The 72,089-nt window shown below is 41.6% G+C and overlaps 1 long non-coding RNA gene across 4 annotated transcripts; it reads right to left on the bottom strand.

Annotated features, from left to right (window-relative positions):
• Positions 1 to 31,048: 31,048 nt before the first annotated feature.
• LOC137479596 (uncharacterized) lies at positions 31,049 to 55,388 on the bottom strand. Of its 4 annotated transcripts, XR_011002379.1 has the most exons (4): positions 55,177 to 55,388; positions 33,092 to 33,233; positions 32,232 to 32,339; positions 31,049 to 32,073 (listed from the first exon to the last, which is right to left on the bottom strand). It is a non-coding gene; the product is annotated as an uncharacterized lncRNA (long non-coding RNA). The 4 variants fall into 4 exon arrangements; XR_011002376.1 differs by lacking the exon at positions 31,049 to 32,073 and having other exon boundaries at positions 32,083 to 32,339; XR_011002378.1 differs by lacking the exons at positions 31,049 to 32,073; positions 55,177 to 55,388 and adding an exon at positions 35,418 to 36,110 and having other exon boundaries at positions 32,083 to 32,339.
• Between the last annotated feature and the right edge of the window lie 16,701 nt (positions 55,389 to 72,089).

The raw sequence follows: 72,089 nt of genomic DNA, 5'->3' as shown, positions 1-72,089 counted from the left end.
TCAGCAATCCCATGTCTCTCACAGAAAGAGAAGTCTCATCTCCCCCCTAAAAAAGCCCCAAATCATCATCATTAAAGACCAGTGTATATGGAGTAGGAAGGCTCTTCTTAGACATCAAGCAAATTAATTCTCTTCCTCTTGTTTCTTTCCATTTAAGGCTGAAATTGGTGTCTGATGCACAACTATCACAACCTGCTAACATAAAGCAAGCACAAAAAGAAAAAAGGTCAAAATAAGGAATTGTGGATTTGTCTATAGAAAAGTAATAAAAAGGGATTAGAGTAACTGAAGCAAAATTCACACACTAACTTGCAGGTGAATGCTTTAATTCTAAATTGAATAAACCCAAAGTAAAATTCTGCCTGCAACAGCAGGAGCTGACTTGTCCAGCCTTGGAGGTTCTTCCAGCAAATGGTTTGAAATAGAATATACAGCAGTGGTCCAAACACCCCCACCTCACCAAGGATTTCCTGCAGATGCCTTTGCTCAGTTCCCACAAGAGGCTTCCTCATGTAGTGGTCTGTAATTTCTGAGGATGCCATTCCCAAGATGTGAGATGTGACGTACATTTGGCCACAGCTGTGCCAGATGGAAACATCCTCTTTGGAATCTTTAAAATGCTCCTCTGGTCAAAGAAACATGCAAAAAAAACACAGTCAAGAATTTCTTTCAAGCAGGTTCCTGCCACTAGAATGAGCATTCAAGACACAGGAAGCCCTTTGGCTTCCACAGAGCGTGTGGGTGGGGGAATAAAGAGGAAGACGAGGAAAGCTCATTTGGAAAGTCTTGTTGTTAGAAAGTTCATTAAAGGCAATTTAGTGATTGAAAAAAATCACTAAATATAACCTACACTTGAGGTGATGATTCTGTAATAACAGCAACATAAAAGTTTTATAGCCAGCTTCAGCTGCCAAAAGAGTTCCTACGTTATTAAATCAATGTTCAGCAGATAAGGTAACACTTCTATCTATAGGGAAAGGTTTGTCCAGTTTAATTTTTAAACTAGTTCAATGTCTCTCACTGTATTTCTTCTCCACCCTCTTGCTTCCAACACAGAACTACTATGTACAGACAAATGATCTTGCCCTCAAAACAGAATTATTGTTTCCAACAGGTAAACCCTCTGCAGAGGCTTTTAAAGCATTACAGCTCCCGTTTCCTGAGAAGAATGTATCAAAGTCAAGCCATTAATTTGGAAGATTAAACAAAGCTAAAGAACTGTGGTTCTGTGATTTAAAAAATGCGCAAAACTAACAATCTTCACTCTGCTGATTTTTACACATTCTACAAATCAAAGAACCATAAAATGTGAGCTGCCTTTGCCTGAAGTTCACTGCCAAATACAAAACTGCACCAATGTGAGCTGTGCTTTTCCTCATTAGAAAAAGGAACCCCCAATGCAGTCAGGAACATGCTGGCCAGCACCTTGTTTGTCCAGAAAATTATTATCAAGTCAAAAGAACTCATTTCAGAGGATGAAGAAAACATGTTATCTGTTTTCATGTTCCGTTTTCTCCACACATTCAAAAGAGATTTTTCTTTGCTGTTTGACCTTCACAGGCACAAGGCCAGGGATTGTTTTATAGGTATGCACAGCACTCAGTACAACTGGCCTGGTTCAGTCGAAATTGTAGCAAAAAATGCAACACAAGTTATCATAGGTGAAATACCTCCATTTTTTTCCAGGGGAAAAAAAAAATGCAAACTAGAGGACAATTCGCTATTGCAATTCATCTTCTCAGGAAAAAGGAAAAAAGAAAAATCTGGCTTTGATGATTTTCCCTCCTGGGGCAACTGGGGACACCAGAGGAGTCATATTGGCATTTCCCCACAAAAGATAGTGGTTGTCTAATTTACTGCTGCATAGTGCAGCGAAGCACAGAGCCAAAGCTGTCTGTGCTACTGGCAAGAGGCTGGTGATCACTCATCTAATCCTCAAAGGGTGACAAATCTGTAGATTTCCACTTGAAAAGGCAACAAACTGTTCTGAGGAGTAACTGCTAAGTGATAGGTATGGGAATACTTTGATTTCTGCAGGTGAGAAAAAGAGAAACCAAGCATTGTCGGAGTGAAATAACCTTGTGGCTCACCAGTAAACCAAGCGCCTGTGTCTGGCTGTGGAGGGCTGAAAGAAGTGTAACACCATCTGCTGAGGGGCAAAGCCAGCCAGAAGGGGTGTGCTGAAAGCATCCAGAACTCCCAGGGTCACAGAGGAGCCAAACGCTTCCTGCTTTGTGTGTTAAGCTGAGTGGTCCATTTTGAACGCTTTGATGCTTCTGAAGTCTGCTGCCTTATCAACAAAGCTTTCTCCGTTGAATTGTCAGACGTGGCCTTCTCAAGGGAACCTGCACCTCCGACTGCAAATCGACTCTTCAGCTGTGCTGAGGAGCCACGGGGATCTGTGCTGCTTTCCCACTCTGAGTGATCCAAAAGCCAAGGGCTCTTGCTGTTTGCAGCATGGGTCTGGAGAGAGCCCATGGCGGGTCAGCGATGCTCTTCCTTGTCACTGTTGAGTCAGGAATGGGTGAAAAGTGACACATAGACTCTAGGTCTCCAGAAGGCTAATAATCCAATTTATTAGCAACCCATTCCTTTTTATACACTGTTCCAATACAGGTGGACCTGACCGGTCCTTTAATCAACACACCGTCACCAGTGGCTAATTAAGAAACCACCCTCTGGTAAACCATTTTATGAGAAACAACTGTTCAAAACACCAGCTGCAAGATTGTTTTAATTCTTTCAGCCTTCCCAAACTCCCCAGAACAATTCCTGGGAAGGTTTATCTGGCTTTCTCTCTCTGACCAGGCCATTGCAACCACACTTCCTCAAAGAAGGGAACACCTCTTCCTGTCACCATGGGAAGAGAAAATGAGGTGCACACTCAGCAGGTAATTGCACTCCTCCAGCACCGAGCCAAGGCCGCAGGGATCAGCAATCTGTGCGTGCAGAGGCAGCAGACGGCACTCAGCCAGCTCCTGCTGCGAGCAGGCGGATGGTTCAATGGATGCATTACCAGTGTGAAGTTTTCCTTTGGGTGACATTCACAACGTGCATGGCATGCTTGGTCGCCCCCAGTGAGTTGGATTTAATTTCATTAAATTACTTCTCATTTTAATTGAATGCAGCAGTCTATGATCAATAAAGGGAAGCATTATCCTAACCGTTGATCACTAACTCATAAAGATACCAGGCTTCTCCCAATAACACTGATGGGCTGGTTTGCCTGATTGTTTTTAATGTATGCTAAAAAATGGAAATTGAACAAAGCTCTTTCTCCATACCTTGCAATAGGCTGTTAGATGGCTTCCATTTGTATCACTGCACCACTCTACATCTAGATCTATTTGAAGATGGTGCCGCTGTGTAAAGAGTTTCCACAGAGAGACACAGGATGAAAGGTGTGATACAACATTTCATAGCTCCATATAAGATCTTCATCCAGCAGTCTCTGTGTTTGATTCAGAAACCAAAGTCTGATAGGATCTAGAGACCTCAATATCAAATTGTCATTCTAAGAGGGGGTAAATGCAGTTACAGATAATTGCTAGGAAATCAAAAAGCACAGTAGGTAGAGAAGGAAAGCAGTGAATTGGTATGGTTAACTTCTGCCAACTCACATACAAAAAGAAAATAAAGGGTGATTTTATGCCAACTTTATATCCAGTCCAGGGCAACATAATTTAGCATAAACTTTGTCAGAAGAAACACCATAAACTGCTTTGAATAACCCCACAGAAATATGATAATATACCCTTACCTCACCTAGACACAACCACCACCACACAAATACAGTAACAGCAGAATTATAGGTCCAGAAAATCAAAACAAGATGATAACTGCTAACTGTGCTGTGCAGGGATTACCAGGCACAAGGCACAGGAGACTCAGGTTGATATGAAGCTGCAGAGCAATATCCAAGATAGCTTTTAAACAGCTCCTTCTAATCCTACCTCCTCATTGCAACAGCAGGGAGGCTGATGTCACACGGAGCTCAGTCCTACCCAGAGCTCCAACAGAGAGCAAATCCCAGCAAGACAGGCATACACTGAATCTTGCATTGCTGGAGACTGGATTTCATGTGCACCACCTCATAGATCAGTTAAGTGTGTTTTCTCTCAGCTATCCTCTGAGGTTCTTCAACTTGTGTGTGGTTCAGAGAAAGCTTTCTGATTAGCTTTTTTGATCAGAAGAGTATTTACAAATACAGGAGACAAGCCACGTCTAAACAAAGTCAGAAGTTTTCAGTAGCACCCGATTTACATTGGCAACAATACTTCCTATCCCTTTTTCCTCATTTGTTACAAATTTAAGTTCATGGCTGTATACTGTAAATGGAAAGATTTGGAATGAAGAAGATGAAATAAAATACCATCTTTTAAATATGCAATATTGAGTTTATAGCTCTTTTCCCTGTGGCATCTTGTCAGCATAAAATAAAAAGGCTCAGGAAATCTAAATGAGAAAAGCCTCACTCCCATACTTTATCAGTGAAGAATTTCCATGGCAATACTGCTTTGAAGCTAAATGGTTTTATTTATAGACGAAGCAGTTTTCATAGTTCATTTGCCTTTTCTCTAGATTACCATAACCATACATGATCAGTTGTTAAGATCTACAGATATTATCTGTGCAGTGCCAGCAATTCACTTAATTATTTGAAATATGAAATGATAAATAAATTAAGTGTTCATGCAACTTGCCAGGCTCACACAGCAGACTGCAGGGGAATGCAGGGATACAGAGTGTGGTGTGATGGTACAGAATGAAAACTCCTGTGGCCACTTTGTAGAAATATCTAATAACAATGCGGAGAGTGGCATGAATGGGGGGTGAATGGAAGGCTTGGTTGTGGGAGCACCAGAAGGAACAGCAGGAGCAGGAATAAAAAGGGTGTCAGATCCTGACAGCAGGTCAGGATCCAACACAACCCAGATAAGGACAATACAGGATATTGAAATACACACTAAACCCATGAAGAGACAGTGGTGGGAAGACACAGAGTAGGGGGAGAGACAAGTCAACGCCTAGACAGGAAAATAAATAAATCCCACCAATGGGGAGAAGAGGGGTACAATATACAAAAGGAACACAACTACTGTGACCTCCTGAAGGGTACAGTCCAGCCACATTCAAAACCAGCACATACTTAATTAACCTTAGGAAGGTTGCAGGGTGCATAATAACCAGGGATCCAGCACAGTTTGTCCTCTTCTTTGTTTTGAGGAATCCACATGGGAAACCTGTCTTAGTGCCTGGATGCTGGTCTGTCCACATGCATCCTGGTGCTCATGAGAGCATGAGTGAAGTAGAATTTGTTTTAAAATAAAATAATCTTCTCCCCCATTGATAATTATCATATTATTTCAACATTAATTGCTCCTCCTTCCCTTGAAAAATTATAAAAGCTCCAGCTTCTGCCCTCAACTTTGGCATGGGGCAAGGCAGAAAAGAAGGAAGAACAGTCCACAAGTACTCCAACACATTGAAAACAAAAGGAATAAAGATGGGGAAATCTAGCAAGAAATATGCTTTTGGTATTTATTTCCTGGTAGAACCACTGTCAGTTCCTCTAGTAAAGGCAGAATACATGTGGTGTTTTATTTGCAGAAACCTGTGATTTAGCTCAAATATTTGAGTGTTGCCTGCAGCTTTTCAGGAAATTTCTTTGCTTATACTCCTAATAGACATTCCCACACAGTTAATCTCTCAACAAGATAACTCTGTCACCAAAGTCTATGAAATGGTTTTGTTTTTATTCAGGAACTTTATGCCCATGAAATGGAGAAGGCTCAAGGCTCCCAACCTCCACTGAGCTGGACCCGAGGCTGGGCCACCCAGGACAGGGAGAAGTTCAGCATACTCTGGCCTTGATTCCGTAAAAGTCATGACTTCAAACCATGCCAGCCAGAATGGAAAGGCAATTTTCACCAGGAATACGTACCCCAAACAGGATCAGCAGTAAGGACACAGCCATACCGCCTGAGGTACCAATGCTACAGCTAGCACACAGCTGGGGGAAAGGTTGCTGCTGTTGGTTTCAATCAATTTCTATCCCACTGGCATTACACATCAGGAGAGGGACCTTTAACTGACTCCTGATGGACACAACAAACAAAGCACCTTTCCTACAAAGAGCCTGCTCAGGGTATTGATATCTACTTTGTTCACCACGGTGAAAAAAATGTCCAAGAACTAAAAGGTGCTTTCAGTTTTACCAAAGAGCCCAGCACATATATCTAAAGATTAAGTGAAAACCATCAACTGTATCATTTTTGCAATAATTTAATGCACACTACAGGGACATCCAAAAATCTCATGAAAACAGCACATACTCTTTAGCTGCAGTAACCATATTACTGGAAATAGATTTTGCACAATCCTCCTTCAAACAGCCATTTAAACCCCAGGCTTAAAGGAGATTATGCTGTTTGCTGATTTAAGCTGAAAGGGAAGCTTGTTCCAGTCATCTGGAGGCTCCAGAGGCAAAAGCTCATCTGCCAAATTCCCTCTTTATCCGACTACAATGTACAGCATCTAAGTTGTGATGATAATCTTGAAGCAAAATGACTTTGCTTTCAAAGATTGTGTTAAAGTCAGTTTCTGAAGCTTTTCTGGCTTTCCTAGGGATTGTTTCAACTTTGGTCTAACAGTGATATGATGTTGCCTGATCTGCTTGATCTATGAAAGCTGATTTACTTCAATATCAGTAAAGGTAACCCTTCTGGAACCCTTCATCTTGAACCCAAAACACAGAGGCCAGTTGGCTTCTTACAGGTACAAGCTGCAGAAAGGGGAAAAATTGAAAGCCCATCTAACGAGGGGTTGCTGTGGGACACAAATGCAGCATTTCTCTCCAGTTCTGCTGTCCACCCCTCACACTTCCCTGTCGCATGCAGGTCCCACTCCCAGAGAAGGGGCTGTCCCCATCATGGATCCCACCTGCACAGCTGTATCCAGCCCTGGGGTCCCCAGCACAGCAAGGACAGCCTCCTTTGGATCGAGTCCAGAGGAGGCACCAGGATGATCAGAGGGATGGAGCAGCTCTGAGGAAAGGCTGGGAGAGTTGGGATTGTCTACCTGGAGAAGAGAAGGCTTCGGGATGACCTAACTGTGGCCTTGCAGTACCTGAAGGAGCTCACAAAAAACATGGAGAGGGAGTGTTTACAAGGGACAGGACAAGGGAGAATGTCTTCACGTTGATGGAGAGAAGGCTTAGATTGGATATTGGGAAGAAATCCTTCCCTGTGAGGGTGGTAAGGCCCTGGCACAGGGTGCCCAGAGAAGCTGTGGAAGTGTCCAAGGCCAGGCTGGACACTTGGAGGGCTTGGACCTCCCAAGGTTAGTGGAAGGTGTCCCTGCCCACATCAGGGGAGCAGAACGAGAGGATCTTTAAGGTCCTTTCCAACTCATGATTCCATTATTTGATGCTTATTCAGCCCATGTGGTTCAGTTGCTGCCTTCATTCCAGAAAAGCTGAGGAAACAGCCATGCTCCCATGTAGCAGCAGTGGCCAAGGCAGATGGAGCCATCCTGGTCATCTCTCCACAAACACCAGCCCAGTGACACAAGGCCACAGGGCTTCCTTTCTCCAGCACACCTTATTAATTAGAGAGACCAATCCTTCCTTCTCCAAGCAAAGTAAGTATTCACACTCTTGAGGATAGTAGAGTCCAGGCCTCACAATGGTTCTCCTCCTGCTCCTATCACAGGAAGGAAATGGGACAAATCCCATATGAGTCTTCAGTGTTAATGGACACTGAGAGATGTTCAGACAGACTAAAGTAGGAACTACTGCCACTGTCCCTCACACCACTTCTTTACAAATTCCCCTGTTCTTTTTGCTATTTCATACTGAAAAATGAAATCCTACCAATGGAGAGAAGGGGGGGCACAATACAAAATGAAAATGAAAAAGTCCACTTCTCTGAGTATTTCAGATACCCTATTCTCCTCAGCCACCACCTTACCAACTGTGGTCTCCAGTGACACACATCATTTTTTTTTCAAGTTATCACAGTCAGGATACTTCCCATTCCAGACTCTAACCTTTATTTTCCATTATTATTAACACTTGATGAAAAGGCAACAAGAATGTATATTGCACTACATAAGAATTTAAAAGGCAATGCAGTGGAAAACTGTTAATGGTTAAATGCATCATTATGTCCAGTAACATTACACAATTAACAAATTTAATCATTTAACACTCTAACAATGCAAACTTCCATTAAATGTGTAATTTCATATATGAAATAATTATTCATTTATCAATGGGAGATGACTCTACTTCAGTTCAAAAGTAAAAAAATACAATTAGATGCAGCAGAGCAGAACAAATTTCTGGTAGTAAGACATGCTGGAGCTGTGTGTGCAGAGATTCTGTGAGGCCTCACAGTGAAACTCATAATTCTCACAGGACAATGCCTCTAAATATCTCAGGTCATTAGCAAAATTACATAGCTAATGAAGGGCAAATTAATGGAGCTCTGGAACATTTTATAAGCCTGTAAGAACAGCTACTTGTTATACATCACCAAGAAATAATTGCAGCAGAGTCAATCCCATGAACTCATTAAGTTTTAACAATACAAGTTGGGCAGGCTGTTCCCAAAGGAGAATCTTCTCCAACCATACGGCTGATACGCCCCAGGGAGGTGATCCCAAGGGGGGTTAGGAAGAGGATGCATTACAGGCCAGCTTTGGGCTAGCAGTTCCCACCTTCCAGGGCAGGGAACTGGAGAAACCCAAGCTGCCTGCCTTGGGGCAAACCACATCTGGAGCCTGTCAGGCAACTCCACTCAAATACTGAGCGAGATTGCAAGAAATCAATCGTTTCTTCTGAAAACATGCAGGAGGAATAATAGGGGGATGACACCAATGCAAGGAGAGATAACTGGAGATATTTGTGAGGCTTTGACACATTCCCCACCAGGTTAGTGCTGGCAAGGCTGTTACAGCAAAGCTGCACGACCACAGACCATCCTGCAGGAAACTCAAATGTGGTGCCCACTGCATTCAAACATGAGTCTGAGAGCAGACACTCCCGAGCCAGAGGCATTCAGAGTAAGAGACTTCAGTAGAAGGAGTAGCACATCGTAAAGCAAATTAGAATGAGTTTTTGCAATACCAAGAACTGAGAGTTGCTGCTCTCAAATTGGTCCCAAAATGAGTGCATTCAGTATCACATCACAGAGCTACATGCAAGCTGAAAGGACAAAGACGCTGAAGGCAGAACTGCCACGAAAAGGTGTTCACAGTTTACATGGGTTTGCTGGAGCTCCCAAGCACCACCCTCAGTCTCCTTCACTACAGCTAATTCTAGGAGGGTTCAGATTTCCACACAGTTCTCGCTGGGATGGGGCAATCAACACTGAAGTGGGAATTTTTATGATTTTAAACTCATTTAAACACCTAAAAGAGCAGATCATCACCTGACAGACTCCACTCTAAGCACATTGGAGAGACCTGTAAAAGCAGAGTTCAATGCCCTGATGCACTGCTTTGAATGCAAAACAAAAGCCAGAATCTTGAAAGAAGATCCACAAAATCTGATCCACTAAGATCCACCCAAAATCTGTTTGGATAATAGATGTACTGAACAATAAGTATAACTGCCAAATTCAAACTTTATACAATATTAGACTTTCTCATTACTCCAACATCCAAGCTCCATCATTCCTATCCCTACAAATATCTGGTCAAGGCACCCTCACTAACAAAGAAAAATGTATTCTAAAGTAATTTTAGGTGATTTCTGCAAGGTTTTTTCACATGTGGCTCCTACAAAAATATTTTCACAAGCACCTATTAAACCTATTGGTTCTCTCTTAAAAATATATGAGTAGTAGTAGTTTTCATCATTTCCTAAAACCGAAAGAGGAGCCACTGCAAGTAACAACACAGTCTGGCAAACACAAGTGTCTTAAGGACACTGAATGTTTTGCTCCTGAAGAAATACGGACTGTCAGGACAAACCATTAAAGTGATCATTAAACCTGATCCAATTTTCCCCTAACTTTGAGATGCAGTAATGTTTCTGAATGGAAAAAAAAAAAAAGGAAAAAATAATTAACTTTTACCATTGAATCTAGTGGGAGGTTGAAACAAACTGTTGGCTTGCACTCTTGGCTCCCAAACCCAATCCTTACAGACACTGGAAAAAGTATACTTCATGTTCACTGCCTTGTGATAGTCCAGTGAAACTGCAGTAGGCTGTCAATAAAGTTGGAGAAAAAAAAGATCAGGTGAAATAAAAAAAATCTTAAATTTTCAGGAAAAAAAAAGAACTTCTCACAGAACAAATATGTAATGTAGCATGAATGTCAGATACAGCACTGCTCAGCTAGATTAGACCTAAAGGTTTCAGAGGCCTTTTTGAATCCTCTAAAGAAAATGCAAGAAATTTCAATTGGAAGATGAGGAATCTTTTGCTTTCACTGAATCACATATCTCTATTAAAATCCCAGGACTATAGCTTAATAGCCTTCTGGAAAAAATTAGCACCACAATAGTGACTGCATTCCACAATCCACATCAATGGCTGCTCTCCAGAGCTCCCAGCTTCTACAGCTCCCTGGGCAACAAGTTTCATAGGCTAATTCAATACTGTGTTGTCTTTGCTAATTTCATTAAAGCTCCTTATTGGGTTCATACCAAATTGTCTCCTCCTGCTCTCAGCACTCCCAAATCTCATGCAGTTTTTAAACTTCAGACATTGCATAACTTCATCTTAACCATCTAATGAACTGTAAAAGGATTCCTTTAAAAAACAGCCCTTTGTGACTAAGAAAAGACTCCATAGGACCATAAAACAGGAACCATGGAAAATAATGATTCATTTTTCAGCTTCCAGGAACATTGCTGATTTCCATGCAGCCCACAGAGGACTCATAGATGCTGCTTTGCTAAATTCCTGACTGACTGCAGTCAAATATATCACCCTAGGCAAAGGTGGACTCTGGCAACATCACTGGATGCCTTTGCCTGACACACCATCATTTCCAACTGCAACTTGCTGGGGTTTCTGCCAGCCCATTCCCTGCACATTGTGCTGGACATTATTAGCAGCAATGGAAAATAATTTCCTTCATACACCATGACAAAGGGTTGTGGAGAATGAGGCAACAATTTTCTTGCTGGGCCAGTGTCAGTACATCTCAATTCAGTTTGGACTCACAGCATCCATGGAGAGTACAAGATCTACTGCTCATATACTGTGCTAAGCAGGTCAATGCCTGGTGAGCAGGTTTTATGTTCTCTCTATAAAACATAGATCAGATTTGGAATTCCTAGTGCATTTCTCTTGGTCCCATTGTGTGCTGGCTGCTTTTGTTCCTCCCATACATTATAGAACACAACAGACATATGTTAGCCAGAAGTCCATGAGCTATTCCCAGGGTTTGGCATATTATCTATTGTAGAGAGCACCCTGTCACTTTAGAGGATAACTTGGTGAATGAAGGCAAGACATGGAGCTCAGTTTAGGCTCAGTCATTGCTTGGTGGAAAGCTTTCCAAATTCCTGGAGCAATCAGAGCCTAAGTGACCACTCAAGTTATTAACCTGAACCAGGTTCTTTAAAAAGCCCGTGCATTTCTGTCTATTCCCTTTTATGCTGTATTCCAGCAATCTTTCCAGTACAAAGACTGTTTCCTGCCACATGTTCTCTGACAGAGGTAGTTCATATGGCACAGCTTAGAACATCAGCCCTGAAGAAAGAAGTTCAGTGCCTTCATCTCAGGATGAAGGACAGCAGGCTGCCTCAAGGGGATATTTGGTTTTCACCAGGAAATGGTTACTTTGTCTACACATAATCACATTTCTTCAAATGAAGAGTCAGATTTTCAATGAGAATGAATTACAAATTGAAATTTGCTTTTTTATTAATAAGGACAGTGCAAGACTAAGTTAAATTAGCTGGTTTGTTGAATACTTATGCTATCCAATTACTTTTTTTTTAGAAATATATTAAGAGAAGATCATAATCAAAGCTGAATTAATTTCAAAGATGAATGCCACTTTTTATACATCGAGTATGAATCTATTAGTAGCTCCTGTGAAATCAGTTGGGCTTCTTGTAAGGTACAGCAATACTTTGCAGAAGAGGGTAAAGGATAGCTGGATCCTTGAAACTCACTACATATTTGTGAAGAGTATTTTATGCTGCCATACAGTTAAGCTAAATTATTTACACAATTAATAAGAGACTCAGTGGGAGATTTTTTTAATCCTCTACCCCCAGGATATTGAGGAACCTTCCAATATGTCCAAATGTAAATATAAGAACCAGGCTCATCGGTAAAAGCCCAACCCAACCACTGATTGTGCACGATGTTTGTTACACACACTGATGTCTCAGCAGTGTTTCCTTTAGCCAGAGTGCAGCAGCTACTGCTGCACAATTAGCAAATTCAAATTAATTTCAATGCACAATAAAAATCTCCCAAAGCAGATGACATGTGGAGGTCAAAAACAGCTCCCAAAAGCCCCTAGAGTACCTCAGCTATAAGGGCTCCAAGGTTTCTGTTTCAGTACAGCTTTTCTGACAAGTGTCCCTCCACCCCTGATGTGCCTTACAAGGTTAACAGCTTCTGTATTTTGTCTGGTATTTTCAATCCCTGCAGCTGCCATCCCCAAAACAAAGACATAAAAGGTGGAGCAGAATCCTAACCCAATAGAAATCCAAAGAAGTGAATTCAGAAAAGTTCAGAACATGACTGGGAAGCACAAACTTCCTTCCTGGTGGAGGCTGTATTCCCTTTGCTGAAGGAACCCCAGGAGCACAGAAATGCCAAAGGCAGATGAGAAGCAGCTGCTACATTTCTAAATTTCTGTCCCTCCACATACAGCTCCCAGCACACAAACAGCTGTAACTGCCCTTCACACTAGGCTCACAAGTTCTGGTCCAACAAGATGAAACTCTTCCCTCATATTTTTCACTATATCATGATCTTCAAAAGCATTTTAAAAATCCACCCAGAGCTTGCAGCCGCCTTCTGTAAAGAATGGTTGGAAAAACCCCAAACTGCCACAAATACCAAAAAGAACAAAAGAATATAATGAGCTGAAGTGACTCAAATCCCCAAGAGGTTTATTTCAAGGCTGCCAGTAAAACTGGAAAACCCTGATTTAGGAAGAATATACCCATACACCCATACCTCTGTATCAGAAGTTATTCTGATCTGAACATAGAAGGTTTATTCACTGGCCTAAGCTTCTGCCTCTCTGCTACCCATCCCTTCCCATGAAGAACACCTGTCACACAGGAGAACCAAGCTTTCAGAGGAAAAACCCAAACAAATAAACCCACATCCAATGTTAAGGCCTCATGCAGCAAGCCTCAATCCATGCCCATCAGGTAAACTCTGGTTCCAGGTGCTGCTTCCCTGGTTGAAGAGCAGGGCAGGCTGAGTACATACTGGGTTATGCACAGCACACTCACTCTATGGACCACAATCTGCACAAGACCCAGAGCAGGAACTGGGCTTTTGATAACAATTGTATTATGGAAACACAGAGAACAGAGTTGTTTCTGAGACAGTCAGCTATGTGAGTCAGTTTTTTCCAGTCCTGCCACAGAATACACATCTGCCTGTCTTGTACTGTGTGATACCTTCTATTTTCAAAATACCTTTGTCTGGTCTATAAAAATCATCAAGGTGGGAAATGATCTAAAATGTGTCTGTGCATGTCACTCTTCCTCCCTGTGCCCCCGGTAACCATGTAACCTTGGAGCTTGGAATGCTTGTTATCACACAGTTATTCCCACTGGCAGTGCTCTGACTTGCGATAAGTAGTCATAATGTGTTCTTCTGATGTACGGGGTGTTCTGAATGGTCAGCAGAATGCTGTGCTGATGTACAGCTTTTCCAGAATGGCACTAGGCATCAAAGTGCTGGTTCAGGAAATCTGAGCACGAGTTCAGTTTTAGAAAGCAGCTCTAAAAACGGTGCCTCCTTACACAACACGTCTGTCAATGAGTTCCAGAGTTATTTTTTTGACGAGGATAAATTGAGGGGCCTATCTTCCGCTCCTGTCAGTGCTGTGAAGAGCTTCGGGAGAGAGTCAAATGTCACCTTCTGCCAAACAGTTTGCAAATGCGTAGTTCTGTCACAGAAGATATTAAGGGAATCACCCAGGATATCACAACAACTTAGTAAGCCATCTGGGAGAAAATTTAACTCCCTGAGATGTAGCAATAGCTTTCTGCAGAGTCGCTGTGCTGTCACCATGGAATAGGTGTGCTGCTTCCACAGGGGAGGCAGCTTCTCCGGTGAAAACATCCCACCAGGTTGTAGCAGCCCCAGCCACACCTCGTCCTGCCCCCTGCTTGGGCTGCCGGTGCACCTCGAAAGCTGCTCTGCTGTGTGCAGCAGTGATCAGACCTGGACTCAGCAGCTTGTGCTTTGCTGCAAAATCACTGAGCTACACAGGAACAACAGCAGCAAGGAGCCCCTTTAGGAGCCTCTCTTGTGCAAATCAGTCCTGTCAGAAACGTGAGAAAAGTGAGAAAACCATCCATCCAAGGCACACCACTAGGTGCAGCAGACAGGACTCAGCCAAAAACCTTGTGTGAAGTAGGTAAGTGTACCTTCCTTGTTCCAGGACTGGCACTGGGAATGGGTAAACTGTTTATCTGTGCTGAAACTGTTCAACGCTGCAGCTGCTCAGGAAGCATTGACTATGCTTGTGGGGACAGGCTGAGCAGGCACTAATGAATTGAAGAAAAATGCTCAGGGAAATTTCCCATTTGCAAGTGTCTCACTCCAGTTTGGAGCAGCACTGTCCTTCAGCAGCCCAATCTCCCTGGCAAGCAGCCTGCTTGCCACCAGATCACTCCAAATCCCCACATGTGAGATGCTGAACCCTTCTTTCTCACTTGCAGCAGTCCTGGCACCATCACAGTACAACTCAGCTTTTGTGCTGTGGTCATCTAAACTGTTTTGCTATCTCTCATCGGAGAGAACAACCCCAAGAAACAAGTTTTTGTGTCTGAAGGCACCAACTCAAGATGCTGCTGCAAATCAATGCACCATCTTTGCTTACTTCTGTATGGGAACCAAAAGCCAGTTTTGTCCCTAGAAATTTCTTATGTGTCTTTTATTAAAACACAATTAAAATATTAATTTATCCTGATTAATAATTTATAATCAAGATAAATGCCTTCACAGTCCCAGGAGCTGCACTGCCATGTCAGGGCCAGCCAAATCAGGCTCACAGCTGTGCTGTACAGCCTGTTGGACATGAACCAGCCCAGAAGGATCAGGTCTACAGGCACAGGTAACTAATGCAGAGCTGTGGGAAATAGATTTGTAAAAAATTCTCAGAGCCTGACAGAAGGCTCACACAGTGTGCATCTGTATACAAACCTTGAGATAAGAAATGTTGACTTGGAAATGCCATGGAATAGGACAGACATTATTGAGAGAGAAATGGAACTAGAAACAAGTTTGAAAAGATGGCCTTACAAAAAGACCATAGAAATATTTAACTTCTAATTATAATAATGTAAATTGTAACACCTATATTATCTCACCCTTCAAATAAAACTAAAAATAGAATAAAAGTTTTTAAAACACCTCTCAGCTACCCCATCTCTGGGTCAGAAAAGGGCATAATCCAACACAGAGCCTTACCTGGTGAGTCTGAGATGCACCTGACTGGGCTTCCAGAGTGCTCCCGTGGCTGCAGGATGCATAGGCAGGTGTGGGTCCAAGGAAAGCAAACACCTGCAGAGCACTGTGCAAGCACTGTGGCCTTAGCAGGAGCAGGTTGTCTTTGCTTCAGTGCACTGCATCCCCAGCAGAGCACAGGGCAGGTCTCTCATAGCCTGGAGTGACTCCAGCCCTTCGTTTCTTGCAAACAGCTGTGACTGTGTTAATTGAAACCGTTTTTGCTGTAAGACTGTGTGGTTCTCTTAGAAAAGGAGCAGGAGATGTAAGAGGGATTTGCCTGGTTGGGAGAGCAGAGCATACCTAGCTCTTAACTCACCTTGGTACACCCAGCCTCTTTGAAGAGTCAAGCATTAGAGTAACCCCAACATGATCCATGTGAAGGATTTGTTCATAACTGAACATGGAATTCAGACAGTGAATGCAAAAGGCAGTTTACTGCCTAAATAGGGAGAGGGCTAAAAATTACAGCTTAAATCTTTGACTTAAATTCCATGGAAGTTCCATGAAACTTGAATGACTTTCTGAGAGCAAAATTGCAAAAAGCTCAGAAAACAAAGTCCAAGACAAGTTATGTGCTTTAGGTTTGTTCTATTCTTCTTTCCTTTCCTTCTGTGCCTTATTCTGAACCTCCCATCAGGAGTTTGGCATCAGGGAAGACAAAGGTGACATTTTACAAGGCCTCTGACTCTCAGGAGACTTGGCCAGTGGGGCTTTGGGGTTTGATGTGTTTATTTTCTTTTTTCTTTTCCCAACCCTTATCTCCCGGCTGCCTGATGGCAGGAATTTACTGCAGAGCTCTGACCCCTGCCCTGCTGGCCCAGGCACAACCTGGAGTACCACTTTACACCCTGAGTAGCTCTGTAGTAGTTTTCACACTCTCATAGAAGAAGATTTCTGTGCAGAAGCTGTGCCCAAAAGTATTTTTCAACATTTTTAAAAGCTTTGATTATAAATTCAGGTGCTTTAATCAGAATTTGTGTTTACTGTGGCCTCACTGCAGTGTTTCCTCTCTGGAATTGCTGAGGTTTTCAGCTCATGGCTTGAGTTCTGACATTTGGGGAAGGAGAAACCATTTGGCTGATATTTTTAAATTACTTTGGTATCTGAAGGGTGTTTGTATGTATCCACACAAATATATATACCTAATATATATAGGAAAAGTAGCATTTGGATGGAGTACTAAGCATCTGTTGTGTTTCACATTCAATTAGCAACTCAACATCTTAATAAAAAACACCCAGAACTGTTCACAGTTAATGAGTATTTAATTTTATTTAAGGTGCACACTTGGGGTGTTCATGGGCACGTGAATCCAGAGCACACTTGGAGTTTGCTAATTGTACACTACTCATACTGCATTAAAAATCAGTGATTTTAGTATTTCTCTGTACTGTGCACCATGACTTGGGCATTTCTGAGGTGTTCATTTTGGCAGTTAGTGCTGGGTTTTTGATCATTTTTTCTCTATTTGAATTGGCATATAGAACCAAGAGGAGTAAACAATCCCAACTATTTTAAACTACAGTTATGATTTGTTTTTTAAGATTGCATCAAAATCAGCTTGAACCTCCTTTGTGCCAACACTGGAATAGCAAGTAAGAAAATAAATGCAATTTTAAAAAAGTGACTGTGAAGAATCTGCAAGTTTATTGTGTTGATTAATTGGTACCCCATTGTGCTGATGAGACTTTATATTAATTTGGGAACAGATTTTTCCTTGGTAAGTGTTATTGTAACTGTAATAGTGCTTTTGTTTTAGAAAATTGTCAGTTTTGTTGTCTTTCATGATTTTTGCAAAATGCCAGCATAATTTGGTGTTAATCCACCTGGATTTTTTCCTATTTTCTTACTCTGTAAGAAAAGATGGAGTAACTGGAATGGTGATAAACATAGGGGAGGTGATGTGAGCAGGGAGCTGGAGCAGGACAGGCAGAGCCCATGGGGTTGATGGTTCCTCAGCGAGGTCACTGGGGATGAAAAGCTTGGAGGAGTGGCTGATCTCCTGAGGGCTGTGCAGCCCTTCAGAGGGGCCTGGACAGGAGGGAGAGATGGGCAGAGAGGAACCTTTGGAAATCCAAAGGCAAAAGCAGGTCCTGCACCTGGGAAGGAACAAGCCCAGGCAGCAGCACAGGCTGGGGTGATCTGTGGGAATCAGCTCTGTGGAGAAGGGCTGGGGATGCTTGGGTATATGAGCACATGGGTGGAATTTCAGAAATCAGAAATCAGGTGTCCTGTCAGAGGCTGAATGCTTTGGAGAGCTGCAAAGACAGCCAGAACAGTTGCAGCTATAAAAGCCAACAGAGAACAGGCTTTTTGGTGTAAAGAATGAATGTTAAAGGCAGGACAGGGAATAATGTGAATTAGGGAAAAGAGATGACCCTGGTGCTTTGCAGGTATAAACCTACTCATCTAGAAAAAACCCTGTGCCACTCTTTCAGAGAGTTAGGGTTTGGACACATTCTCTGCAGGACTAAGGAGGAAAACAGCTGAAGCACTAGCAGATTCTTGATAAAATTTGCCTTCTGGGTAACAGGAATAACCCTGTGGTTTTTTTCAGTGTCTTGACTTCTTATTCAAATCTAGTCATCAAATCTTGACTCTAGTCATCCTGGTGGAACTGTCCAGCCTCTTGCTTGCTGGATGCACTGAAACAAAGACACCCTCTGCCTCATCATCCACACTGCCAAGGATGGGCAAAAAGAGGGAGTTTCCTCACAGCGAATGGGGCACCAGAGGCCTTCAGTGGCCAGGCAAAGACACCTTAACCAAACACAGAGTTTCTGTTGACATTTATACAACAAAAGACTTCCCATCCCTTCACTGTTACAGTGATGCTCTTTGCAGTGTCCCTCTTCCTCCTTGCCTTCCTTTCCCTGCTCTGTTTCTCTCACTGTGTCTCATCCAGGACACCTCCCAGACAAAGATGATCCCCTGATTTTATTTTTTTTTTTAGGTCCAGGGGCTAAAACAGCCCTGGATGAAGTTATGAAGGCTGGCAGTGAAATGTCACTGACAGATCTTCCTGCACTTGGCCTTCAGCCCCTTCAGAGCTTTGCCTTCAAGGGCAGGAACATTTTTTTGGAATTCCAGCCCCTTGCAGTGTGTGCCTTGGATCCCACAGGGCAGTTCCCAGCCTGCCAGGGCACTGTTCCTGCTGTGCCTCCCAAGGGTGCTGTGCAGGGGCAGAGGACAAGCTCCAGCAGCTGGGTGGTCTCCCAGAGCAGACAGCAAAGCTGCTTTGATGCACTTTCTCAAGCTGGAAGCAGAGGGAAGAAGGAAAGTCAAGGGCATCCCTGACAGAATCCTGCAAATCCTGAAATACTTCTTCCCTGTGAGGACACTGAGGTCCTGGCACAGGTTTCTCAGAGGAGGATAATAAATAAAGTTTCAGAATTTTTAATTTCTGTCCTGTTCCTTTTTTCCTGAGCTCCAGTTTGGTGTTCAGAGTGCCACCTTCTCAGCTGATTGCTATTTCTGTCCTGCTTTCTCTCCTGCCTTCCTTTGTCTGCCCTTTTTCCCTCCAAGTGGCAGGTCCCAGCCAAAGATGCTTCCCTGATTTTTGTTCCCAGTCCAGGAGCTAAACCAACCCTGGATGGAGTTCTGGAGGCTGGCAGTGAAATGTCATTGGCAGATATTTGCTGCACTTTATCCAGCTGTGGGAAGGGAAGGGAAGGGAAGGGAAGGGAAGGGAAGGGAAGGGAAGGGAAGGGAAGGGAAGGGAAGGGAAGGGAAGGGAAGGGAAGGGAAGGGAAGGGAAGGGAAGGGAAGGGAAGGGAAGGGAAGGGAAGGGAAGGGAAGGGAAGGGAAGGGAAGGGAAGGGAAGGGAAGGGAAGGGAAGGGAAGGGAAGGGAAGGGAAGGGAAGGGAAGGGAAGGGAAGGCTCCAACAGAATTCTGGAATGACTGAGGCTGGAAGGGACCTTTCCCATGGGTTAGGATGTCATGAGGGCGAGATGCCTCTGCCCCAGTGAAGGCGCAAATGAGACCATAGGAGGACACCAAAGAGATTTCATTGGACCAGGATTTTGTTGAACAAGGAATGGGAGGGAGAGAGGGGCTGGCCACAGCAGTGCCTCTGGGTGTTGGGGAGATGGCCCTGGCACGCAGCAGAGCGGCCCTGGCAGCCCAGGCTGCGGGGCCATGGCCGGACCAAGGCTGTCCCTGTGGCTCCCTGGGCCAGCCACCACCTGCAGGCCCGGCCCGCTCCTTGGCAGAAAATTCACTTGACTGACACCTGTTTAATGCATGACTCCCAACACACTGCCACACTTTTAGTTATTTGTTGCCAAGATATTGACAATTCTTCACAATAAAAATTAAAAACAGATCAGCAGGAATAATTAAAAAAGCTACAACTGGCTTAGAAAAGGAATCTCACCAGATAATGTAGGTATCAGAAAGCATTTAGATGTTTTCAAGTAGGCTTTTATACTTTTAACTTCTTACATCTTTCTGCATCCCATTGTTAATTCACTAACTCACACTGTGAGGCTGCTGTTTACAATTACAATTTATTTTATTAACACAATAAATGAAATGTCTAAAGCTTCTAAATTAGTTTCAATAGAGTAGTTTTTATGTTATCAATAAATTTCAGCATATTCCATAGCACAAAATTTGCTTGCTATTTTGACTATTATCCCTAAGATAATTTGCAAAAGATAGAGGTGTGATTTGATTCAACACGTTCAAATGGCTAAGATTTATTTGCACTTAATTTCATTAAAGAAAATAGCTGTTAGATATTAATTAGCATATCTACTACATGCTATTGTTTGATTCAAAGATCATCCTTTAACTAAAGCCATTTGCTTTCAGCATCAAAGCACAAATCCAAGAGAGTAACTTAAATTCCAGTAATAGCACAGATGAACTACAACACTGTCCTTGCAGCTGTAAGTTTGCAACATCCAGCAGAAATATAAAAGTAAAAACAATTACTCCTTCTTACAGAATGGGGAGTGCAAAAGGTCTGCTGGGAGAGAACACAAGTTGGGAACCCCCGGAAGAACTCAATCAAATGGCTTCTAAAAGGTTTGCTCCTCTATAAGAATTTACAGGCAGCTCTAGGAACAAATTGTCTAGAGGTGAATCACCATTCAGGCATGCACAAACCCTTCATTTCCAGTTTCACAGCAGCAGTCTAGGGAGAGAAGGGAAACCAAATCAGATCAGATGAAGTTCTGATGCCAGACCCTTGGGTAGAGGCAGAATACCAGTTCAAAAGCAGGTCTATGGAGAGTTAAGTCAACCCCAAATCCTCACAAAAATCCCTGGTTTTTGTACTGTCACCCTCACAACAGGGCCCTTATTCCTACAGCTTTCTATCTCTAATCCTATTTACTTCACCTCCAACACAGGGAGCAAAACTATTTGTAACAAACTGAGGATGTGCAGCTCCAGGCCTCTTTCATAAGTTCCATCATTGGTACAAACCTGTATTGATCACTGAACAAAGCACTGCAGGGATATCAAGAGTTGTTCTACAGATCAGCCAGTCACAACACCCACAGCAGCTGTAATCAAATCCCACATGCCAGAATTCCCAGTGCACACATCCAGCTGAGGAATTGTCAGTAGGGCTGGGACAGACACAGAGCTCCCCCTGTCATATACAATCATTAAATGAAAGGAGTTAAACCAGGGTTTCACTAGGCCAGCAGTCATGACTGTTGCAGTAAGGTAGAAAAATTATAAAGAAAAGCCTTATAAAATCAGGCCTGCTCTGGCTGACCTGTCATTTCTTCTAAGTCAAGCTAGCCTTTTGCAAGTTCCCATGTGAAAGCAATCCTGGTGTGAGCAGTTCCTTAACATAACAATCTATTCCTGGGTGAAAAACAACTTGCACCTGTATAAACTGGTTTTATACCGTTAGAAAAATTAAAACTATCTCTCACAAACAACTTTTCCTGAGAGTTTGAGTGACCAACCAATACAGAATAACAACTTGTTACTAACCAATAAAGTAATTGGCAAGAAAACTACCAACCAATTGGAGTTCCACACAAGGTCTGTAAAAGTGTATACAAAGGAGATATGTGAATAAAGAATGGCATTTTCCCACCATGAAGAAACTGGAGTCTGTGTGATTTATTCCCCCATGACCAGCTATGTGCAATACACAATTCAGGTGGCTGGGCAGCTACTTGAAGGTCACTAGATTGTTTCAGCTGCTGCATGTCCAGAAGTGAGAATAACAACATGCAACTGGGAGGCAGCAGTACCTAGCAGGCTGAGGGCTAAACTGGGGGCTCGAGCAGGAAAGCTGGCTACTCACCCTGGCTTTTCCCATGGAGGGAAGCTTTTATCAGCTGAAGCTCCAGCAGATCCTTAATAAAATTTACCTTCTGGGTATCAGGAGGCATAAGCTGACTACTCATCCAAAATTGTCACTTCCTCTGGGCTAGAGACAAACAACTTCCAAGCTACTATATGCAGTCTTCACAGTTCCTATGTGCTCTCCTTGCTATCTGTAATCTGTCTTTTCCATCTCAACTCCTTCCCTCTGAACATCTCAGTTACCTCCTCCCCATCATGGAAGAAAAAGGACCAAGACAGCCTGTCCATACCACACCACTACTGATCCCCATTTTCACCCCAGACAGAGCTAAAGCCAAACCTTTTTGCCGTGCACTGACCCTCTCCAATGTGCCATCAAAGAGAGATGAGAATGGTCTGCAGAAGGGAAGGAAGGAGCATGGGCCAGAATTCCCTGTGTGAGGCTGTCAGGATCTGTGATATTTAGATGCTCTTGAGATTGTAAAGTCTCTGTCTTTCAGCCCCGCTGCCAAAGAAGGTGTCGTAATTCATCTGTGCTGGTTTTCAAGGTTGTTTATTTCTTCTTATCTAAAATATTTTCTCTCTGACCTGCAGCAGGTCTGTCCTGCAGGACAGCGTGTGGGGCTCTGCCCCTCAGTGGGATGTTACAAACATTATATACCAAAAACTATATGTGCTATATTTACAATTACGTGCCAATATCTATCACCCATGTTGAACACTGTGTCCCCAGCCCAAACCAACAGAAAAATGCCAACACCACAGAGAAACATGGAGGGCATGAAGAAGAAGAAGAAGGACAAGGCACGCCCAGTTTCCTCCATCTTGCCCCCTTTGAACCCCTTACCTAGAATCCTAAAATTCTACTTTTGCACCCGTGCCACACTAATTACTACTTATATCAAACACTCAGAGCTTGTAATTCATCCTGTAAGATTGAAAACTCTTTTCCATGGACAGAGATCAGAGACAGTGTCTCTTGGGGTTCTGTACAGGGGGACTCCTGACCCCCTGCCAGGGTCCCGGACCTTCCAGGGCAGCCAGAGGGATGCCCTGGATTCCCACATGAGGCCTTTGCAGCAGGCAGAGAGGCAGCAGGGGTTTAGAGGACCTGCAGGCTTCTTCTGTGCTGGTACATCTTTATGCTTGTGAGCCACTTCTACAAACCATCTACATCAGGACAGTATTTTGTACAAAGGCCTCAGCCCAAAGAAACTGAGTGTTTCATGCAGCCTGAATAATAATAGTCAAAAAGAGTTTCAGGATGTATGTATTGCAAAACTGTTATTTTTACAGACCCTAATAAATACACTCTGCACTATTTTCTTGGTGCCCAGTAATTTGCTAGAGTGGTTAAGATCCAGGAAAAAAGTTAGTGTCCAAAATTCCCATCAACATCAGCATGAGAAGGGACCCAGCCCAATGCTGGACCATCTCCTTGGTAAAACCATAACATCACAAAGCAAATTAAACCTGACTCACGCCTAGTGACAATGCTGCCAACTCTAACCCAAAATGTGATTATAAAATAATTCCCTCCATACTAATTAATATGGTAGAGCTGGTGAGGGAGTGATCAAACCCCTCCACACCAGAGGGAAAGTAGGTCCTCTGCCCAGACTTAACCATCCCATGGAATAATGCACACAGTTTACCAAAGAATCAGATTGAGCTGGTATCTTCACAGATAATTTCACAGCAATAAGAAAATCACACCGATTACAGCCCTATACCATTTTCTAGACAATAATATTCACATTTGCTTAATACCAACTGTGCTACTTAATTGTCAGGGAGCATAATTTTCTACAGCTAAACTGTAAAAACCACAAGGCAAACACAGTATCCAACAACCTGGCAGCACCTTCTGCTGCTCACTGATGGTGGAAACAGGGCCAGGTTACTCACACCATCTGCTGCAGAGGGGAGCCAGGCACTGGGGACTGCTGGGTGAAAGCCCCATTAGACAGAGGATGTGCAATTTAGATGGAAGTAAATAAATTAAAAAATAATCAGAGTGGAAAAGAAAAGTCAAGGGAAATCTTCCCTCCAAATTCAAGATCTTTTAAGTCCCACAGAACAATCCCTGGGTTATTAACAAAGCATTACTTTTGGGTACTTGTGGACATTTTTACTGTTAGGAATTGCCAGTAATAGTTGCCAACACTGAGAAAACGAGCTTTGACTAGAGCTGACTGCTAATTCAGAAGTGGTTTGATTTCACATCAGATTAAAACCAAAGTAATAAGAAGCCCAGAAAAGCAAATAGCCTGAAGCCTTGGATGGTCAGTCAGGCTGGAACCTCGGTTTGCACTATCATGCAGAGGACACCTAAGGCAGCAGTTACTCTCCCCATCTCTCCTGTTATCCCCTACTCTTCTCCAGAGCAACTTTCCTATGAAGGTTAGCCCAGTGCTAACTAGCCTTTCCCTAATGTCAGGGAAAGCACTTGTTTTCCATGGGGACAGAAAGTCAAGCTTCACCGTATTCAGTAGCAGCAAAATTCTGCTGCTCTACATAGAAAAGTAAATTCAGTCGGAGCCACTTTGCCACAGCTGGTGCTTAGAAAAGTTCATCTCCTACAGCCAGACCTTGGCACAGTGGGGACAGGTTGGAGCTGTGCTTGCCCATGAACTGAATGGGACCCTCTCCAGCAGCATCATCTGCTCATGCCCATGCAGTCTCTGTCAACCCTTCTAATCAGAATAAGATAACAGGCATTTTCATTTAGGCCTAAAAAACTTGGCTGCTGGCTTCATTTACAGTCTCTATCAAATATAGAAAAATAGCACATATAATGCAACTTAGTCGCTTGCCTGTCTTCCATGCCAACTCTCAGCACAGAATTAATGTTTTGATGGAATAATAAACCTCTCGAAATCTGAGCTGATAATGGACAGTCACGTTAGATGCTTAAATTATAGCAGCATGAACAGCCTTGCAATAATCAACCCTGCAACTGCCAAAATGTTTTCATTGTTCATTAACTGGAACCTTTTTTGCATTGCTAATCCTAATGAGCTGCTATTCTCATTACCATTCCAAGCACTGTCTGTAGCACATCTCTAGATTTCTTTTCCACCCAAACATGCAATCTTATTCAACTGGCAGCCTGTTAATGCATTAAGAGCACAGAAATGGCTGCTTTAATGCAACTGTAATAAATCTACAGTGCAAGCACCTTGAGGGGAAAGTTCTTCAAGAACTTTTGCTCAACTAGCAAAACAGAAGGTCTTTTATTGAAGAGACCATATAATAAAGTTTAAGTTACAAATCCAAAATCCATTGAAGTTAATGTGAATCTTTCCACCGATTTCTGTAAACACTGAACTGTTTTAACTCCCTCCATCCTCTTCTGCTCCTCCCCAAGCATGAATAAGTGAATCCATGCAGAGATAGAGAATTTTCTTGCAAGGAACACAAATGATGTCTGTAGGAAAGGCTCAGTACTCTAATGTACTGAGTTACCAATGCTATTTCCTCCACTCTGACTCCACAGTGGCAGAGGTCAAAGAGCTCAAAGCATCCAGCAATCCTTCTCAGTCCAAAGACAGGTCCTTTCTTTGCTAAATTTATTTAAATTTTGCACAGAATTTACCCCAGACTGAAAAGTTGCACTTCACTGCTCCATCTGCACCTTTTTTGCAAGAAGGAGCAGCCTTGAGCCACTGGCTTACGTAGCATCCATTTTCTGTGGAGGAAAATATACAGAAAGCATCTTCTGTAGCAGCAAATCCCAGTTCCAGATGTAAGCAGCTTATTCATTGAGGGAGAGCAGAAAATAGAGACTCTCACTTCACACTCAGTTGAGCACATAAAAAAAAATAGTCAGCAACTTGTTAATGGTGGGCAGTTCACTCACTTAACCATGAGAGAGGTTTTTTTGAAGGAAAAGCCAGATGTGGAGCATGGTTTATTTTCAGTGTGACCCTCTTGTTTTTAAGTATAAGAGCCCCAAACCAAAGAATGTTAACAAAGTATTAGGCATCATCTTCAAGCAATTTCAGCCTTGAGCCACTGATTTGTTCCAGAGAGACAGTTGTTTCCTTCAGCTCGGAAGCAGGGAATATATTTCTCTCCCCTTCTCAAAAGAGACCACATCTGCAGAGAATATCACATATGAAGACGCAGTATGAATTGTTCAGGTGGTGCATTTTCTAAGTTGTTCTCATGACAAAAAGTTTCAGCTTTAAAAGAACGCCAAATGGATGTAAGAGCTCTGAGCTCCCAAATGAAACTGAAGCAAACACATAGATATAACACAGCAGTTTCTCTTCTTCAATATAAATTCATAACAAACTAAATACTTATTCCACACTGACAAAGTATTTCCACACTGACAAAGGCTCTGAACACATTAATTAAAGAGGAGTTTTGTATTTGAAGACAGCTAAGTTGTCTTTCACAAAAGCCCACATAATTTAATTTATTCCATCTGATTACTTAAAGCATCAAGAGATGTTTTACACAGACACAGAATAATTTTTAGTTCTTGTCCTTAATTCTCTCATCTCCATGGATCAACTGAAGTGTTTCTTTATGGCTTCCAATATACAATTCCTGAAGCAATGCACCCACTGAGTATCATATATTGCCTTGAGACACTGCCCCTGGGAAATCAAATAGCAGGCCCCAGGAACAGAAGGGTGAAAGGCAGGTGCAGAATACACCTTTCCTAAAAAAAAAAAAAAAAAAAAAAACAAAAAAAAAACCCCAAACTTAGAAACATTATTTTTAGTCTGTGACACAAGCTTATGAAAAAGGTATTTTCAAGAAATTAGTGGGCTGAACTTGGACTTAGAAACCAAAATTTCAGTTACAAGAATTGTCACCTGAAAGCAGCTCAGGAAGAGCAACACTAAGGACTTCTTCCACACAGGTCACCTTCAACCTGTGTAAACCTCTTGAGTGCCAAGACTCAAGACAAACCTTTTTTAAAGAGAATTGCACTTTTAAGCTGGATAAAGAGAAAATAATTCCCTTATGTAAGTCAGGATTACTAAACCAGAAGTCTCACAGAAAATCCTATAAAAACTAACCCCAAATTTTCACCAAATCCCAGAGCATTCTATCAGACATTTTGGCACTGAAACTATTTCAAAATTCAAAAACCCCATCCACCTATTTTAGTACTTCTCTAATATCATGGTATGAGAAAACAGCAGAAGATATTTTCCTAGAAAATTCTCTGTTGCTGCCAAGGTCCAAAGCACTAGTGGTGACCCAGCCTTACACTTTTGAAGGAGCCCAGCCTTTGTGCCACAATTTTAAATTCCTTAGTGCAGACTCTATAACCTAAAATCTAACGGATTTTCCCTCACCTCACCATAAAACCTCAAAAAAGCAGCAAAGCTGGTTTTGAACTGGTAGTCAGAAGGCAGACCCTTGAGACGAAGCTAAAACTTGCATCAAAGAGAATTTTCAAGCAGTCTCAAAAGCACATGCAGAGAGTGGTTTATATTCTCTTCCCCAGAGATCTTTTAGCTTAAACAGGAAAGACTAGGGTCTGACTTTGATTTGGCCAAGGCCAGACAGACATTAAACACAGCTTTCAAGAATTAATGCTTATGAAATTCATTACTAGAATATATGGAATTCTCCAAGGCCTCAAGATATTCTATGATATGGTTGGATTTCATACCAGTTTCCATGCAAGCACAACTAATTTTATTATGCAAACTTGATAACATGTTTGTAACGGGACTAATATAATCTTGAGAGAACAGTATTGCCAGAAGTACACTTAAAAATCCTAGATATAAATTCAAAATGCTACCATATCCAGGATGCACTACACTCCTGTAGTGTAGATTGAAATTTAAGTGAGGACATGTCCTAGATTGTAAGATAATGTGTATTCTATTGCCCTCTGTCAGAGCTGGGGCAGTTCTCTGCTGCTCATGGGGCAGTTTTTTCTTTATCTCTCCCACAGCCAATCCTCCCTCCAGGAGATCTCTGCTGTTCATGGCCACTGAGTGTCCCTGCATGGCTGAGAAAATTCCATCATCCCATGGGGAGATGCTCTGCCCAGGGGAGGAGCCAAGCATTCCTACCTGGATACAATCTGACCTTGGGAACCCCACAGCAGCCTTTGCCCACTGCATTCCCAGAGGAGCAGCTTTCTTCCCCACTTCATTCCCAGAGGAGCAGCTTTCTTCCCCACTGCATTCCCAGAGGAGCAGCTTTCTTCTCCACTGCATTCCCAGAGGAGCAGCTTTCTTCTCCACTGCATTCCCAGAGGAAGCCCAGGCCCATCTCCAGCAGCCCTGGAGCTTCAGAGGAAAACTCAACCCTTGTCCAGGATCCCTGCTCCAGCAGAGCCACAGCTGGCACTGCAGGAGGGCTGAGCCACCATGGGATGGGACTGCTGACACACAGGGGGTCAGGGCCTGTTCTGACTCTGGCAGTAGTTCCTTTTGTTGTTTGTACTATTACATTTGTATTTTTTAATTTCCCTAATAAAGAACTGTTATTCCTAGTCCCATGTATTTGCCTGAGTCTTTTAATTTTGAAATTATAATAATTCAGAGGGAGGAGGTTTACATTTTTCATTTTTAATTTCAGTGGAGGCTCCTGCCTTCCTTAAGCATACACCTGTCTTTTCAAACCATGACAAGACAAAACTCATCCTTAGCCATGCACTCATTAAGTGAGAGTTGCCTCATAGAATGGCTTGGGATGGAAGGGACCTTAAAGATCATCGTGTTCCAGCTGCCTGCCATGCCTGGGGAGAATCCCCTCCCCTGACCTGCTGGTCACACTTCCCTTGATGCAGCCCAGAATGGCTTTCTGATCTGCAGGCACACTCTGCTAGCTCGTGTCCAGCTTCTCACCCACCAACACCCCCATGTCCTTCTCCTCAGGGCTGCTCTCAGCCCATTCTCCACCCAGCTTGCAGACATGAATGGGATTGTGTTTAAAAAATGTTGTTTTAACCCCTTCAAACACTTGCTGGAAGTTAATGTTACAGTGGGACTCTCTGCTGGAATACTTCTGTAATAGGATTGCCCTGAGCCAGGTGCAGCACCTTGCACTTGGCCTCGTTGAACTTCAGGAGGTTTGCACAGGCCCACCTCTGCAGCCCGTCCAGGTTCCTCTGGATGCCATCCCTCCCCTCCACCATGTCAACTGCACCACATAGCTTTTGCTTTCTTCCCTTAAACCAGCTTCTTAAGAAGATTCAACTCAAAGAACTAAGAATACAATGGGTGCAGAACAGAAAATCTGTGGACATTTCATCTATCCTGTCAAGGGTAGACAAAGCCTGACCACATTGCCACAAAAAAAAAACTACTAAGTGAAGCAGTTGGTTCCATCTCAGTGAAACTCAGCTGATTACAGGCTTGAATAAACCCTGTAATAACAGAGTTGTATCACAAGCAGAGGGTAGGCCAGGCAAAGACTACCTTGACCTTCATTAACCAGAATCTGATAGGCAATTTTCCATCCTTTTCTGCTCATCCGATGCAATCACTTAGGGAAGAGATGGGACAAGCACTGATGAGGTATCTCTTACAAAATTTGGCCATCCAGCTCCAGGCGAGCACCTACAGAAGAGGCAAGAAAATTACTCCAAACTGAGACTGAAACAATGTGTTTGAAATAGCAATATACCACCAAAAAACCCACCAACTCCTAGCTCTAAAGCCTTCTGCTAGCTCCAAGATAAGTGATATGCCTGACAGACAAATGAGAGTTGAAAAGATTGCCTGATGTGCAGCAAGCTGAGAAGGAAAAAATCAAAACCACTGTTAAACAGAAGTCAGACTGATCCCTGGGTGTTCCTGTGAAAGAAATCAGGCCACTTCATCACTGTATTTTCTCCCCTTCCCTTCTATGTGCCAGCTACAAGTTGTACTCAGAAAAAAAATACGAGAAAAGGCATAAGAAAAGCTTTTAAAGAGCAGCAATTTAAATTCCATATTAGGAGGCGATTTTTTTGTGTTTCATGATATGAAATTCCCTATGTTAGAGCACAATGAACCCTGAGGTAACTAATGAACTGTGGAAGGCATTCTTTCTTGGACTTGACTGGTTCACATGGACACTAGTGAGCTGCACAGAGCTTCAGGAGGATCCATGGATAAAAATTTTCCTGCCTTACTTCAGGTAAAGAGAAGAGCACCAAAAGGTACCACCAGTGCTTTCCCTACTTTCCCAGGAGAGGATCCAGGCAGTTGCTGCTAGAGCACTGCACTCTGGGCTTCTCCAGGGGACCTACTGCCCAGCAGGAAGCATTCAGAGTTGTTCATGTGTGTATCCATCCAGCCCTTGGCATGTTCCTTGGTTTGTAAGAAACTGCTTGGAGCAACCTTTACACTCACTAAGACAACAAAGGCATCAATTTTCAACCCTTGTTCTTATCCACATCCCTTGAGAGACAGTGGGAAATTCAATTTGTGTTACATATTTCTGTCTAAACCGGAAAAATCTGTAGATGACATTCCACCAAGTACCACCAGGTATAGGAATAAATCACAAAGGCTCCATTTTCTTCATGGTGAAAAAAGACCATTCACATAACTCCTTTTTATACAGTTTTACAGACCTCATGTGGGACCCCAATTGGTCAGTAGCTTTCTTGTCAATTACTTCATTGGTTATTAACCAGTTGTTATTCTGTATTGATTGGTCACTCAAACTCTTGGTGTGTAGGGAAAGTTGTTTGTAAGAGATAGTTTTTATTTTTTTTTATCTAATGGTGCAAAAACAATTTATACAGGTGTTAGTTGTTGTTTTTCTTTTTCACCCAGGAATAGCTTGTTATCTTAATGAATTGTTCACAACAGGATTGCTTTCACATGGGAACTTGCAAAATGCCATTTTTGACAAGGCCAGCCACTTATTCCAGGAGAGCAGGCCTGATTTTATGAAGCCTTTCTCTATGATTTTTCTACCTTACTGCAACAACCAGGAATGCTGCTTCCATATCAAGGTACAGTTTTAGGTTGCATGGTGCAAAGCCTAATGCTGGGGGAGCCACTCTCTAACCAGTCAGAAGCAGTACATGTAGCAATACTGTTAGTGTTTGTTCTAAGTCTCCCAGAGATTTTTCCAAGTAATCTCCTGTCAATAAGCCTGACATAAAAAAAACCCTGCCAAGCAATTAATCCAGGTCTTGGATGCCCAGACTTAAGCATGTAGCCAATACAGGAAATGGATCTCTCTGCACTTGAACCAGCTGTCAGAAGTGGGGAGCATTCCAGGATGTGCAGTCGCAGACATTTGATTCAAACACCAACTTCACTGCTGTTAATCTGCTGTGTCTGGCTCTTGCAAGAAGGCTGCACTTGGCTTCCTCAGATAAATATTTCAACTCCCAACCATATTGGAAATCCAGCCATTTTCTATGGCATAGCAGCACAAGCAAAATTGGCAATTACACTAATGTCCTGTTAATCATACAAACATAGCCCCTAAGATCTGCAGTTGAGAAAGGAATATTTTGTTTCCCATGTGGGAAATGATATGTAAGCATATCATTAGACAATTTACTGGTATTGACAAATACTACATGTATTAATCTTCTGCTAAAAACACTGAAGTACACACTGACAAAATAAAGGAGAAATCCTGGCAGTTCTTGAAATAGGTGTTTCATCCACATTATTTAGACAATAATTCAGATCACAGTTGGAGAGCGAACACTAATTTGTGAATTTAAGCATAGATTTCCCTTGTCATTTTAGTCAGCAAAATGTTTTGTTATTGGAACATTAACAGAGGGAAAAAAGAAAGAAAAAAGAAACAATCATTTAAATAAAATCAGGACAGAGTTTGTGAAATAGGAATGCCTAAATGCAACATAAGTTGTCAGCTTCTTTCTGACATATTTTGAGGTTTCTTCCTCAATAGTTCTTTAATTAGAATGGGATGACCTCATTAAAAGGGTAAACTGGGGAGATGTGACTTTTTTCTAGATATGTGAGCAGCATAACTAAAACCTGCACATACTTTTTTTTTAATTAAGTTTATAAGCTCTCCTATCCCATACGTGGAATGTCAAAGAAGAAACCAAGCACACAGTAAAACACAATGTGATACTTACTTAAGAGTATTGGCAAAGGATATCTTCAGTGTCTTCATAAGCACTCAGCATCCAGTGAGATCACACAAATCTCTGCAGAATCCAAAATACTTGCCATCTATACAACTTGAAAGCAATACTCCCTCTTGTTTTTCACCAGAGAAAATGGCTTTTCAAGATGAAATCCTCACACAAAAAGCAAGTAGCTGATGCAGATGAAGGCAGGTTTCTGTCAGTCAGTTCAAGCCTACCCTTGGGTTAGACTGCTCAGAAGCCAGCAGCTTGTGAAGATCATGAAACAGCCAGATGTTCTATCCAAGAAAATGTTCTATCCTTTACCATCTGTATTGTATTGGTGTCTAAGGTGGGGAAAGAGGAAACATAGTGTTAGAGGAGAAATAATAAGTTATTTAAAATTACATAAGACAGTCACACATGGAAATAGCAAATATCTCCTCTCCCCACAGGGAAAAATTGGTTGGTTCTTTTCCCTATTTTAAAATGCTAACCTTTAACTAACAGATAACATAGCTGTATCTTTCACAGATTTCTCTTTTGAGGATATCAATTATTACACATGACCTTCCCTAGAGTAAAGAAAAAGATAATTTAACTTACAATAAAAAAATCTTATAAGTACAAATGAAGAAGTTATTCTTTCTCATTTGACCGAGAGAACTGAAAAGTCTTGCAGACTAGTGATGAGAAAATTGAACTTTGACTTAAAATTCCTCTTTATTTTTGGCTCATCTGATTCAAGTTACTTGCCCTCTTTCACTCTGATTCCTTTTTTTTTTTTTTTTAATTTAGGCAGAAGTACATTCATCTGCACAACTACCAGAAAATCTTTTTGAATTCCTACACACTCTTTATAAGAAAACCATTACATCTACTGTCCAGACTTTTCATGTAAGTGTTAATAGCATCAGGTGATGGTTGTATGAACAGTTTCTGGGCCCACATATCCATTCTCTCTAGGTTTGAGTGAATGCTAAAGTGAGCTTATAATCTGCACAGTGAGATTGAAGCCTTTCTATTGCCCTCAGTTTGATACTGAGAACCAAACAAAAAAAAAAATCCAAGCAAAAAACTGCTGGAACTAAAAGCTTGCAAAGGTTAAGAGTCCTCTTCTCACTTTCATCATTTAAGGCTACACAACAGAAGATGCACAGTTTTTCATAGTGGAAGAAACCACACATATGTTACTGGATTAGGTATTCCAGCACTTTGAAAATGCCTTGAAAACTTTATGCCTATGAAAAATGCTGACTAGTAAATATACATCATTAGGCAATGCAGACACCAGTAAGGAGAGCAGGGCTCCCACCACAGCAGCCACATGTGAATGTGATGGTACAGAGAACAGAACAGAATTCACAAATCATATTGAATTGCTTCTCATGCTTACAGCCCTGGGCACCAAGATAGAACTGAAAGCAATTGTGCTCCTGACAGCAAGTTGTTTGACTTTGGAGGACTTGAGAAAGCCTCACATTCTAATTCACAAGGATAAGGAACAAGCATTAGCTTTAGAAAGTCATGTTGTATGCCAAAAGCAGCATGCACTGACCTAAACCTTTAAGCTGGTAAGGTATAAAATAAAATCAACACCAATCCAATTTACAACAAAGTTGTGATGAACCCTCTCAATATCAGCCAGGTAAGCAAGAATCCTTTCAAGAACAGGGGAAGCCATACACTTCCTTAAGCACAATTTGCTTGCAAGCATTCCAAATGCAAAACATCAAAGGTGGACAAAGAACAGGCTTGGAGGAAAAAGATGCAAATAAGTTCTATTCATCAGTCTGGAGATACTAGATTATCTGGAATAGAAAACAGTTGTGTTCTCCATAGCAATTCCTTAAAATCAATGTGGAATAGACTCATACCTGGATATGGCTCAAAGTCATAGTTTCAAACACCAGAGGCTAAATGAGACTGAGAAAGTTGCTTGCAGTCAATACAGTTTTCTTCCAGTAAAATCACAGTAGGTTCAGATTATTATGGAAATGTGCTAATTGGCACAGCATGGAGAACTGCAACTTCAAACATCACTGAATAAAACATACTCCACAATTTTGGTTTGCCTTTTTTCTTACTTCCAAATGCACCTCTCACAAATCAAGCTTGGTCACCACACTATGCAGTAATAGCCAAGAGAACAGTAAATCTCACTGATTAAATACTGCTGGAGAAACATGACCAGAATGGGGAAAGGGGATTTGAAAACAAAATGTGGAGAAAGCAGAAGCAATTTCAAGTGTAACAGCATCAGAGTGCTGTTTTAGCATAGCCTCAGTGGCACAGCTGAATCACCTGTAGCACCAAGCCTGGGCAGAGCTCATGTCACTGTCCACAGAATGTGGATCTTCCCCAGCCAAGGAAGGTGGGCATCCTGGTTTTAGTGTGCTGGGAGGGGATGGGAAAAGGGTTGGGAAAAGGGATGCTGCCTACCCATGCATAGCACTAAGAATGAACACAAGGACACACCACCTTTCTCATTCAATTGCTAGACTCTGGTAGCTAAAATTACTTTCATAGCAGTAGCCCACATAACCAAATTCTCCTATTTCAGCCTGATCTAGCAGCCTATGATACAGAAATCTGTTAGTGGAATACCTCCTTGAGGATGGCTGAGGCCTTCGCATGGAGCTCTCCCCATAATCCACGGCATTCAAAGTATTAGAAGATAATGTACCATATATTCTTCCCATCCATTACTGGACAGAAAAAGTGTATAGATGCATAGTTAGGAGCCTCCAGGTAGTAGGGAAGTGGATCTCAGGATGAAGAGGTTGTCAAAGAAGTAAGAATCTTTCACACCACCAGCCTATAATTACCTCTTCTAACTTAATACAAAGCTCACTCAATCCATGCTTTTTTCCTCTTGGATAAGTTCAAATTTAAAAAAATGTTGTCTTTGTAATTTGCAACATTTATATAGAAAGATTTATGTCCTTGATTAGGAGGGAGATACTTTAGGACATATTAGGAACTGGTTATTTTTAAGAAACATGAAGACAAAACTACACTTTTAGGACCTGATTTAGTGTTTTGCAGGAGTTTTACAAGGCAGCAAACCTCCAATACTGGCTATCAAAATCAGGGAATCCCACCCATTATATGCTATACAGAAATACAGTCCATTAGAATCACAAGAGCAAGGGTTAGGTTCTGCTTGAGATGAAATAACTTTGCAAGTAAAGTTCTAGAGAGCTGACAAATTTAATAACTCTAAGAGCAGCTGTATTTTTGAGTTACTATTAGTCCTGGTCTAATCCCAGTGAAATGAGGCACTGGCACAACAGCCAATCATGACAGAGGGTCTCACACAGTAAACATTGTTCAGAGACATCCTCAAATGCCTTTTCCCTGAGTTAAAACACTGTGCTCTCCCATTCAAACAGGATTAATAAAATAAAGAGCATATGACATACCTCTAACACAGCCCAGTGCTCCCCGTGGAGGAAAGCCCACCTGGAGGAGATAACTCTAAAGACTCTCCCAAAATATAAAGATCACCACACCTGCCAGGAGAGCACTTGTCTTTACTGAATGGTGCTGCCAAGTGAATGCACAACCCAGCCATTGTCCACAGCTGTGAACATCCCCATGACTGACAGCAGAAACAGACCCCATCAAAGGCACACTGTTAGGAAACCTGCCAGCCTTCAGGCCAGCTTTTGACCACTGATGCCACCACTCAGTGACTGTGAACAGTGGCTACTGTCTAAAAGTTATGCTGGAGAGAAGATATGTACTGATGCACTTGAACTGAACGCAATGAAAGCAGGGCACTTCAAACCTTATCTCCAGTTCAGAAGCTGGAGATTCAGTCTGAAGTGGGCATAGAACAGTTTCCTTTTCACAATAGTTGCAGCTGGCTCCAAGTCAACCAAGCTCTACAGGATTTCTGTTAAAGAGATGATAATTGAATTCATTTGACATTTGGAGCAAACTCTTGTCAGAACTCAGGCACCATGCAAACTTCCCCCACTTCCCTAGCCAAGGTTTTCATTGCTTCTGTTCTCAAGTTCAGGCTCTCACCCATCTGTATCCGCTCCAGTGAGTGTCCCATTAAACAATCCTGGAGATTAAAAGGACATTTTACAAAAAATCTGACTTCTCAGATCTCAGGATGAGGCCCAACTGCACGGTGCTACTCATGATGGTTGAAAGCAGGGCCTAAAAGTCCAGCTATGTGCAACAGTAAGGACAGCCAAGGAACAGGAGCCCTGAAATCCTGACTGCATTTAGGGCCTGCCTAATCTAATATTCCAAGAATGGTCAGGACCAGGCTTCAGAGGATCTGCTTCACAAACGAAACTCTAAACATAAGTTGCGTCTCTCAAATAATGTGATGTTAGAAAATTATACTTTAGACAGGGAAGTCTGTACTTCATTAATTACCAATAGTAATTACTTAGCAAGAATGGAATTCTTTCCCCTCTAACATATGGTTTTAGATAAGAGAATTACTACTTCCACAATCATTGGAAAAGTAGACTTTGTTATCTGGAGTATAGAATTGGAGGGCTTACTTTAATGTAAGCCATATGCTGGGATGCCCAGTCATCACATGGGTACTGTGTCTGGGAAATTCTTGTCACAGTTACCCTACATTTACCCTCTAGTGAGGGTAAACTATTTAACTTCTCATTTATGTTGGCTTTGTTTCCCATTTTCTAAGCACACTTAAAACTTTCCAACATTTACGTACATGTCTTACTTGAAACAAACTCCCAATCCTTCCAAAAAAACCCCAGTACTTAAAAGAAAATTAAAAAGCACTTCCATTTACCACAGAATACTTAGGTTCAATTGCAGCATCTGTTTTTTAAACAGAGTTCCTGATTTCTAACTGAGTTTGCCAGCTGGGCTAAATCAAGTCACAGGAGTCAGCTATCCTCTCGTTTTCAGAGAATATCTCAAGTGACCCTTCATGTAAAAAACTAGGAGCGTGTGTAAATTAAAGGAAAAATTATTCAAGTAACAAATGCCACATGGTGTAAGTGTTTCATTTCCAGACTTACAACCAGATAGTGTCCCCAGGCCACCACAGCAAGGAAGCTGCAAGGCACCAAGAGCCCCACAGGGAACTCAAATTGCCAAGGGAATGCCAGGAACCATGTGCTCCAGCAGCAGCCTTGCAGAGCCTTCAGGTGTGCTCTCTGACACCCTCCAGCAGGGATACTTAGAAGTTCCCTTAAGTAGCACTGACAGTCTAGAGTTTCCTGGTTTCCTCCCCACTCTGCTCTTCAGTGCCCTTCATTGAGCTCCTTTCACCACATGGATACAGAGACACCCCTCATCTCACACAGGGGTCAATGGTTTCTTTATTTCAAACTCTGGAGGAAAACTCAGAGTCCTTTTACTGCTTAAGCAAAGAGTGGCAAGGCTGGAGGTCATGAATGTGTCCATTTCCCCAGATAAAATGGATGACAGCTCAGGATTCCTCAATTTATTTTTAGGAGAGGGACAATTGATTTAACGTAGTGGCAAGCACCATTGGCAAAATAATTCCTAAAAATCCTATTATGGAAGCCTTGATTAAGATATTTATGTAACTCTGTCTTGTAAACTAAGCCTCTCCCTCCCTTAACCACTGGCTCCAGGCTGCAACCTGTTGCCTTTACTATCCAGATCAGAGATTATTTTGAGCTAGGTGTGTTGTCCTCGATCAGGATGCCTCTGTCACTGCCAAGCAAAGCTCCTCTCCAGAGTGTCACTGCAAACCACAGTTTGGAGCTTCCCAAATGAGCCCTGAGGGACATAGCCAGAGATCTGGTCCCCGTTGAGCTCACATGTCTCAAGCTCTCTAGGCAGAGCTACTGAGCTCACTCTGGGCAGTGACTTGTTCAGAACCAGCTGTGGGGCTCTGGCACTCCTCTGTGCCACATCTGCTCAGGCAGCTGGACAAGATGGTCACTGCAGGTCCCTTCCAACTGAAACTATCTATTCTACATCCACCAGCCTTCGCTGAGGCTGTACTCAAACCCTGCAACTTGTTCAGCTTCTCTGGCTGATCTTGAAAATTGAGGTGTTTGGAAAAGAAAGAGTAATTCTGTTGCACTTGTACCTTTGACAAAAGAATATTTTGTTTTCAACCTAACTCAAAGTAAACTGAAAGGTAGGTGAAACTGTGACATTGTACAGATCCTGATGGCCACATCCATTCAGACCACCTGACAGTTCTGTGAAGTAATTAGTTTGATTTGCATAATACCTGCTCTGCAATAAATCCTTGGACCTTTACCAGCTCATTGACTTTCCTCTGTCCCTCTAATGCTGCAGCCTTGTGGAATTCACTCCTTGAGACTTATTTTGCTGGAGAGGAGAGGAGAGGAGAGGAGAGGAGAGGAGAGGAGAGGAGAGGAGAGGAGAGGGGAGGAGAGGGGAGGGGAGGGGAGGGGAGGGGAGGGGAGGGGAGGGGAGGGGAGGGGAGGGGAGGGGAGGGGAGGGGAGGGGAGGGGAGGGGAGGGGAGGGGAGGGGAGGGGAGGGGAGGGGAGGGGAGGGGAGGGGAGGGGAGGGGAGGGGAGGGGAGGGGAGGGGAGGGGAGGGGAGGGGAGGGGAGGGGAGGGGAGGGGAGAGGAGAGGAGAGGAGAGGAGAGGAGAGGAGAGGAGAGGAGAGGAGAGGAGAGGAGAGGAGAGGAGAGGAGAGGAGAGGAGAGGAGAGGAGAGGAGAGGAGAGGAGAGGAGAGGAGAGGAGAGGAGAGGAGAGGAGAGGAGAGGAGAGGAGAGGAGAGGAGAGGAGAGGAGAGGAGAGGAGAGGAGAGGAGAGGAGAGGAGAGGAGAGGAGAGGAGAGGAGAGGAGAGGAGAGGAGAGGAGAGGAGAGGAGAGGAGAGGAGAGGAGAGGAGAGGAGAGGAGAGGAGAGGAGAGGAGAGGAGAGGAGAGGAGAGGAGAGGAGAGGAGAGGAGAGGAGAGGAGAGGAGAGGAGAGGAGGCTTGCCTCTGGTCAGGAGAGTCTGCAGTAGCATGTTTGTCTTACCTACCATAGTTTCCCACTCAAAACCAAACTGGCATTGGAATGGGGAACATAACACAGCACACAGCACTCTTGTCTCAGGCTTTTTCATCACCTTATTCCATGGACATGCTTTGAAGACTTCTTTTGGAGGCCTTGCTCACCTGTAGGCGGCCAAAGGATTCACCCTAAAACACACATTATATCATGCCCAGATCCAATCCAGAAAAGTGCTGAGTATTGAGTAGCACCCATTCAGAGCAGAAAAGAGGATGCGTTCACCACAGCCCTTCAGCAAATGGACTGAACCCTTGCCCTTCAGCCAAACATCCACAAACATCTTAGAGTTTCTAAATGGACAACGTTGAGTTAGCTGGCATATCTGGCACAGTTCCCACAAACCACTCCTGGTAGCTGTCTTTTGAAATGGTGAGCTCCAGATCTATTTTGGTTCGAAGGACAATTTGCCGTCCTCAGTTCAGCAGGTACGAAGCAACAGTGTCAACTTTCCAAACAATGTTCAAAGTGGAAATTTAACAGTCAACATGCTTCTGCTTCCTCAGGCTGTATCTCTAGACTTTGAAGTGGTGATTACTTTTGCAAAACCTCATTTTATAGGCTTGCCAACAGATCTCCACATAGATTGCAAATTAACTAGCACAGAAAGCTGCAACTGGGGTCCTCATTAGCACACAGTCATTTCCAGTGCTTCTCTCCAGCTTCCTAGATCATTACTTGAGCTCTGAACTAAATCCAGCATCATAATTAAACTACCTCTTTTAACTTGAGACCCTATAAAATTGCAGTCTAGTTTATTCTGCAATCTGTTTGTGCTTTGTGTTCTGACTGAAGCACACGTTTGCTTTTTCTGAGACTTTGTTATTTGAATTTTATTTTTAAAACCCAAACAAAGCAGTGAAAAGTGTTTGATTTAATTTTTTCCTGGGCTGAGCTTAGCTTTAGGCCTTCTTTGATTTTCAATGTCAAATATGGCAAGACTATCCTTCAGGATTTGCAGACCCAATCTGACAGATATTTACTAGAGGAAGAGGAGGGAAGTGAAAGATAAAGTGCAAATATCAAATTCAGCACCTTTCTCTATGTAAGGAAACTTAATCTAGATCTCAAATTTTCTAGTAAAGGAACACTCAAGGTTTTGACTCTTTTTTGGTCTGGAACCAAACTTCAAATTCTATCATTGGGGTGAAAAAGAATAATCAAAAATGAGTAAATATTTTATCAAACTCACATTTTCAGCAGCTGAACTGGAACTTGCCATCCTCCCACAGTGCCACAAACTAACTGCTTTCAAGTTCTGATCAGCAAAACCCAAAACAAGGTTCAAATACCTGCCAAGGCAAGGCATTGCTGAGTCTGGGGCAGCAGTTCCAAAGGTCCCACTCAAGCTTGTAGGTGCCTTTAGATTTCACATGAAATTCCTCACTCTTGACAACTCATAAGGGAGCAACATCTACCATTAAAAAAATAATAAAATAAAACCAGCCCTAAACCAAAGAAGAAGCTGGGCTTTTTATTAATATTGAAATTATGCTTCCAGTGAGTCAGTGAAATTCTCTAACTTTTGAATCTAGCTAGGTGTAAACCAACATGTTGAGTAGTTAGAAAATAAAAAAGAGGAGGTTTATAGAAAAAGCAAGTTTGGCCACATGCACAGAAATGGTTTTGGACACTTCTGCTGGGGCAAACAAAGGTTTGCTTCTGCTTTGACTCATTGTTTCTTCTTCCTATTCTGTAGGTGGCAGATGGAAGTTGAGCCAGGCATTAAAATGCCTGGCTCAAGTCAGGCTTGTCTAAGTCAGGATTTTATGTTTTCATGCAGTGTCTCAATTAATCAAAGTTTTGCTATAAAATTCGAGCAGCAATGCTCAAAGCCAAGTCAAGTCATAAAATACAAGCTGATTAATTTCCCTCTAATTTGTATGATAATTAAAATTCCAACTTTTAATTCTGTTAATTGTCCTCCCACAAGGAGGTTGATTGGGCTTTGCTAATACATGCTGTGAAAATGCATTTCCCACAGGTCTGTCTTTGTTTCCTTTAAAATGCAATGCTTTTACATAATTATCCCTTAACTTCCATAGATAAATGCAGGCTTATCTCTGGCCCGTTTTGACACAAGTCCCCATTGTGGTCACAAGCTGTGTCCATAAATCACATGCTCAAAGTCATTAGGTGTTTCATCAAAACTCTGTGACTTTTAATGAGCAATTAAACTTGCAAAAGACTGAGGGGAGGAAAAATTTAGAGTAAAAAAATGCATACACATTCTCTCCTGCAAGTCAAATATCTCTGAACTGGAAACAGACAAAATATGTGATACAGCAGACATCCTCTCAGCAGACATTCCTCTCAGCTTCTACTTTCCATAATCCCAACAAACTGCATGTGAGAGCAGTCAGAGGAGAGCTGGCACCTGCACACCTGGAAAAGAAAGTTTAACTGGTAAAGCTGCAGTCAGCCTCCAGCTTGTGCACCTCTGGCTGGCTATAAGATAAACTTATCCTTTATCTGATAGATCTGAATGGAAAGTCTTACCAGTCCCTTCCTTGGGGCACAACAGTTATTTGGGGTACACAGACAATAGCTGCCATGCTGTCTGCCATGAATGAATACATTATGGCCATTGCAAAGAAGTGACAAAAAAATTGTCTGTGTGTACTTTGTCTCTGGACACATTCAAAAGTTTTGCATAAACAAGGATTGAGATGAGGCTGGTAAGTCCATCAGCATTTGCATTCAGTCTTGCCTGGTTATCAGTGTCCATGCAGACATTTTTTGTTCCTCAGAGTATGAAATGACCACGTGCCTTCTACCCTTTCATGGGCCTTGGATTTCCTTTATGCTTCCCTGGCTTATGCCTTTTTCTGTATAAATGGGCATCACATCATAAGGACACAACATTAAAAAATCTCCTGTCCTAGGTTGCAAGATGTGGCTGGGGGTGAGTACTCTATTTCCCATCTGTCAGAGCTGGGGCAGTTCTCTGCTGCTCATGGGGCAGTTTTTTCTTTATCTCTCCCACAACCAATCCTCCCTCCAGGAGATCGCTTCTGTTCATGGCCACTGAGTGTCCCTGCATGGCTGAGAAAATTCCATCATCCCATGGGGAGATGCTCTGCCCAGGGGAGGAGCCAAGCATTCCTACCTGGATACAATCTGACCTTGGGAACCCCACAGCAGCCTTTGCCCACTGCATTCCCAGAGGAGCAGCTTTCTTCCCCACTGCATTCCCAGAGGAAGCCCAGGCCCATCTCCAGCAGCCCTGGAGCTTCAGAGGAAAACTCCCCCCTTGTCCAGGATCCCTGCTCCAGCAGAGCCACAGCTGGCACTGCAGGAGGGCTGAGCCACCATGGGATGGGACTGCTGTCACACCCTGACCCACAGGGGGTCAGGGCCTATTCTGACTCTGGCAGTGAAGTTTTGGTGGGGTTTTTTCTGGTTTTTGTTTTTTGGGTTTGTTCGTTTGGTTTTTTTTACTATTGCATTTACATTTTTAATTTTTCCTCATAATGAATTGTTATTCCTAGTTCCATCTTTTTGCCTGAGAGTCTTTTAATTTTAAAATTATAATAATTTGGAGGCAGGGGTAATAATTTGGAGGCAGGGGGTTTGCATTTTCCATTGCAGGGGAGGCTCCTGCCCTCCTTAGCAGACACCTGTCTGTTCAAACCAAGACACCTCCCAAAGCTGTCTGGATTTCCACTGCAGGGACAGGTGATTACACTTCTGTAACATGGCAGGGGCACTGCCATGTTCCCACCATTTAACCACTTTGTAAAGCCCCCAAGTTTCAACTATTAAATTCCAAACAGCACCATCAGTGAAGCTGGGGCCGAGGTGATGGATGACAGACATGGAAAAGTAGAGTGTCAGCCCTCATTTCCCTCAGGAGCAGCAGGTGGGCCAGAGCTCTCCCCTGTTCTTAAACCTCATCAGCACCACACCATCATCCTGTGTGAGAAAATAAAATGTCTTTCAGGCCTGAGCCCCTTATCTGGGACTTTTTCCATCTTCCAGAGCTATTCCTTTGACAATGCAGAAGCTATTAAATCTTATTTTCCATGGAGAATTACACTTTCTATACACTAATTTACCCTTGTGTAGGTCCCCAATATTAAAAAAAGCACCAAAATGTAAAAAGGGGGCACGGAAGCTCTAGCACAGATCACCCTCTGACTCAAACCAATACAGGAATATGCTGAGTGTGTTACACTAATCATATGGCCGAAACCTTGGCAGATAAGACAAGAAAATCAATTGTAATTTCTTCGGCTGTTTTCTCATATATTCTCAACTTGTTAGCAGACATTTTTTTAAGAGAGCGGTCAATGAATATTTAATGTTGGGACGCTCTGCCAATTTTATCTGCCAGCTAATAAAGAAGCTGCTTGGTCATGGGTGTAAGAGAAGAGGTCTATTTTAGCCTCTGTGGCTGGCTGGCTGTAATAAGAAGGATGACAACTTTAAATTGGGAGATTAATGGATAATTTGGAATCACTGTCATTCTGACACAGCCAGTGACCTTTTCAAATTGACAGATAGCTCCATTTCACCCCAACCAGCTAGAACAAGAGATTGTTTTAAACAATTGGACCTAAATGCCAGGCTTAAAGGAGGCCAGGCATAGGAATGTGGCAGGGCAGCTTATAAGTAAAACAGGCCTCCCACAGATTAATGGAATAGTTAGGAGGGCCATCCATCCAGCAGTTCCAATTCTCAGTTTTTAGCTACTGCAGCATTAGCAAGGTAAAAGGCACTGATGTCAGAAAGAAGAATGCTCAGTATTATCTTTTCCAGCAAGGAAAACAGTCCAGCTGAAGCATCGAACCTTCTAGGGTCTGTCCAAAATTATAATGTGAAAAAATATGAAATAGGTGAAAGGAAACTTCTGCAGACATCTGTACCCATCCTGTGATTTTGGGCAGTATTGTGTCAGCAGTTACACAGAGCCATAAATCACTTGTGAGAAAAATAAAATAAAAAAGAAACAGAAAAACTCATTTCCTGCTTGAGCAAAGTTTTGCTCAAGAGTCCTGAAATAATGGGCCTTAAAAGTAAGTTATTGCTAACCACAGAAAAACAATTTTATGCAAAGTTGTGAGAGCTATCTCTTTGTATGTTCTCTCCAGGAATCTTTCACAGTTTGATTCCCAGTGTTCAAGTCCAGTCTCACGACTTTGTAAAGGAAGTCATGGTTATAAACAAGGAATTGAGTTGTCTCTAGACAAACTTGACATGCCATTGTGCAGTTAAATACACAACATGAGAAGAAATTGATTTAAAGGGGTACTCTCACATTAATTTAGAATTCTGTTTTTAAAACATACATAAGCCTGTACATAAGGCTCTGTTTTTACTTGCAGAGGTTTGCTAGATGTGGATTAGCATTTCTTTCCAGTGACAGATCAGTTGTCACACACTGTCATATACTCATTTTTTTAGGAAGATGAATGGGGTAGCACTTCAGGCCAGCAGCCCACCTTCCCAGAGATCAGTGCTGGAAGATCCACATTCCCAAATGTCTCCACACTCTTACCCTTATTGTCACAAACAGTTTCTGAGCAGTTATTCTAAAACACTGACAACTACTGGGCCATTTTCTAAATGCAGAATATGTCACCAAGCACGGCTCATGGGGCAAACTGAAAGCCTGTGCTGGAAACAAGATGGGCATGTTGCAAAGAAATTCTCTCATTTTCTAGGAGATAGAAAAGCACGTGTGAGGCAGATGCATGTCACCAGCCATACTAATGAAAGATCCCACGAACTCCAGAGTCAGCAGTGCTCATCATCTGTTACAGCTAATTTCAGCTCGTGTCCCCACATCAGGGCCCAAGTCCCAAATGCAGTACAAGATACAGCTCAGGATGCCATGCAGATGACTGTGCACCCCAATAATCCTTATCTGGATCAGTAGCATGGCTAAGCTGAGATCTTGGAGGTAGGAGTATATTTTAGATTCTCTGGGAATTAAGTAAGATGCAGTTCTTGAGAGATTCTGCCTGTTCCTGCTGGCCACTGAGAGTGCCAGACACTGTAACTCACTCCTTAAAATTCCCTTTGGAATTTCTCTTTGGACTATTCCCTTTGGAAGGGACTGGTGATGCCTCAGATTTTATCTTTTATATTTTTCAGATTCTGTACTGCTTTAGTGTCTGGGTCTGGGCTTCATATCAGGGGATGGTGAGCTCTTTGCACAGAGTATGGAGACAAAACAAGCCCTTCTCTAGCTGGGGACAAAGGACAAACGATCCAAATCTCAGGCCCAAGAGCACAAACAACATGGCCTGGAGAGAGAAAAACAAGCAGGATGAGACTGCATTGGCTAAAGCTGGAATTGGACAATGAACTCCAATGTGCAAATGGAGCAGAACTTATAAAAATATGAGACCCCTTGACCTGTCATCCACTTTGTGACCATTTTGGGTTGTGCTGCCCAAGGTGGATCTATCTGAGACCTCTTAATAAATCCTTACTCTATTCTTTAGCTCCATCTAGTCTCTGTTCTAGGTCAGCCTTCTCAAGGCATCACTGGCAATGATCACGCCTTGTCCAACAGCCTGATCACTTCAGGGCTGACCAAAAGTTGAAACTTTTTATTGAAAGCACTGTGCAAATGCCTCCTGAACACTGACAGGCTTGGGGCACTGACCATCTCTCCAGGAAGCCTGTTCTAGGCTCTGCCCCCACTCTCCACTAAAGAAATGCTTCCTTGTGCCCAGCTGGAGCCATTCCCACGTGTCCTGTCTCTGGATCTCAGGAGGAAGAGCTCAACACCTCCCTCTCCACTTCCTCAGGAACCCTCAGAGAGCAATGAGGTTTCCTCCTTTCCTTCACATCCCCCAGTCTGCACCTGTGGCCAGCATTACTCTGCCCTGCACAGGAAATAAGCTAAATGATAATTAGAAGACAAAGCTGCCATAAATCACCCAAACCTTGCTGACAGGAAAAAAAAATGCCAGCAAACCTGCAATGAGATCAGCACCTACTTTTTCCCAAATATCTTCAAAACCTGAAAATGTACTTATGAACTACACATAGCAGATTCTTAACTAGCTATATAACATTGCATCTGGCTCAAGTGTAATATTTATTACATTTAGTCAAAGTTATGCACAAGAAATTCTGCTATTAAACATGATAAATCCACTTCCATTATCCATTATTTGTGAGCACACTGAGAAATACCAGCTAACAGACTAAAATTATTGTATTTTTTTCTGAATTATCACAGTATTTTCAAATTTCAGCATGATTTCAGGACATAGGAGATGTTTCATAGACAAATAGGGGTGTATGAGGTAAATTCATCACCACACTGTGATAAATGAGTTACACATTCAATATGCACTAAATCTTGTAGGTAAGCTAGGGATGAGTGAGTACAGTGATTGTTGTGGATAACAGGAGATTCCAAATGTTTGATAAAGTGACACAGAGGAGTGATCAGAAAGTTACACTGGAATTGAATCATGCTAGGTGTCACAAAAGGATGAAATATCCCAGAGAGGAATGACCACAGGAAATATTTTGGCATTGCTACTGCCAGAACTGAAGAGAAAACTCTGTTTTCTGTCAGAGCCCATCCTGCCTGCACACCTGAAAACTGAGCAGACACAATAAAGGGCTGAAGCAGAGCAACCCAGTTGATCACTTCAATATTTCAATACAAGTTTTTAAATGACACTTTTCAGCAAATACAAGACAGGTAATTCTGAAATTGGAAGCAGTTGAAACTTCTGATTTTCTTTTTACCCCACAACTAATAGCAGGAAATTATCTTCAAATTTATAGTGCAAAACCAAAGAGGTGCATTTGTGACACTCCAATGCTGTGCCACTAAAAGCATTTATTCAAAGTCACACAACTAGAAAATGGGCCACTATAGCCAAATTGCTTACTTTAAAAATAGAGTGGTTTGAAGATAGTTGGCTGCTAGTAGATTACAGAATTACAACTTTGATTTTTTTATTAGCAAGACTGGAAAGTCTGCACTTTGCTGTTTCTGTAACACATTAGAGCATTTGTGCAATTTCAACAACTGAACTAATCTGGCACTCCATTTACATCAAAACTTTGCATGAGAGCTCTACAACATAAAAAGACCTGTTTGTGATGATTCTTTCATTTGATGGCCTCTGAAAATAAACCTGCCTCAAGTAGACTGGATTACTTTGCAAGTTTCATTTTCTCTTGTTATCAAAGTACCAAAACAGATTTTGAAGAGGAAAAACTGGAATTAATCCTCCAGTCCAAATAGGTTCCACTTTATTTACAAAAGAAAAACAAAAAAGTAAAAAAAGAACAAACAAACAACAAAAAAAATCTGCACAAACAGAAGAAACCAAAGCAAACAAAGCAAACCACCCCAAATAAAAATGCTGGTCATGTTGCCTGGCCTCTCCCAGGCTCTCTATCCCTGCCCAGTGCTAAAGCACAGGGCAATTGTGTAACTGAGAGTAACTGCTCACAAACCCAAATCCCTGCTCACAGCCTTGAAAGCCTGAGTTTTTAAAGGTCACAGAATTGTTATTAGAAGAATTATTTGGTCTTGCTTTGGGAAAGTCTTATCACAAATTCAGTATTTGTTACATATGATTTTTTTTCCCTCCCACTTTGCATGAACCTCACAGATCAGTGGGGCTGAGGGGTGAAACAAACTCATGCCTTTTAAATCAGGATAATTTCCTTCACTTTCCCATTGCCACACCTTAGTGACCTAGAGCTATTATACATTTTGCAAAACTACTGCCTAGAATTTGAAATTGGGCATCCAAAAATCAGAGGAAGCTTGAATATTTTGGCTTTTGCCTACTTCTGTCTGTCACCAGGATAGAGGAAAACCAGCACATAATGAAATTAGTCCCTGCCAAGTTTAACAGCTCCTATGAAAGCAGCACTACATAAAGCCACCTAAGAGTGGGTTAATTCTGTGCTGCATCTCCTCAAGTGACACAGCCTAGACTGTTTGGTGTGACAATTTTAATTCCAAGAGCTGTGTCAGTGTGCAGCATCTCCTCTCCAGAAGTCTACGGATAAAAGACATCATCTTTTCCTTTCCTGATATAAAGAAAATTACAGGTGAAATCTATCATGCTGCTAATCAAGCAGGGGCTTCCATACCCTTGGCACCCCTTCGCTATATGAATAAAATTCCTGAGACAGTAAAAAAAACTGGTTTAATACCATATTAATATAATGGAGTTAGATGCAAAATTAATTCCAATGAAAAAGCACCTAAGGAAATTTTATAGATGTATTAAAGTACAGCAGCATTTTGAAAAAATATGAAACAAGAAAATAATAATTAATTTTTTGGGTAGTTTTTGAAAGCAGGGAACAATGAGAAAGTTTCTGATCTCCCTTTTCATAGAACATTACTGCATTCTAACTGAACCCGATCTATTGCCATCCCAAGGGAAGGCACTCCAGGATTTACTTATTTTTAATGAGGGTTCAGTAGTGGAGCATAGAAAAACAGCTTCATGAGTAGAAGAGCGACTCACAAAGTCTTAAAAGAATAATAAAATGTTTTAATAGAGAATTTAAAAAAATTAAATAAAAATAGAAAAATAAAATATATCTATTTTTAAAAATCTACTATTTTGCTTTCAAGAAAGAACAAAAATACTACCCAAAATATTAAAGGTGTTTCAAAACATGTTTTTCCTTTTGATATTTAATAGATGCTTTTATTGCCATGCTGAATATAAACTCTCTAGATACATCCAACTGCATGTTCAGTTATGTATGAATCAAAGACAAAATTCCTTACCTAGAAATCACAAAAAGGAAATGTTTTCAGCACTCCTGTATGGTATTTTAGCATAATATTCCAAAATCAGCCCTTTTTCTACATGACAAATCACTGTCTGTTTAGGATTAAATATAAGCATGAAATTAATGACAAGGGCTTAACGGCTTCAGACATCATAATATTTGATGTAAACTTTGGCTCTCAGACACAGCAAGCAAGGACAAAGTTCTGGAAAGCAATTGAAAATCTCACTCTCACGTTGAAAGGTGAATTAGGCAGTAATAAACTGCCATAAAACTTTCACGAGGTTCCCTGGCCATTTTCCAGAGGGAAGCTAAGGAAATATCCTTACTAGAACGGTGTAGTTAAATGGAGAAGTCCAAGGAGAAAGAGTTCTTTTAAAATGCTACAACTCCATCTGTAATCTTAAATATTAGCAAGGCCAACGCACCTTTTTCTTGCTGAAATCTCAGGTCTGATAGTGAGCCCATCACCAAGATTTATGTTCACAAGTGGCCCAGTGACAGTATTTTCCTCTTGTATAGAAACCTCTCATTTGCCTCCTGAATAAACCCAGAGCACAGCAGCTCAAACCTAGAGAATTCCTCTAATCCCAGAGCAGTGCCCCTGTGCTTGGAGGGAGCAGCTCACTCCCCTAAAGGCTCTTCTTCCCTGAGAGAGGAGGAACATGTCCTGCTTGGGACAGGCTGCTTTATTGGGAAGGCAATGTTGGGAATCCAGCTGAGGATTCATACCCACTTCCCCAGATCATTACAGGCTTCATGTAACAGCCCTGCTTTATCATCAAAAACTTGCAGAGACGATAAGAAATTAGAATTTTACAAGAACTGTTCATTAAGAACAAGCAACACCTTCCTGTCCCTCTCTAAATGAGCTATGTTTCCATGTCCCTACCAAGCTTATCCAGAAAAATTTATGCAGAAAAAAAATCATCCAGAAAAACAGGCAAATCCCTCAGCCTTTTGAACTGCACTCCTCAAGCGCTCAGCCAATTGCTCCAGGGTTACCTCCCAGCCTGGATAAGCTCCTTTGTGTTCCAGTGGCTTGAGTAGCAGCCTGCATCAAGCCAGAAGCGCATCAGATCTTAATTCCAGCTGGCATTCTGCAAGACTTTGATAAGTCATTTGGCCTCTTCATGCCTCAGAGCACGGCTTGAAAGATCTGTGGGAAGACACCACATCCATGTAAATCAGCACCTCACAAACTGAGTGTTTCCAGTGAAATTAATTAATATTAATTAAAAAGTTAATATTACACAACTGACTGTGGGTCAAACTCTGACTAAGAGCAACATGGTACAATATAATTAGGATTTGTCCAATTCCCTAAGAGATCATACTGCTGGGAATGGGGCTGTGGATACTCTAAAACCAAGGTGCAGGATTTCACATTCTACCACAATCATTTAAAAACAATCCCTCAGACTAGAAAGATTTACTGGCTGCAATTAAATGAATTATGATCACGTCCCCTTTGTACAGCAGCTATTACATATGCAAAATAAGTTCAGGGTTTTCAGTCAAAACTATGCCCATGCCATCGCACAACACAATTCCTGCTAAAGTGAACAGGTCATACTCTCAAAGTCCATCTCACTTTGTCCATATCATATTTTGTTCATGAGACAGGCATTTTGGCAGTCCTAGGAGACGTTAGTCTCTCTTTATTCTCCAGTGGAACTCCTTCTAAGGCAATTCCAGAAATATTCATCTTCTTGACCATTAGGGAGAATGCATCTAGCAAAAAGGGACAGAAAGATGTCCAAATTGTATTGAGGGGAATAAATCAGAACTATTTTAGGTTTTATTGCATATAAATGTTCTTCAGCTACATGTAAAATGAACTGACAGAGAAATAAGGCAGTCTACTAGGAATCAAGGATGGAGTTAGTAAAGGCCAAACCAAATTGGGCTCAATTGCTGTGTGCCCTTTTTCAATGGATAATAATAGTCGTGGTGGTATGTGGGAACCCACATTTAACATTTCCTGCTAAAAGGCTTCCCACAATTCACAGAAACAAAGGAGACAGGCAGTTTTATGACCTTGACTGGAATGGAGTTGCCAGCACAAAACTCCTCCCCAGGCGGAATGGAAACAGGGTGGGTATATACCCCATTTAGCTGGAACATGCACCAAACCTGACCTCTGAAAATGTAACCAAGGGCCAGTTTAGAAATTTGAATATGGAGAGAAAAACATAAAACAAACAAACCAACCAGCAAAAGAAAACAAGATACCAAACAGTCATCGACCCAAAGATCCCAAGAGGTGAGCACCTGCTCTAGGCTTTATATTCCTGCCTGAACTGCTGATCTCCTTCACTGCCTGCCCCAGAGGCACCAACAGAGCACCCTGACTGTGCTGCAGGGTGAGGGCACCACAAAATCTGAGCTTATTAATCAAAAGCTACTGCTTGGCAAACCAGGCAGCTCTTCACAGCACAGATTACTCTGTAATCTGTAATTACAGTACTATCTGTAAAATCAAGGTGGGTCTGCTTAATCAAATATATAAATACATTTAGAGTATATAGTCACCTTGTAATTGAACCTTAAGAGAAACAAACAATTCATAAACTCCATTAAAAAACCCTAACAATATACTGAACAAAACAGAATGCATCTGCTTCTAATAAAATATACCTCCAGGTTTTTACTGTTAGATCTAGTTGCAGCAGACATCATATTCATTAGAAAAGGAGCAAATCAGACAGAAATCACAGTCAGCCCAGTTATTTTAAAAATATTTTTATTTTTAACACAGGACTTCCATATTATTGGAGGAGGTCAGGAATTATATTACCTCTGACAAGGTACTCACTATTTCCTCCCTGCCTTAGTTCTAATTATCAGCTAAAGAATTTGGGCTAAATTTATTATAACTATGCCCACTAGAGAACTCTCTCCTCTGACTCATGAGAGATGCCTGCACTCATTCCACTCTTCTTGCAAACAGAAGTCCAAAAATAGACCAAAATACACTGAGACTTTTGCCCCAGGAGCCTCATGCCACGCTAATGAAATCAATGGGAAATTCACCACTAACTTCAAACAAATGTAAGATCAAGCACAAAATTATCTTCTAAGATTTCATACTTATTTAGAACCTTGCAGAAGATCTGAAATTGGTTTAAAACATTTAATAAATTAAGCAGTACATAATTTTGTGAACTCGGGCCTACCCCATCTGAGCAATAAGCAAGCAAAAGGATTTTAAAAGTGGTTTTCAAATGCAGCTGCTAAATCTGCACCTGATTGTGCACAAGACCATTGACCAACATGAACTTCATTTTTAGCAGTACTACAAGATGCCTGGGACAAAGTGGTTTTCCAAAATATCAGGCCCCAGCTTTCCAAATTGTGACCTCTATAGCTTCATGCCAACAAAGAAAAAAAAATATCAATAGTCACACTTGGAAATGCAATTGTTTTCAACTTTACTGAATCCTGCCCAAAAGTATTTATGGCAGAGCTCAGTCCTGGCAGTGATTGCAATCTCTGTACTCTCCCTTTTTCCTTCTGCTGCAATGGAATTCTTGTTACTTTGCATTATGGCACAGTCAGGACTGCTTGGTTTTAAGGTGTTTTCCCTCCCCTGAGATCACCTTTCTGTTCTTGAACCAACCTTCATGGCACTGTACTGGTTTGGGGTCTTTCTGTACATTCTCTTGCTGACAAGATTCAGTTCATTGTCTCATGAAATAACATTTGACACCCACTTCCCTAAGCCCAAACCAGAACACTGAGTAACAGATATTATCCATGATGTCCTGTTTTACCTCTTGTTAAGTCTTGCCCCCAGTAATCTAGTGTAAAAGTCATGGAAAATTATAGACTTGAGATGCTTGGTAAAATAGACCATGATCCAATTCCTTCAACTAAGATAAAAGTTTTCCACCTAATCTCTACAGCATTTGTAGAGATCCTGTAGACAATAATTAGGGCAGAAATCAGAGCTGAAGTGCATTAAATAATTCACCATCAAGCTGAAGCAATTGCCACAGGGAGATTTGCTAACAAGGTTCCAGACTCTGAGGACAGATGTTGGAGTCTGCGACATAAGTTACAGGGCTAATAAAAAAAAACACCCCATTTACAGGTATTTGCTGAGCTTCTGCTTGCTCCCAATTTACTTTTTCATATTTCAGTGACAGAACGCTCATTTTCAGAGCAGAGTTAAGATACATGCATGTTACTAATGTCCACGATGCCAATATCTAATCTGGTGTTTAAATTTTTATTCAACACTTTGCAACGCTTAGAAGACTTAGGTAAAACCCTTCCAGAGCACCCTCAGGAGTAAACCTTCAGCTGTTGAGCCCCAAAAATACAAGGCATCCAGCTATAAAAAGGACAAGGAGAGCCCCAGAAGGCTTGGAACCATCAGGAGCTGCTTGTGAAAAGGAACTGGGATGCTGGGCTCAGAGCAAGGTCCCCCCAGCACATATCTGCAGATCAGAGCTGCAGGTCAAAGGGGCCTTGACAAACAGGAGAAATGAGCTGAGGAGCATCACACACTTCAGCAGAGCCAAACACAAAATGCTGAACTTCAGACATAACCCCAGGGACTGCCACAGGTTAGGGGTGGGCTGGTGAGGTTCAGAAAAGGTCCTGGGAGACCATTAATCTTGTTATCAACACCTACATACATACAAATCCCAAAATACTTCCTCCATAAAACATCCAATTCTTTCTTTAATGAAGCAGCATCATGTTTAGCAGACAGTGAATGGGTGGCCAGGTAATTGTGTGAAGCAAAGGTTTTAGAAGCAAACAAGATTTTGTTGGTGATAAATAACTATCACCTAAAACCAGCAAAATCCCACAGAATTTTTTCTATTCAATGTAAAACTAATGGGGGGGCAGGGGTAGTGGGGGGAGTGTCTAGCTTTTTACTTACCTTTAGGAATTTCTTATCTACAGTTCCTAGACAATAGAAATATCCTGCCTCAGAAAGGGAAGCAGGCTGAAACCTTGTGCAGTGTTTGCACTGATAACCCACTCTGGCAGCCTTTCTTTGCCATCTCCCTGTTAAAAAAATACCAGAATAGGAGGTGTAACCTCAGCTCTTCCACCTTTGAAACACAGAAAGCATCAAGGCACAAGCAGACTGTGTGTAGGGTGACCATTGGCAGCCTGCTCCCACACCTGGGATGGAAACCAAAACAAACCAAAAACTCCAATCTCATTCAACTCTATTTTTTTTTAACTACTTTGTGTGATCATCACACAAAAGATAATTTCAAATAAGTATTGGTATTCAACAGCAATAAGTATTGGTACTGTTCAATTCAAATAATTCAAATATTGGTGCAATTCAATTCAAATAAGTATTGGTACTGTTGGAACCAATAGGAGACCTAGGTGCACATGCATATTTGGCATCTTCCACCTGTTTTACAGAGGGAGAAGAGAAGGCTGATATTCCAGCCTGTGCAGAAGAGTGCATACTCTAGTGGCCAGAGCCTGAACAACTATTACCTGATAACCAAAAATAAAAACCATTACTGTATTTGGATAAACAAACAAAAATTCAGTGTCACAATCCTAAATTACAGCATGTGCATCAGATTAACATCTGAATATGATTAAACAGAGCTAGAGTGCAGAGAGTTAATTTATGGCAGCTCAAGAAATAATCAGGTCCACTGCAGTTATCCAACACAGCTATCATCTACTAGAAATAAACCTGCATAATTTAGCAGCTGTGGGCTTTGAAGGCATCTCTTCTTACACCATTTATGCAACTATAGATTCAAGTAAACATTCTGAACACGTACACTACAATGGGAATTTATGAAGAACAGCAGAATCAACTCCAAAATAAATAAACCCCAAGTAAAGCAGCTTGGTATGCCTGTCAACTTGAACATCTCAGTTCATCAGGGCAAAAAAGTCTGATCAGCTTTCACTCCAAGAGATGTCCACAATGGTTCAGGGCAAAAAGAGCTGGGGCAGTTAAGACTTACTGAAAATAGTCAACTGCACACTAATTCAGGAGGTGAGAACACTAGACTTAGGTTATAGTATTTTTGCTGTAGAGGAAAGGATGTGCTCATTCCATAGGCAGAAACATTGCTGTCCTGTTCTGTAGAGCAGAACTCCCTTTTATTGATAGGGAACACACGAAATAGTGAAGGACCTGGCCTTTTTGCCTTCTGTGCACAGCTAATTCTGACCTCTACTTTGGATCAACATGTCTGAGCTCACACAGGATTTGTCCAAATTGCTTTTTGCTTAAACTTACACAAATAGGTAGATTCTGCACTTGAGAGCTGCCGGAAATTATTATTATGTCAAAAACTTTAAGACCTATTAATTGACTAGGATTCTTTTAAAATTGTATGTAAAAGAAGTCTCAGCCTAACTGCAATTCGTGATAATATGAATTAGCTGAATGCAGCACTGCTGATGAAGCTTCAAGGTACTTACTAGAGGAGAAGCAAATTTCTGTTTTTTGTAAAAAGCACTTTTTTCAAATGATCCCTGCTAGCTTCTGTAATATTTCAGGTCATTTGCCAGCAGGGAGGACAGACTTGAGGAAAACAGCAGTCCTGTGTCTGGGGAGGTCTGCCCCTGGGTAAATCAGTAAGAATTGAAAAAACCCCACCCACTTAACAGCCAAGTGCATTGGATAGCAGGGCAGCCCTTCAGCATTGCTAGCTATTCTCTCTATGTGTTTGCACCTATAAAAACCTATAAACTCTCTGCAAAACTAGAGGGAGGACTGATTGGTGTGGAAAAGATGAGCCGTGCTTTGTGATGCAGAGTCTCTCTCTGTGCAGCACACAATAGACTGTGGGCCTGACACCTCTAGCTGCAGTTCCAGCACTGGATACTGATTATTATTATTATTATTTTAATTAAGTAAAACCCTTACAGAGTACCTTCAGGAATAAACCTTTAGCTGTTTGGCCCTAAAAAAACAAGACATCTGGCTATAAAAAGAGCAAGGAGAGCACCAGAAGGCTTAGAACCATCAGGGGCTGCTTGTGAAAAGGGACTCCCTGTGCAACTCAACACATCACTCATTAAATTGCACATTCTCCTCTTTTTTTCTTTTCTCCTGCTATGACATGTCTTTAGTTAGGAGCCTGTGTCATGGTGATCCTAAGCCTTCAGTGATCTACTGCAGCACAAACACACACACCTTCCATTCTTTACAAGGTTACTTCACTTACTTTCCACCTCTTTATAGCAGGGAAAGTGTGACAAACTATCACCACCTGCCCGCTAGGCAGTACCCACCAGTTCATCCAGTGTGTCCTTACCAGAATGTTGAAGCCCTTTGTTGCACTTGTATGCTTAACTTTCCATTTTCAATGTCAAATGGGGATGGGAATTTCAGGTCTACTGAATAATGGGATCTGTGGGATGTATCTTTGAAATAGCTCTCACATTGATTTCTCAGCAGAGCAAATATCTTTCCGTTCAGAAAAGTCCCAGCAGATAAGAAAGCTGCCCCCCACTTCTCCCATACTTTGAGAATAATATATAAAAATTCATCACTGCAAGTTTCCTCTGATTCTTTCACTCCAGAGGCAAAGCCAGAACCATGCACTGAAGTCAGCCTTGTCCTTTCAGTCTTCCTGCAAAAATTTACTGTGTTTTTTTTTTTAATTCTGTCCCACTCCTGTCAATATACCAAAATTCAGCAGAATAGTGCATCTGACATATCAAACTGTCTCTCTCCAGTTAGGGATTAGATGTCCTTGAAGTCTTGTATTTTTTACAGCTGGACATATATCATGTTCCAGTTGTGCTCAATGAAATTCTACATAAACATATGGAAGATTGATTGAGATCCAGCACTAACAAAGTCCAAAAGAACAAAAAATTATCTCTATATTCTGATGGAAACAAATTCTTGGGACTCGGACTGTCCTTCCTTGTCAAGCTCAGGTATCTCATATTTCCTTTGCAAATACATAAGGGAATTTGTTCCCTTTAAGAATACATGTATTTTAGCCCACTTAACCACACATCAGGGTAACAACCTCATCTCAAGCTTTTTTGAATAATAAATTAAAGTGTTCTTCATGTCAGAAGAATGCTTTTGCCTCTCTAATTAATGTCCTATTTGGCAAGGATCATGCTCACCAGAGCAACTTCCCACTAATTTTGAAGCCTCAGGATATCTTGAGGATTCTCACTACATAAATAGCAGGTTCAGAGAATCACATGGTCATAAAACTCAAAAAAATTAATATTACAGAATTGACTGTTGGTCAAACTCTGACTAAGAGCAACACGGTACAATATAGTTTAACCCAGGAAACCTGATATAATTCCAGCATGTTCACCTGTATTTGTGCAGGGTGAAATAACTAAGCTTTCTACATTCCTCTGAACTCAGTTCCCATCAGGATCTTTGCTTTCACATTTTTGCACATGCAGCTGGCAAAAATCTCTCTCCCATTTGCAAACTGAAAGCTAAGCCTGCAGCATTCCAGCTCGCCTTCTGCCATATGCTTCAGTTTCACAAGTTTGGGCTTGTATTTGCAGAGTCTGAGTGTGGGTTTTGCTTTTCTTACCATTTCTGCCTGATTAAAAGCTTGTTTTCTGGCGACTTGTAGCAGAGAGATCACAAAAGCTCCAAGACTCAGCTTCCAAGCTCTGCAGCATGCACTTCTCTGATGGTTTTTAGCTTTTACTGCTCCAAAGCACAGCTCAGGCTGCAAGAGTACATGCTCTACTGACCCACAGCTTCCCATATGCACTCAAATGGGCTTTCTTCTCCCTGGCAACAATAAATAATCTAATAAAAAAGACACTGCATCTTATAAACAGATTGTTATTCATTTGCAGATCTCTCCAAGGGCCAGCAAACTTTGACCCAGCAGACTGACATCTCCTGGCATATCAGATTTAAAAAGAAAATACCCAGCACCTCTATGAAAATATCTAATCCTAGCTTACACAAGCCACATGCCACCTCAGCTGTTTCAGAGCACTCTGAACCTCAAGTCCAAATCCAAATGAGAATATAAGTGTTCTGAGGTGGCCAGTGGCAGGGTGACAAGGGGCAGCTTTAACTGAGGGGACACTGTGGTTGCCAACAGGGAAACAGAATGTATTTATGCATTTTAAAGCAGCCACAACAGCTTTAATTGATCCCACGAAGGAATCGATTGCTCACCAGCTCTCTCAGTGCGAGGGAAGGGGGGCATCAAACGAAGCTGCATGTTCCAAGTGAAACAACCAAGTGAAGAGGAAATTCAGGCAGCATGCAATTGATCTTAGATAAAAACTATGTTAGGCCATCCTGTCTCAACCATTCATTTTTGGGCTCTCATCTAATTGCACTCGTGCAAGGCCATTAGGTTAATTAAGTTTAGAAGACCAAAAGCATCTCAGTTCCAGATGAATCTGATGGTTCCACATAGAAATATCTTTGGGAACCAGCCTTTTATTCATGGGGATGATTCTCCTTGGCCAGTGCAGGATGGTTCTCCAAAGAATTAAGACTATCCCTATCTGCTTTTCAATATTCCCTTCTTTCATAAAACAAAATATTTCTAGGCTGCTCTTAGATACTGTAACTCATGACCTAGTGATGTTAGTTAGTTTTTCAACTTCAGAGAGTTTCTAAGGCAGTAATTTCCCAGCTTTCTCATCCCATTTGCTTTGATTAGTTAGACCTGGAATTTAGGAACAGAGCTCAGAATCTCTCCCCTTTCTGTGCCTCAGAGAGGTCTGATACCTTCCTGTCATATGGCACTATGCCCCTTCAAAACAAAACTGCTCAGAACTGCCAGATTCCCTTTTCACAGAACAAATTCAGCTCCAAAATTCTGTCCTCCATCAGACCCAGCTCTAACATTACTGATTATAGGTTTGTCTCCTCTCCTCCCTCCTACTATTGAAAGTATGTTTCAGATTAATTTCCCTACACAGGTATTTGCTGTAGAATTAAAAACAAATTAAACATTTCATCCCAAATTTATAAGTGCTGGAGACATTTCCAAACAATTTGGTAGGAAAGTACATTTGGAATAAGAAAGAGGCTGCTTGCATTTCATTTCAGATTACCATTTGCCACTGTGGATTCATTTTACAGTCCACTTCATCAACATGCTCTGCAGTTGCCAAACATACCCATGCAATTGTTACTCTATAGAATGAAAATCCAGCTGTACACACAAGGACCCAGGTGCCAAGACATATTTAGAAGGATAGCAACTATTGGAATTGATGGAGTCACACACTTAAATACTGCAATGGAAGTGGGGTCAAATTTTAGGCACGAATTAAGACAATGCAGAAGCTAAAACCACTCAGGAGGAAAGTTCTTCATGGTCCTGGCTCCACTGCCAGTGCTGTGACCCCTTGGATGTTGTCAATGCTTGAGAATGTCAGATAAGACTCATTACAGGGCAACCTGCATGAAATTCAGTGACCTCTGACACCAAGTGGATCAGACTAGACAATCTGATTATGCCTTCTGTGAACCCCCTAAGAGCCATGGATTAGATCCCCCAATAAAAAAGGCTTGGCAATGCCCCCCACTGCTCTTAGAGCAGAGGTCTTGCCATCAGCATTTCCAAACAGAAATCAAAGTCAGCCTCTCAGTTGTCAACCTTAAAGTTGTCAACCTTAAAGTTGACAATGTTACATTTTTCTCAAACAGTAAGAACCAGAAAGCAGCTTGGAATTTCTGGGTTTTTTAAATAATTCTGCTAGAAGCACTGAGTGGAGAAGCTGGGAATTTGTGACTTGAAATTTAGACATGAATTAGCAAAGATGGCATACTCCACTTGGCAGTGTCCTTGAATTAGAGGAAACTGTAAAAGGAGCAATTCTCATGGTTCAAGCTATTGAGGTTTGTGCCCTAATTCTGCACAGATACACACACATAGTGCTTCTCAAGGAATAGATGATGCTAGTGATTCTTGTCTCTCCCATCATTAAGTTTTATCCATTAAAAACACAAGTTTCTCCATGCAGACCTGTTTTTATTGTAAGTAATATAAAAGTAACTTAGCAAAGAAAAAAAGGTGGATTGAGGTTATCTATATTTAGCAAAGGACTACATAGATATCATTTCAAGCGCATGAAAAGCAGAAGGATGGGTCAGTGCTTGAAAATGCCCAAAGGACAAAGTATGAAAGATCCACAGAGCAGGTGTGAATTGTGACAACTGCTTGGATTTAAAAACATATATAAAATAATTGCTTGCATTTTCTAACATTCTCTAAAAATTAAACTTCAGCAAAACAAAACATGTATATCTGCAAGACAGAGAAGGAGTCCTGTTCCACATAGATTTGCTCTTTTTATGAAAAGAAAAGAAAAGAAAAGAAAAGAAAAGAAAAGAGACGAAAAGAGACGAAAAGAGACGAAAAGAGACGAAAAGAAAAGAGACGAAAAGAAAAGAGACGAAAGGAAAAGAGACGAAAGGAGACGAAAGGAAAAGAAAAGAAAAGAAAAGAAAAAAAAAGAAAAGAAAAGAAAAGAAAAGAAAAGAAAAGAAAAGAAAAGAAAAGAAAAGAAAAGAAAAGAAAAGAAAAGAAAAGAAAAGAAAAGAAAAGAAAAGAAAAGAAAAGAAAAGAAAAGAAAAGAAAAGAAAGAAAAGAAAAAAAAGAAAAAGAAAAGAAAAGAAAAGAAAAGAAAAGAAAAGAAAAGAAAAGAAAAGAAAAGAAAAGAAAAGAAAAGAAAAGAAAAGAAAAGAAAAGAAAAGAAAAGAAAGAAAAGAAAAGAAAAGAAAAGAAAGAAAAGAAAAGAAAAGAAAAGAAAAGAAAAGAAAAGAAAAGAAAAGAAAAGAAAAGAAAAGAAAAGAAAAGAAAAGAAGAAAAGAAAAGAAAAGAAAAGAAAAGAAAAGAAAAGAAAAGAAAAGAAAAGAAAAGAAAAGAAAAGAAAAGAAAAGAAAAGAAAAGAAAAGAAAAGAAAAGAAAAGAAAAGAAAAGAAAAGAAAAAGAAAAGAAAAGAAAAGAAAAGAAACATGAGGCACCACATTGCATGGCAGGGCAGGTAAAATGCTACATTTCTCCTCTGGGACCAATCTAAATGTATATGAATAGACATTTGATTTGGGGAGCAAAAGAGAAAAGGGAAAAATGTCCTAACCAGATGAATAAGCCTGGCTGGCTGTGGCTGTGCTGGTACACTTTGCCAAGTGCTACCAGGTGCCAGCCACACTGATGCTCTCAATGAGTCACCACAAGCCAGACATTCTCCAGAAGAAGCTGTCCGGTGACCAACAGCAGAATTCATCCATACAAGTCCAGCTGTATGGGCTTGTTTATCCATACAGAATTCATCCAGACAAGTCCAGCTGTGCCCCCAGGTTCTTGCTTTGGAAGCTCAGACTACACATCCTAGCCCTAGGAATACCAGCCCCAGGAATCCCACGAGGCCTCTGAACACAGAGGAACAACAAAACTGCTCTGGTTTACTGCTGCTCGAAGTCTCTCTCTCCACTGAGATTGTTGTTCTGAGAGATGCTTCTGTCCGTCCCTGACCCCTGAGCAGCACCGGGCTACTCAGTGTTCACAGAGAGTGTGTGTGTGTTCCAGCTGTGGTGCAAGCTGATTGATCAAGGAGTTGGCAACCAGGCCCAGTGGTCCACATCCAAACCAAAGTTCAACTTACAGCTTGGAGTCTTTGCCCTTTAAAGTATTTTCCTGCACCACCGTGTGCCAAGAAAATGAGTGAGCAAAGAGAGAAAGGCAAACAGAGGAGGCACTGATTGCAAAAGTCTATTTCTGATATTCTTAATGTGCTTAGTGACATCGTCCATCACAGCCAGATGTTTGAGATTGAAGCTGAACAAATTAAAAGCCCTGCTTTTTGCCCTCGGCGTATTTTGGTTTGTAGCGCATCTCATTAGTGGGGTTTCCTTTAATGGCTCATTTAGTTTTTGGACTGAAAATTAGAAACTAAGCAACAGCTAATTCAAGCAAACATTTTTTTTACAGCCACTTGCTGGGACCTCAGAATTTAGGGGGCTTGAGAAGGATAGGGGAAAAAGGGCTTTCTGTTTATCCACTTCACCACAAGTTTTTTGATGCTAAAATATTCAGGTTCTAAATACTGCAAAGAGAATATTTGTTTTCTTAAAAAACACTTCCATGAGAATTTAGAGGTCTGAAGTTGATATATCTACCCTCAGTGGCCAATTTTAATTGGCAATATCCCTTTAAAAACAAAGGGTCTTAGCTGCAAAGAGGTGCTTTGAATGAGAAAACAAATTTGGTTTTGAGGAGTTCAGATGCCTGGAACTTGACATCTTTAAAGAAGAAAGAGCTTTCCTCAAGAGATTCAGCTTCCCAAGGAACTGAACTAAAGGCCGACGGCATTGGGAGAGGGAATCTTAAGAACAGAACAGAAAGCTTCCAAGATCTGTCCACGCGAAAGAATCAGGTTTTTAAAGTCTGAAATAATAGCATTATATAAGGAAAATTAAATTCTTCTCTGTGAAGCTAATCACACTTTAAACTGCAGATGCAGAAAATGCTAAGGGTTTGTATTAAGCAATGAACCAGACAAAGCCCTCACTCTTCTGACCTTATTAAATATCAGGCAGATATTCCCAATTCTATTCTAAATACTTCAGTGTTTTACATTTATGACACATGATCTGACATCCCAAAGATGCTCCATGGGACTTCAGTGTTTAATATCGCTCGGCTTCTCTCCCCACATTGTCGTTGCAGAAACATTTATCTCCTCAACAGCATGATGCCAGCAGCATCTTTAGGGGTGGGCACCAAATAGTGATCCCCTTAAATACAAGTTACACATGTTGTTCCAAGTCCCCTAGGCTATCCAGTAAATTCCATGATGCCACGGAAATACAACTCAGGTCTGACACTCCAGGGGATCAACAAAAACAAAATGGCAAATTGCACAAAGAGCTGATGTTTTCCAATTCACAATTTCCTTAAATAAGTAAAATTGTTGGAAATCCTCCCTGTAGAAAGTCACATGGCAAGCAATGTTTTTGCAATGCTTTTGCAAAGTTCTGGAGAATATCTCAGAGAGGATACTGCTCATTTGGGTGTGCATTACAACCCTTTCCATCTGCATTAATTTATCTTGTAAGTTATCCCAGATATCAGCTCCCTTCCTCTGCCTCACAAATATATCTTGATAAAAAGCTACCCATTTAATAAAAAAAAAAACCCTTCAACAAGCCATTCCTGCAGCTGAAATCACCTTTGCCCAATCTCCACCTCTTCAAAAAAGGCTCGCACAATTGTCAGATTCTAAGTCACGTGGAGGGGCAGAAAAGATGAAGTCAAAAGTCTTTCCTGCAATGCAGAGGGATGACAGGCACATTAGGAGACTTATTTACAGAGGCTTTTCCACACTTATTTGCAGTGGCTTTTCCACGTTTATTTACAAAGGCTTTTCCACAGTGTCAGAGTGGTATTGCTGGGACATCCTCCCCATATTGCATGTCCAGGGGTGCCACAGATTGCTTTGTCACAGGTTGAAAGGATGCCCTCAGGTTTCAGAGCTGTCAGTCACTCTCAAGTTGCTCTCTCAGAAGATAAACCCCAAGCTGGCACTGATGCCACGATGGTTTTTTGCCTTTCTTTTTTATATACCTTTACAATATATTCTTAGCATCTATACTTATCATTCTTTAAGCCTAATATCTTACCATAGTCCTGGTGTCCTGCTCGACCAGAAGGCCAAACATCCTAAAGGCCTCACAGCTGGAGGCCCAAAAGCCTCACTCTACCTTGAGACACCAAGGCTCTCTCTAGAACGTACTCTGTAAACTAGGATTAAGCCCATCTGTGGAAAAATACTTTAAAATCAGGAGAAGTCAACACCATTCATTTAAGCCTCTCATGGGCAAATCTTTGTCAAATATGTTAATTTGCAAAGTCTAAAAAATTATATACACGATACACGGTGTGTGTGCGTTTCGGCGTATTCCGCCTTGATAAATTGTTGCACAAAAGAATCCTTATTAAATACCGAGGTAAAAACCCTTTTTTATCCCTTAACCATGTGTTGCTCATAATTCTAAGACTGTGGAAAAGGCATCAGCACAAAGTAATTTCCATAAGGACAGAGGAACATGAGCAGCCCCTGAGGAGGAGCTGGGCCTGGTCCTCAGCCTCACGTGCTGAACGTGAGAACTGATCTGCAACAGAAACTGTCTTGAATTTTTTAAGAGATTGCTCTTTCAAGCCACAAATAGGTAGCACGGATCACACCCTGCAAGGTTGTCCCAAAACTCCATCTGAAGCTCTATGCACAGCCTGAGAAGGTCAGGAGGCACAGGCTGTATTGAAATGAACAAAATAAGTTTAGCTTGCTTTTTATCCAAATTTTCTCTGCTATGCTTAAAGGAAAATGAGATGAGTAGAGCTTGCCAAGATTTTTTCCTTATTACATTTGCTTTTAAAATCCATAACTTGATATCTAAATTATTTGTGTATTTGGATTGAACACAAAGAGTTAGAGGAAAAATATAGTTCAAAAGTTTTGGGGTTTTTTTCCTTTAATATTCTCAATGAAACAGTTTGGATACTTTTCCCAAAGCTGTTTATATCTTAAAAATTAAAGGAAATGTTTTAAATTAAAATATTTCTTTAATGTCTGAATGTTTTGGATTAACTAGAAAGGATTATACAGCAGTTTCATAGCTAAATAAGAAGAACAAAAAATCCTGTTATTTCAATAGCTCCAAAGAATGTGGATTAGAAAGACACATTGTGTACAGCACTTTATAATTTTTGGAAACGTGTTGTGAGAAAAGCTGTAGGAGAGCTACCTACAAGGAAAGCCATAAACAGAACTGGGAATTTGTTCCTCACCCCTGCTGCTGGGAGGCTCTTTCACAGGTCCCCCTGGATATCACTGTGTTCTGTGAATATCACTCAGGTTTTCAGCAGGTGAACTGCATCACCTTGAGGTGCACATTTTGTGCAACAAATATCCCATGACATAGAGGATTTTTTTTTCTTTTTTTTTTTTTTGAGTGGCTCAGTGCCCCATTTTGGTAACATTCTAGAGTTACTGCCAGACTAATTGAAAAGGCTCAAAGTAAATAAGTAATGAAATTAGAGTCTGAGAACTGATTCAGAAGGCGTCTTGTTGGTTTTGTGGTTTGGAAAAGTATTTTAGAGGTTTCGGGCAGAAAGCCCATTGACTGAAACTTGCAAGTTAAACATTGTAAATCCAGAGCTTGTGGTGAGTACACAAATCCTCTTTGAAACAAACTCCTGTAACTGGAAGAGTCTTCAAACCCCAAAGGCTGTTTGAATTCTTATGACTGTATCAGTTGCACAAAAAGGTGCTATCCCTAGAACAATTTGTCATCTGAAAATCTGGGACAAGATTCAAGGAATCTATCTGAGGACAAAAAAAAGATTTACTTCAGATTCTTCACAAGTTTGAATTAAATTCAATGCTATGATTGCCATGGGATTTATTCAATAAGTTTCCATTACCAGTAGTGTGAGCTATGGGGAGAGCACATCACAGAGGAAATTTATCCACTGCTGTATCAACAGAGATGCTGGAACTCATGGGTGTGCATGACATCCCAGATTGAGCCAGAACCCAAAATCTGCCAGTTGCAAGGTAATTCCATGGATGACATTACAAAAAGCGGCAGCAGTTTGGCTGTGTCAGATCCAGGGTCAGGCTCATGCTATGCTTCAAAGCCAGAGCCACACAGTTCCTTGGCATGGCTTTCCTTATATGTTTAAGTCTTCTCCATGAATGTATTTGTTGTCAATAATGCCAGATAACTTGGATTGTTTCTTTCCAGCCTCCAGCAGGTTGCACAGAGCAGAAACAAATTAATGGCAACAGCCAGTAATCTGACTTTTATTTATAGTGGTGAAAAATAGAGGTAAAGTTTGAGTTTTGAACAGATAGAACCAAGAGCACCATCACAACCAGTGCCCAAATCCTCCAGGGTAGTGTCATACATGCTGAACTGTTTGACAAATTACTGTGTGAAGGTAAGTTTATAGAAACAGCAGTTCTTTGAAAAGGGTTTCTAATACCTGGTTTTTGAACATGTCTTTTCAAAGGATTTTGGTCTATATCTTAGAAATCTGCATTTACCCATGGAGCTATTTAAAACTCAAACAAGCCTTTAATCTTAATTCCACTGAACAGAAGGGAGGCAACAACTTCATATTAAATCAAGGATATGGACATATAAACAGTAAGCAGCTGAGTTTATTTTTTAGAAAGATCTTTTCTGTTCTCTGCTCACAGACTGCCCTAAAAACATATCCCTGCTCAATTCCCAGTCTGACTGACTTCTAAAGCCAGCTACTTTAAAGGTTCAGATTTAGCTAATCAGGCAGACAGCACCACTGTCCCTGTAGCTCTTCTAATCAAAACCATTCCACAGTTCTTCATTTAGATACAGAAAATATATCACATTTCTACAGAACCACAGAGACCTCAGCAGCTGTTAGTTTCCAGATTAGTAAACTGTAATTGGAGGGTAGGTGCTGATCCTAAGTCATTAGCAGAACCTCCACAAATGCTGTGGATGGCTGCCTGCTGTGCTCCTCAGAGCAAAGGGACCAGCAAAGAAACACTTTCTGAAGAGCAGAGATAACAGAGGTCACCAGCATTAGGATCAAGGTTCCAGATAATCTCCAAATTAAAGGCCTTCAGGTGCAATGAAGCACAGCTGGCACGCATCAAGGTGATAATCTAAACATAATCCACAACCTACCAAGTTGAAGACTGAATTAATTATAACACTGAGGGGGCTACGTAAAAGACCAGAGATTACTGAGCTCCTATTTACTGAATTTGATTACCCTGGAAACAACATGGCTATTCATTTAATTTTATCACCTTCAGTTCTGCTTTGGACAGACACAGTTCCATTGAACTGTTGCTGTATCTCAAATTAAGCCTCTGCGAGATTTGGCATGCAGTAGCAAGCTTGGCTGAAAAGCCTGAAAATTTGACAGCTAGGTAAGCTACCCAAATCTTAGTTCTTTTCTTCAGAATATCAAATTCTCAGAACAGGCTGCCTCACAAATATCCTGCCATGCTTCATGAGGTGCTACATAACCCAAGAACAGTCACATTCTTGCAGCACTTTGGCTTTTTATTAACTCCATCTTAAGTGGGCAGTACTAAAAATAAGAAGTAAAAGTCACAAATAAAAATCTAGGAAGATTCATGTTTAATTAATTTCAGTTTTAGATTTATCACAACTGGTTTACCGAGGCCTAATACACTGTTACTCTATCATAACTCAGTTCCCTGACAGTGAAATTCTCTACATCTGCAAATAAAAAGCCTGTTCTTCATGCATTCCAGAAATTGAGATGCACACTGCTTGAAGAGGAATGATCCAAAAATACAGCAGAAAAAATTCTTCTGTTCATTTTCATAAGCTTTTTTTTTTTTTTGCAAAAGCCTTGTTAATATCTTTTATATAAACCCACATTTGATTCATGTCATTTATGACTTATAATACAAAAATGCAGAAAAACATTTATTAACAAATTACAGCAATTCATTAATCTTCTGTCTTCCACCTGAAATTGAGGTGGAGCTATCCATTTAGAATTTCTCACTGCTTACTGAATTGAACATTACTGTTCTGCTCACACCCTCCTCTTCCAACAGCGCATTTTTAAAACAAAATATTTGCTCCCCAAAGCACACCAACACACCATGATGTGTCCAAGTCCTTTGAGCAAACACATCATCAGCTTATCTCCAGAACCCAAATCACTTCCTTCCAAGTTTGACACTGACCAATAGTGGAAATCTGCCTCAATTTGCTATGCAAATTTGCACTTTATTAGCAGCACATCTTCATTTGAAGCATAAGGTGAGCAACATTAAAACAATGTCTGACCACCCTATTCCAACTCAATCTCTGTTCCTGTGGATTTAAAGCACCTTCTTCACAGACAGTATGAAACACTGTCACAAAAAGCACACTGAAAGAGCTGGAGGATGAAAAAGAAACTTTACCATCAGGTCCCAAGGATGGCAAGCACTAGGTTCAAATGCAAGAGATTAGGACTAAGGCTTTGGTGGAGCTGCAATTGTATGGTTTTTTTTAAGAAAAGTAGTAACCTGGTTGATATTAAACATCATCTTTACATTATTAACAAAGAGAGACTTTGCCCCCACTTGTATGTTTGTTCTGCTTTGAACAGCACCACTTTGACCTGGAAGAGGAAGCCTGAAATTTTGTCTGAAGTCACCCATTTCCAAAATTCCATTCAAGGCAGAATTTGAAAAGTGTCACAAAGTCCTCCTCTCAAAAGTTTAATTTTTTTTTTTAAGATAAATTAGCTATAGTTTTGCAGAAATCTACAATTTAACTTTCCACAAGCAATGAATATGAGCATGAAAGAGCCAGGATTTGTTTGAGGCTATGAGAAGTTGTAGGAAAGGGCCAAGGAGACCAGTCTCCTGAGACCTAATTCACAACTGAATTCCCAGGAAACGTGTTGCTCATAAACACAAACAGATATTTTTAAAAACACTTCAGAAGACTTCTAGGGCTGCTCCCTTCAAAAGAAAAAAACACAATGAAGATGCTCCCTGCCATGTCCCTTCCTCCTCTCTTTTTTCCCCACACTGTTTCTTAAATGCTGGAATTATCTAATTTGAACATTGCTCATTATTTTAAAAGAAAAAAAGCCCCAAACTTTGGCATAGCAAGTATTCTCAGAAGAAATCTCACATATTTTTAGACTAGCTCACAATTTGTAAAGTCCCCAGGGCATAAACATGGAAATAAAAAGCACTTTAAACAATCAAACTACAAATATGCTGTAAAATGAGCATGGATCTTGCAGTGATTATGCTCACAATTAAAAAAATCTTAAATATTATTTTTATTTTTTTTTTAACATTTTACACTATTCAGCCTCTTACTTTGATAAAATTCTCCACAGGTCTGAACTGCCAGTCAAAAATTCACATCCCCTCTCCAAATTCCATATTGATCCCTTCAACTCCACTTCCTGAGGTTACATGCCCTCCACAGCAACCACAAGGCTGATGCTCAAACATTTCCCTACCCTCCTAAGCAAGGGCAACCATGTAAAGGGACCTGGCAATGCACCTCAGCCTAGCACAGCCCCAAGAGGGACTGAGGAGAGGAGGTTTATTTGTTCTCATGGCCTCAAGTCCTGTGGGTTTCCCTGTAAGAGCCCAGGCAAGTGCCAGGGTTCCCCAGGGACCAGCCCCAGGGAGGGTCAGGCAATGCCTGCGACCCTCTGGCTCCAATCCTGTTCCTTTGTGCACCAACCCTGGGGGTTCTTGTGCCTTGGGAGGCTGCCTAGAACAGAGACTAGTTAAAGGAATAAAGTAGGGATTTATTAAAAGGCCTTGAAAGGTTTCACCTTGGGCAGCACAAGGCCATGGCTCCACCCAAGATGGACGAGGGTCACACATTTTCACACTTTTATAAATTTTGGTCTATTTCCATATTGGGGTTAATTGTCCAATTCCAGCTCCAGGTTATGCAGTCCCATCCTCCCAGTCTGCTCTCCTCAATTCACTGTTGTTTTACAATTTTTGGGCCTGAAGCTGCAGCGGTGTCCTTGGTTCTGGGGTTGGAAAAGGATTGTTTTATCTGACTGAGCTGTGAGGAGAACTTGCTAACACTTTATATGAAGTTCAGAGTTATACACTAATGCAGTACAGAGTCTGGAAAATATGAAAGCTGAAACTTAAGACATCAGTTCTGGTGGACATCAGGTGGAACGTGGGCCAGCAGTGGGCCCTTGGGGCCAAAGAGAACGAATGGTCTCCCGGGCTGCACTGGGCAGAGCATCACCTTCAGGCTGAGGGAGGGAATCCGTCCCCTCTGCTGGAGCCACACCTGGAGTGCTGGGCCCACAAACCTGCTGGAGGTATGTCTTAGGTTGGAAATGCAAGATGTGGCTGGGGTGTGTATTCTATTGTTAGAGGTGGGGCAGTTTTTTCTTTATCTCTCCCACAACCAATCCTCCCTCCAGGAGATCTCTGCTGTTAATGGCCACTGAGTGTCCCTGCATGGCTGATAAAATTCCCTCTTCCCATTGGGAGATGCTCCACCCAGGGGAGGAGCCAAGCATTCCTACCTGGATACAATCTGAGGTTTGTATCCCTGCTCCAACAGAACCACAGCTGGCACTGCAGGAGGGCTGCAGCCACCATGGAATGGGACTGCTGCCACCACCCTGACCCACAGTGTGTCAGCTCCTATTCTGACTCTGGCAGTGTTGTTCTGTATTACTGCATTTTAATTTTTATTTTTTCTAAAAAAAAACTGTTATTCCTACTCCCATATCTTGGCCTGATAGCCCCTTAATTTAAAAATTATAATAATTCGGAGGGAGGGCATTTACATTTTCCATTTCAAGAGAAGCTCCTGCCTTCCTTAGCAGACACCTGTCTTTTCAAACCAAGACAAGGCAGCACAGGGTCATCAAGATGATTGAGGTACTGGAGCATATCACATGTGAGGAAAGGCTGAGGAAGCTGGGACTGATGCCTGGAGAAGTGAAGGCACAAGAGGATCCTCCCAAAGCACATCAATACCTGAGGGAAAGGTGCTGAGAAGGTGGTGCCAGGCCCTTTGCAGTGATGCCCAGTGAAAGGACCAGAGTCAATGGGCACAAACTGGAGCATAGGAGGTGCTGAACATCAGGAAATGCTTCATTACTGTGAGCATGACTAGCACAGCTTGCCCATGGAGTTTGTGGAATCTCCACTACTGGAGGTATTTAAAAACCATCTGGACTTGGTTTGGGCAGCCAGTTCTAGGCAGCCCTGCTTCAGCCTCTCTGCTGGGGGATGTGACGCCTCAGGTTTTAGCTTTTATATTTGTCAGATTCTGTACTGCATTATTGTGCTTCATATCAGGGGATGGTGAGCTCTTTGCACAGAGTATGGAGACAAAACAATTCCTTCTCCAGCTGGGGACCAAGGACAAATGATCCAAATCTCAGGCCCAAGAGCACAAACAACGTGGGCTGAAGACAGAAAAACAAGCAGGATGGGACCTTATGGGCTAAAGCTGGAATTGGACAATTATCTCCAATGTGCAAATGGAGCAGAACTGATAAAAGTGAGAGACCCCGTGAGTGGTCATGCATTTTGTGACTATTTTGGGTTCACCTTGGGTGCAGCCCTGGCTGGGCTCTTGTGCTGCCCAAGGTGGATCCATTGAGGAGATCCTTTTAATAAATCTCTGCTTTATTCTTTATCTCCATCAAGCCTCTGTTCTAGGTCAGCCTTCACAAGGCATCAGACAAATGACCCCCAGAAGCCCCTTCCAAACTCAGCCATTTTTATTACATCTGTGATTCAGTACCTTTGCCCATTCCAAAGCTGAAAAAAAGGAAATCACACCCTCAGGCACCTCACTTTTGAGTTACTCCAGGAAAAACTTTGGTGCCTGATGCTGAGAGACACTGCACATATTCAGAGCACTGCTGAGTATAACAAAAGGTTATGTAGGGTCAACAGCCCCCTGTCACAGACCTCCACTTGAGGTCTCACCCACAGAAATGCTCTTAGGAGCTGCACAACCTTAGTAAGCAGCACACAAGGAGAACAACACCTCTCGTACCACCAAGCTGGGCAGTCACAAGGGGAAAGCCAGGTAGAGCCAAGACATGCAGCTGAGTGTGGCCTGGGGAGCAGCTCATTGCCTGAGGCTGGTGTAATGAGCCAGCAGTATCAGAATGGGAAAGAGAACCAGCCAGGCTGCAGAAAAGCATCTTTTCAGCCTCCTCTGGCCTAAGGAAGAAAGCACCTTTCCCATTCCAGGTAACTTACATGCAATCATATATAACTTACAGAGAGCAATGCCCTTTACCATTGGACTTTACAAATACCAAGTGTCAAAATGTTAACATATTCCAGAGTCAGTGTAAGGTGTAAGAAGCTGAATTTTCCATTGCCTTTAATCTCCAACAACCACTTAAACCAGGACAAAATGGAAGTATCTGTACGTATCTGTACTAATTTCATATATATGAACGCACATTGAAAATCACGTCCAGTAGGACTGTAAACCAGTAATGATTAGTCTTGTTTGTGCTTATTTTGTCCCCATTTGTCATTTAAGTGCTTATGTAGCTGGTGACAGCAACAAAACAGAGCTCTCAGGAAATGGGAAATTCCACAAACCTGAGCAAGACAAAAAGTCAACAGGCCAGTGGAGGTCACAAAGAAACACACCCCTCCACACACACACAGACCATGCCCCTAGCCACTGGGCAAAAAGAGATTTTAAAATGCAAATTAGATACCCCTGTAGTAACAAATCATTGTAAGTAGAAAACCTTTCAGCCCAGTACTTTAATTTCAAGATGACATATAGTTTAATGTTGGTGCTATAAAACCTCAGTGCTGTTTTTAACTTGCTCTCCCCTCAGATT

The sequence above is a fragment of the Anomalospiza imberbis genome, chromosome 10, assembly GCF_031753505.1.
Source record: "Anomalospiza imberbis isolate Cuckoo-Finch-1a 21T00152 chromosome 10, ASM3175350v1, whole genome shotgun sequence".
NCBI lineage: Eukaryota > Metazoa > Chordata > Aves > Passeriformes > Viduidae > Anomalospiza > Anomalospiza imberbis.
Note: the sequence above shows the minus strand (reverse complement) of the source record. Positions and strands in the feature narration are given on the sequence as shown.